Source organism: Peromyscus eremicus, chromosome 8a (genome assembly GCF_949786415.1).
Source record: "Peromyscus eremicus chromosome 8a, PerEre_H2_v1, whole genome shotgun sequence".
Lineage (NCBI taxonomy): Eukaryota > Metazoa > Chordata > Mammalia > Rodentia > Cricetidae > Peromyscus > Peromyscus eremicus.
In genome coordinates, this window is record NC_081423.1 from 82,260,705 (window position 1) to 82,330,319 (window position 69,615).

Consider the following 69,615-nt stretch of genomic DNA (forward strand, 5'->3'; position numbering starts at 1 on the left):
TTAAGGTGAGAATTGACAGATTCCAGAGAAAACACACACACTTGTTTGCATGTTGTAAAGAGATACTCAGCAGGCAGCAGCAGTGAACACATATTTGGAGGCCCAAATCAATATCAGTTGGAACAGAGACTTCACGCTGGGCCTCTCAGGATCAGCTCACAGGTGGTCCATATCAGGAATGCTGGGTGGTGAAGAACAGGAGACTGTGGGTGAGAGCGCTCAGCAACAAGAACTGCTAGAGCATGCTGGGCGGCAGCAGGTGGTCTGGCAACAGGTGGGGCGGCAGCAGCTGGAGATGCAGCACTGAGGCCTGCAGCAGCTGGACACACAGCAGCTGGGGCGGCAGCAGGAAGGTCTGCAGCAGCTAGAAATGCAGCAGCTGGGGCGGCAGCAGGAAGGTCTGCAGCAGCTGGAGATGCAGCAGCTGGGCCTGCAGCAGCTGGACACACAGCAGCTGGGGCGGCAGCAGGAAGGTCTGCAGCAGCTGGAAACACAGCAGCTGGGGCGGCAGCAGGAAGGTCTGCAGCAGCTGGAGATGCAGCAGCTGGGCCTGCAGCAGCTGGACACACAGCAGCTGGGGCGGCAGCAGGAAGGTCTGCAGCAGCTGGAAACACAGCAGCTGGGGCGGCAGCAGGAAGGTCTGCAGCAGCTGGAGATGCAGCAGCTGGGCCTGCAGCAGCTGGACACACAGCAGCTGGGACGGCAACAGGGGCGGCAGCAGCTGGACACACAGCAGCTGGGGCGGCAGCAGGAAGGTCTGCAGCAGCTAGAAATGCAGCAGCTGGGGCGGCAGCAACTTGATCCACAACAGCTGAAACTGCCACAGCAGGGGCAGCAGCAGCTGGAGACACAGCAGCTGGGCCTGCAGCAGCTGGACACACAGCAGCTGGGGCGGCAGCAGGTGGGCCTGCAGCAGCTGGAGATGCAGCAGGTGGGCCTGCAGCAGGTGGTCTGGCAGCAGCTGGGCTGGCAGCAGCCTTGGCCACAGCCCTCCTCAGAGCAGACAGAGCCACAACAGGAGTTGACCATGGTGTCGGAGGTGGAGGTTCTGGGTGGGTTTACAAGAAGGTGGATTGGAAGGTTTGGAAGTGTGAGTCTCCCTGCCCACATCCCCTTTTATACCCCTCTGAGGGGCTGCTGTCCTCACAGGCAGCATTCTTTCCTTGTTATTGTTTGTGTTGATAAACAGGTGATTATCAAATTAGCCGAGTTTCTTCTCCTGGTTAAATTATGAAGGTGGATGAAAAACATGATTTCCTTTTCCCGATACTAAGATTTATCATCAGCTCTTGATGAACCATTTCCTAAGTGTCTTTCTTGCCTTAATTTCTTGACAAACAATTGTCACATGACATTGTGCATCTAGTCACTGTATGGTTTAGCATCATGGTGGATGGCTCTACTGTATATCCTTAGATAATCATGATTTTTAAAGACCCATAATTGTTTCTGGTGACCCAGGAAGATAAAGGATTATTATACCAATGGCTCATCCACAATGGGTCAGGTGGGTGCTGATGATGTGAATATTAGGACCATTGGCATGAACAAAGTAAGGTCTTCTTCATGTGACTCATACATTTTCTAGACCAATTTCAAAGTGGAAAACTGAATGGGAAATGTTGATATTTACCCCCTCCCCCAACTTTTTTTTCTTTTGCCAGAAACACCCCTTTAATAGTCATTTATAGGGCTTTTCTCTACAATGGGTTACAGACCTCAACTGGCTTAAAAATTCAGATTTCTTGGCACTGGCCTGTGGAATTATTTCCTTTCTTTTCCAACCTAAGTTTTTGGCTTAACAGAACATAGGAAGTCATATCCTGCCTTTTGCCATGATTTACTTTGCAACTCCATTTGATAATCAAGTGGTATTGTCACTTATTCTAATTTAAACCCAAATGTCCTGCTTTCAGCTCGGTTTTTGAGTAGGAGACTCCTGTTTTGTGTTTCAAGTGGTGGAATAGTCTCCCCTGTTAATGTTTATTTTACACATGTGTATATATGCATATACACACGTGTGTGTGTTTTGTGATTTTACATATCACATATACTTACGTGATAAATGTATGTATATATCACATGTAAAATATGTGATGTGTGTATGTATATGTCACACATGTAAATAAAAAGAGATTGATATGTATCTATTTTGGTACACATTAAATAGTTAAAGGGCACAAAACACTCATCCAATTAGCTAGGTGATTAATGTTTCAAATATGAGTGATGCTTCAGTCCCTCTGCTGAACTCTGTCGGTCAAGAAACAAACAGGGGATAACTGTGTGTTAACATTATTACATTTCTTAATTAGGACCATTTAGTGGCCAAGTGTTATGCAATATTTTTATGACAATTTGTTCAACAAACACCAAGTCTACAGGCTTTTTTCTCATAGGCTCATCATATTTGTAAAGCTTGACAAGAGGAAGGATTTAAATGATGATATATCCTGAGAGAGATTTTCCCCTGGATTGCTACAGTAACAAGGACACCTCTGCTTCCACAGGAATGGGCCTAGGAACATTTCTTGATTACTAGAGGAGCTGTGGAGCCCAGTCCCAACTGATACATCTGCAACATAACTCCTGTACCTAAGGCTCAAGGATCCTTGCTGAAGAGGGAGTGGAAAGATTGTTACAGCCAGAGCATCAGGAAGTTTGCTGTGAGACTGTGTCTCCTAGGAATGTCAGAAGCTCCACCCACAAAGTCTCACCAACATGGCTGCCTAAACATGAGTTGAACACAGCTGGCATCAATAGACATGCTGGCGTGGATGGGGGAAAGCTTATGAGGTCTCAACCCTACACCAGGAGTCACCAGGGAAAAACATATCAATTGGTTATTCATACTAAGTGGTCATCTCTTGAAAAAATACATACAAGTACATTACACAGACTGTGCAGGTTGTATTTATGTATAGGAATTTATATATACATCACATACACACACACATACACACATACACACATACACGAAGAGGAAGATGATATAATTGTATTATAATCTTAATAAAAAATAATTTTTTAAAAAGAAAGGTCTTTTGGTACAAGACTTGCCTAGGACCACACAGTACTGGGCTCAAAGCCACAGAATAAAATAAATCAGATGAGCCCCTTTCCTCTCCTAAACAGGTAAAGCACAGTCTCTAAACCAGTGGATCTAATGACTGTCTGCAGGAGGATAATCCACAGAGTATTACAAACTGTCAAATCCTGGTTCGTGCCCTGGACAATCTTCTTTTAACTGATCTGAGCATCAGCAATTTGTAGAAGTCCACAGATGATCCCAGTGAGCCTCTAGACTTGAGACACATTGCCTGCATTTGTGTCTCTTGTCATATTCAATAGCAACTCTGAGCACCATAGAATGAAGTAATGGTAAGTCTCTTTATTATCATAGGCCGATTGTAACACTGACCCACATTGATGAGAATAGATCAACAGGGTATGGAGTCCAATGATTGGGGTTATTTTAAAAGAAGAAAGCACCAAACAGAAGAGACAGTACTATATGATTTTTGCTAAAATCTACCTGCTAAAAAACAAAATGGATAACTAACATCAGGACTAGATAAACAAATTATGTAACTGTTATCTGGCCCATCCCTATTCTATTATACACAGCTCAGTTCCCTAAACTCTGAGTTGTGACGTATGGAGTCACATAACTGAATATGGGGTTCATTGGGTAAACAAACTACTCCTAAGGGCAGATCCTGTGCCTAGCAGTAGATGGCCAACACAAAACAAACTCAATAGCTTTGGAGGGTCCTTGTCTCATAATGCATTGTCTGAGCAATATTTTCATTTATTTTTTTCTTTCTTTATTTTCTTCCCTTACAGGTCTTCTGCACATAATTATGGTTTCTGAAGGTGTGTTTTTAAGGGATTTTAGGGTGTGCAAATGTGTGTGTCTCTTCATCCATGTGTTTCTCATGCTTTTTCTGAGGCTATTTTTCTCGTTTGTTTGTTTGTTTGTACCATTCTATCTCAGTTTGCTTTTTATTTTACCTACACTATTTTTAAATGCCTGCTTATAGTCTAATGAGAGCAATAAAGAAATAGTGTGGATTTGGATGGATGGGGAGTTGGGGAGGATCTTGGAGGAGTTGGGGAAGGGGAAACCATAATCAGAATATATTATATGAAAAAATATCTATTTTCAGTTAAAACAAAATTCCTGCTTTAGGCTCTGCTTTTAGTGACTCTTTATATAACCATTCTTTAAAAGTTTGGGTGCTACCCAGCTAATCTGGTTTTATTATAACTTATTGGTTAAAGTTGTAAACATTTAATACAGCATCCTTTAGCCCAAGCCATTGACTTGCTTACATTCCGTTTCCTCCCCCAACAGCTTAGATACAAAGTTCCTTAACACAGATACATGGTGTCTCTAGCCATTTCCCCCAACAGCTTAGATGCAAAGTTCCTTAACACAGATACATGATATCTCTAGCCATTTCCCCCAACAGTTAGTTATAGATAAGAAAATGCAAACAGCAGAATAGAAAAACAAACAAAACAAAAATTGTCTTTCCACCCAAGACCACGTTGTCTATTCCTGATTCTCTCTCTCTCTCTCTCTCTCTCTCTCTCTCTCTCTCTCTCTCTCTCTCTCTCTCTCTCTCCCTGCCCCCCTCTTTATTTTTTAAATTTGAGGGTTGTTTTACAAACATCCAAGGAAGAGTTCATTGGATTTTAAGGAAATGCATAGAATTTTAGGTGGGATTTGGTATTTTATTTGGAGGAGAAGATAGTGAGTTTTTGTTAATGGAATCCATTTACTGGTTTCTTTCTCATTGAACAGTTGTTGGAGGCACTGCACACAGACTCTAAGTACCCTGTAGAGGTGTGGTAACAGTAACAGGACAGAACTGGCATAAGAATAGATAAGTATGCAGATCTATGGAACATAACAGTGGATCCAGAAATAAACTCATGCACTATAGCCTTCTGAGTTTTAATAAAGTTGCTATGAACATATTTTAGGGGAGGGTCCATTAAGATCAATCCATGTGAGTCTGTTTAATGGGTATTTATTAAGATAAAATTGAGATAAAATACAGAACCGAGGTAACAGCTGGAGTCATCCTCTGTTCTGACCAGAAGTGAATCCACCTGGCAGCTTGATCAGACCAGGAAGCAGGCAGCAGGGAGAAGGGGCTTTCAACCCTTCTCCCTTACTTTTTAAGAGGTCACATACTAAGGCAAGAAGCACCACCTCTTTTGGGCCCTATAGCCCAAGGTCATGGGCAGAGCAAATACCACTACAAGGGTCCCCTTAGCAACTTGGGTTAGGAAAACAGGATACCCACATAGGGAACTGAAATGTATCCCTTGCTCATCTCTCTAGACGAATGCTCACTCAAAATGGATAAAATGCTTTAACTCAAAATTTGAAAAGTTGAAACCACAAGAGGAAAAATATAAGAACATTCAAAATGATAGTAAGAATTGACAAATTGAATCTCATAAAAGAAGAAATAACAGAATGAAGAGAAAGACTGGGAAAAAAATCTTTACCAGTTATTCATTGCCCAGAATATTAATATCCAGGATATATTTAAAAACTCAAAAGTGTTAAAAAGAAATGAAAAATAATAAATCAATAAATAGGCAATATGTTCAGAAGATTAAACCAAAAATCAAGGCTTGATACTGACACCATGAAACTCTCTACATTATGTTAGACTTTTGCAGAAGGAAAGTGGCACTGGGTTGGGAGCATGGGTATTAGATTGCTTGTCCTATGAGACCTGCTTTTATCCAGAGATTTGACACAAAGTTGTTTATCAGGAAAGTGATCTGAGGAAGCATTGAGGTGAACTTAGGGTATGATGAAAGTCAGCATGAATCGTGTGATCAGAACATCTCCAGAAGCAGCAGGGCTCCATGCCACTGAAGACCCAAAGAAAGTTGTGTAATGCACATTCACCTGACTCAGTGAGCAAGGGCTTGTGCTCACCCAATCCCTCTCACTGCTTGAACTCTGCCTAGGGCCTTCAGCTCTCCTACCCACTGCTGCTTCTTCAACCAGAGAAAGTTCTCAGCCCAGAGGTCCATGGTGCTCTGCAAGAACATTGTTCTGCATAGGAAGAGAAGTGCCACAGGACAGAGCTGGCATAGGCTGTCTTTGTACTTAGAAATGGTGGTACTTCAGAATTTGACAGACGCGGAAAACAATCTGAGAGGAGAAATAAGTAGACATGGTACATATTGTATGCCTGCAAAATTCAGATTTATTTAAGATACAAGAGAGTTTCCATTTTTAAGAATATGGTAAAGAACCATTTTCTTCCCATGGGTCAAACTTATACAGATTTCAGAGAAAATTTAAATTTGTGGTCGTTTTAGAGAAAAATGATAAACAGGCAGAAGTAAGGACAGTATATTTGGAGGCCCAAATCATTATCAGTTGGAACAGAGGCTTTACACTGGGCCTCTCAGGATCGGCTCACAGGTGGGCCACATCAGAAACGCTGGGTGGTGAAGAACAGGAGACTGTGGGTGAGAGCGCTCAGCAACAAGAACTGCTAGAGCATGCTGGGCGGCAGCAGGTGGTCTGGCAACAGGTGGGGCGGCAGCAGCTGGAGATGCAGCACTGAGGCCTGCAGCAGCTGGACACACAGCAGCTGGGGCGGCAGCAGGAAGGCCTGCAACAGCTAGAAATGCAGCAGCTGGGGCGGCAGCAGCTGGATCCACAACAGCTGGAACTGCCACAGCAGGGACGGCAGCAGCTGGAGACACAGCAGCTGGGGCGGCAACAGGGACGGCAGCAGCTGGAAACACAGCAGCTGGGGCGGCAGCAGGAAGGTCTGCAGCAGCTAGAAATGCAGCAGCTGGGGCGGCAACAGGGGCGGCAGCAGCTGGAGATGCAGCAGGAAGGCCTGCAGCAGCTAGAAACACAGCAGCTGGGGCGGCAGCAGCTGGATCCACAACAGCTGGAACTGCCACAGCAGGGGCGGCAGCAGCTGGAGATGCAGCAGCTGGGCCTGCAGCAGCTAGACACACAGCAGCTGGGCCTGCAGCAGCTGGACACACAGCAACTGGGGCGGCAGCAGGTGGGTCTGCAGCAGGTGGTCTGGCAGCAGCTGGGCTGGCAGCAGCCTTGGCCACAGCCCTCCTCAGAGCAGACAGAGCCACAGCAGGAGTTGACCATGGTGTCGGAGGTGGAGGTTCTGGGTGAGTTTACAAGTGAGTGAAGATATTGGGTTTGGAAGTTTCCTTGCCCCACACCCCCTTTTATACCCTGCTGAGGGGCTGCTGTCCTCACATGCAGCATTCTTTTCTTGTTATTGTTTGTTTTAATAAACAAGTGATTATCTAATTAGATGAGTTTCTTCTCCTGGCTAAATTATCAACGTAGATGAAAAACAAAGTTTCTCTTCCTGGTATTAAGATTCATCATCAGCTCTTGTTGAACCATTTCCCAAGGGTCTTTCTTGATTTAATTTCTTCCAAACAATTGTCACATGACATGTGTCTAGGCACTGTATAGTTCAGTCTCGTGGTGGACGGCCCTGTTACCTACTCTTAGGTAATTGTTGGTATTACAGACTCATAATTGTTTCTAGTGACCCAGGAGGATAAAATATTTTTATACTGATGGCTCATCCATAATGGGTCAGGTTGGCCCAGAAGGTTTGACCACAAAACATTCAATGGTAAGAGAATAGGAAGCCTATTAAGCCATATCTCCTACCCCATGTGGAGCATGGTTCACTTCCTAGATTATTTTTCAATGAGAAGCACAGAACAATTTTAGGCAGAAAACTGAATGATGATTTTTTTTTTTCCAGAAACAAAGCTCTAACCCTGAGTTTAGTTCTTCTTAGGGGAAATGGGCTTCAGCTCAGCCCATTTGTTCTGCCGTGTGGAGCCTTTGTTCTGCCGTGTGGGCTTCTTTTCCTCTGTCTCTGGTAGCCTGTCCTTCTTGCTTTAATAGGAACTCCTGGCCTAGGCTCTTGCTTTTCTCAGATGTCCTTCAGAACTTCAGTTAGATGAGCAACTTCCGGCCTCTTGTTCTCTTTGGCCCTGGACCTTCTGTGTCTGCAGTGGTCCTCATCCCCATAGATGTCTCATCTGAGTCTCTACTTGGGTAAGTGGGTTAGACTTCACCCTTCAGGACCTCCTTTGAAAAAAATGTAAAAAGAATGAGTAATCTACATGAAAGGACATCAGCTTATTTTTATTTATAGTAGGGACACAGTAATGGCTTAAGGGGTACATAAATCCCACCCAAGTGGCCAGGTGATTAAGGTTTCTAAAAATAAGGAATGCTACCAGTCCACTATTCATGCTCTGCTGGTGTAGAAAGAAACAGGCAAAGACTTGCTGTAGCTATGTGATGACATCATTAAATGTCTTAATTAGGACCCTTTAATGACCAAGCACATTGCAAGATTTGTATCACACTTACTTGCTTAGCAAACATTTGGTTTACTTGTATTTTCGTCGGCTCATGGTTGTGAATTAGACAATATGTAGTTTAAGCAATGATGCATGTCAGAGATTTGCCGTTGATTGTTTGATCCATTGTTATAAGAGGGACCAAGGAGGAAATAGAGGTATTGGATGAAGACTGTGGTTATCAGTAGGAAAATTTCTATTTCTGTTTAAGATTAGGAAAGCCCTTTCCCCTAAAGCTAAAAATACAGTGAATTCTCCCTGCACATCCATGTACACAGTCACAAATCTTCAGCCAACACAAGTGATTAGTGGCTGCAAGATGGAACCCCTGTGGGAGACACAAATTATAGTGTCTGGCACCTCTGTAGAAGGCTTTTCATTTTATAGTAGTGGGCTTGGACTTGGTGTCCATATTTTATGGCATCCTTCAGGTTGTCCCAATGGGCAGTGAAATCTGAGGTCACCTTGCTAAATAGTCTACATGGCAAAAAAATAAAATAATAATGATGATTACATTTCAGTAATGTGGCTATTTACATAATAGAAAAATGTCTGTGATTTAGAACCACTGATCTTTGAACACCGTAGATTGAAACACCAGTAGTCTTCTTACCTATTATTTTAGGTTGCTCTAATACTCACAGACCTGAATGACACCAATTAGAATGGATTAATAGACAATCAAGCTTCGTTTGAAATTACTGTGTCTGGAACACTGGCTTCTATGTCTCTTTTCTTGACCACATGTATCCTTTGACCTCAGGGGGAAAATTACTATTATGAATCCTCAATTACTTTTATATAACTTCTCTTAGCCATGATGCTCCCTCAGTGCAAGTTTCTGACAAATGCAGTTTAATTACATGGTAAGTTTGTGGAGGTTGTATAGAGATAATTTTACTATACATGTATATTTTTACTTCTTTGCTAAATACCCTATACTATCTGGGGCAGGCAACCCAGAAATTTGCCACCAATTGTTATCATTTTCCTAGTATTCAAGATGTATGTAATTCCTTGTCCTCAAGCCACTTACTTCTAACCAGATTGTGGCTTTCCTCTTGGCCATCTCTGTTACCCAGGTTCTTCTTCCATCATTGGCTTTTTGATGAACCCATACTAGGTGGGAGAGATTCCTATGTCAAAAACCCGAGAACAGCCTGATTTCAGTACTTGGAAAGCACTGAGTCTCTCACTTCAGCTGCTTCAAAGGATCAAATACTCTCAGCCATCACAGAAGTGATCACGGAATCAGATTCTTCCAAGTTGTCTCCTCACAGGTGACCCCAGTGCCAACTGACACGTTCAGTGAAACTTTATAACACACAAGGAAAACTGGCTGCACCTAACTCATGGTGCACAGAAACTGTGAGATAATGAATGTGTGGTGTCTTTGTGGCTACATTTTGAGGAGGAAATATAACAGAGATATAGATTACAAATCCATATTTCTCTCATCCCATACAACTCATAGAAAGAGGAGGAAAGGATAAAACTCTACAGAGAAACAGATATGTTGGAATAGGTGTATTCATAAGGTCCCAAGACCCAACAGGCTATTTTCGGGGTGGCATGGAGACTCTGTTAACTGAGATGATATGGAAAAAGCAGGCAGTGGTGTGAACAGCATCACAGAGAAACTCAGAAGTGCCAAGTCACTAAAATTAGAGCTTTGGTAGCAAATATTACAGTAGACTGTAACTCTCTGTGGATAACGGGGTAAGATCACAGACAGCCCAGGTGAACCATGTAACTGTCAGAGTTTATGTTGGATAGTGTGGAATACTGTAGCTCATGGGGCTGTGTGGGGACTGTGAAGGGACTTTGGAATTAATAATAATTCAAATATGTTGTAGAACATTTGTTTAACTAGGCAAAGATGTGTTATATTTGTTTATGCTGCATTTGTTTAATGATGTAAAGATGTGCTGCTTTGCCTGCGTAAGGCACCTGATTGGTCTAATAAAAAAATTGAATGGCTAATTGTAGGTAGTAGAGGGACAGATGGGGCTGTCAGGCAGAGAGAATAAGTAGGAGGAGGAATCTAGGCTCAAGAGAGGGGAGAGAGAGAACAGAATGAGGGAGAAAAAGAGGGAGAGGCCTGGGGCCAACCAACCAGGCAACTGCCAGCCAATCAGACACAGAGTAGGACATACAGAATGAAAGAAAGGTAAAAAGCCCCAAGGTAAAGTGTAGATGAAGAGAAACAGGTTAATTTAAGTTATAAGAGCTAGTAGAACAAGCATAAGATAAGGTTGAGCATTTGTATCTAATATTAAGTCTCCATGTCATGATTTGGGAGCTGGTTGGTGGCCCCAAAGAAAGCCTGATACATTTGGCATTCAAACATGGGGCCCGAATTTTCACATAGGGCCCGAGAAAACTGAAAGAAAAAAAGGAAGAGAGAGAGAGAGAGAAACAAATGGAGACAGCTCCTTTAAGAGGCTCTGCCATACAGCAAGCACTTGAGCAGCTGGCATGCTAAGTAGAAACAGCAAGCTAAATCAAAACACCTGCCACAGTGTGGGCACCAACTTCCTAGAACAGGGGCAGTTGAATGCAGCTCCCGGCTAGACTCAGCTCTTGGCCAGGCCTGCAGGGAGTATGTGTGTGTGTGTGTGGGGGGGAGTTTAAAGCTCAGTTCTCACAGACCAGAGCAGGGGAGAGCCAGCTGCCAGGACAAAGCTGTCTGGCAAGTTTAAGGTTTGGCTCATAGGGTATGGACAGACATAGGACCATAATCCCCAACACAACATCTTTTAGCGTGAAAGTCTTTACCATAGATATGCTGGCTTCAAAAAAAAAATAAATAAACAATGCTGCTTTTCTTGTTTAAGATTGTATTGACTATTCCTAGTATTTTGTGCCTTCACATGAAATTTAGGATTTTTTTTTTCAGTTCCATGAAGGATATCATTGGGTATGTGGTAGGAATTGCATTGACAATTTAGCTAGACTTTGGTAATATGGCCGTTTTCTCAGAACTCTGCAAATTCATGAATATGGTATGCCTTTTCAGCATCAATGTGTTCTTTAGTCTTTTTTTCTTCTTCAGTATTTCATAATTTTCACTATATAGGTCTATCCCATCTTTTACTAGATTTATTCTAGATGTTTTATTTTGTGGGACAGGAATTACGGTGACTAGAATTGTTTTCCTGATTTCATTCTCGTTAAATTTGTTGGTGGAATCATAATAGTGGGTGTTGTAGAGCCAAGATAAAACTGGCATGATAATGCCACAGTACAAGACACATGGAGACACCAGCATAATAGAGCAGGAGAACATGCAGAAAACTGAAACTCGATCCCTACCTGTCTTCCTGAAAAAGCAAGTCTCTAAACACAAGTACATGAGAACAACATTGAATGGGTTCTCTTTGAACAGCATCCAGTTGGCGCTCTCTCTCTCTCTCTCTCTCTCTCTCTCTCTCTCTCTCTCTCTCCTCTCTCTCTCTCTCTCTCCCCCCCCCGTATCTCTCTCCCCCCATGTGTGTGCATGTGTGTGTGTGTGTGTATGTGTATGTGTGTGTGTGTGTAAAACAATAATAATTATAGGGAGGTCCTGAACTGGAGAAGGAGTTGGAGGCATAGAAAGAATAAGGGGGAAAGAGGGGTAGAAATGATGTAACTACAGTACTCAAGCATGAAATTCTCAAAAAAAAAGTTTAAATAAAAACTTATCCAAAATGTATCAAAGACCTTAATGTATGATTTGAAACTTTCAAAGTATGAGATGAAAATACGGGAAAAGTGATTCAAGCTATGGCGTGGACAATAACTCTCTGAGTAGAGAGCTGATAGCTCAGGAAATAACAGCAAAAATTGTCAAGTGGGAATTACATCAGGACACTTCCTTAGGTGTTTCTGTATACCTAACAAAACAATTGATAGAATAAAGAGACTCTCTACTGAGTTCAAAAAATCTTTGTCAGCTATACACTACACAGAGGAATACATAAAGACCTAAAAATTTATTTATTTTTTAAAATTATAGTAACTTTAATAACATTTCTTTTTAGAAAATTTTTAATGATTCATTTATTTTTATTTTATATGTGTCTTAAGATTTCTATTGCTGTGAAGAGACACCATGACCATAGCAATTCTTATAAAAGAAACATTTAATTGGGGTGGCTTGCTTACAGTTTCATAGACTCAGTCCATCATCATCATGGGAGGGAGCATGGTGGCATGCAGGCAGACATAGTACTGGCTACATCTTGGCTTGCAGGAAAGAGGAAGTTGACTGAGACACTGGATGATATCCTGAGCATAGGAAACCTCAAAATCTACCACCACAGTGACACACTTCCTCCAACAAGGCCATACCCAATATCTACTCCAACAAAACCACACCTCCTAATAGTGCCACTCCCTGTGAGATTATGGGGACCAATTACATTCAAACTACCACATTAGGCATTGGTGTTTTGCCTGCATGTATGTCTTTATGAGGGTATTGGATCCCCTGGAGTTACAGACAGTTATGAATTGCTGTGTTGGTGCTGAGAATCGAACCCAGGTCCTCTGGAAGAGTATCCAGTGCTCTTAACTGCTGTGGGATGGTCTGTATGCCAAGTGTGTTACTGATTGGTCAATAAATAAATTACTGATTGTCCAGTGGCTAGGCAGGAAGTATAGGCGGGACAAGGAGGAGAATAAAGCTGGGAAGTGGAAGGCTGAGTCAGAGAGACACTGCCAGCCGCCACAATGACAAACAGCATGTGAAGATGCCGGTAAGCCACGAGCCATGTGGCAAGGTATAGATTAATGGAAATGGATTAATTTAAGCTGTAAGAACAGTTAGCAAGAAGCCTGCCATGGCCATACAGTTTGTAACCAATATAAGTCTCTGTGTTTACTTGGTCGGGTCTGAGCGTCTGTGGGACTGGCAGGTGAGAGAGATTTGTCCTGACTGTGGGCCAGGCAGGAAAACTCTAGCTACACTTAACCACTGAGCCATCTCTCCAGCCCCAAGACCTAAAACTTTAAACTCCAAAAGATCCAATCAATAAATGGATAAATGATACAAACAGATGCTTCCAAAGAGAAAAATTATAAAGGACTACTAAATACATAAACAATGGTTGAATATTTTTTTAACCATCAGGAGGGTATAAATCATACTATATTGAAATTCTTCCTCACCCTAGTCAGAATATTTACCATTATGAAAACAAAAATAAATGGTACAGTGGATGCAAAAGAGTAGGGTCCTTATAACCTGCAAGTGTGAGTGTAAACTGGTACAACTGGAAATCAGTGCAGAGTTTTCTCAAAAAGTACAAGTAGAGCTCCCAAATGATCTCGCTCTAGTACTCCTGGGTGTGCACAGAAAGGCACTGAAACAACACACAGGAGAGATCCCGGCACACCCAAGTTAATGGGGTTGCTATTTATAATAGTCAAGCCCCCAAACCAGCTCAGCGTGTATCTACAGATGAAGTGGTGATGAAAATGTGGCATATGCACACCATAGAGAATTATTCACCCATCAGGAAGAGTGAAATTCTGTCATTTGCAGGAAAAAGCCTAGAACACCATATTAAGTAAAACAAGTGAGCCTCAGGAAGAAGAGCATCAAATGTTGCCTCACATAGGTGAAATCTACCCAAAAAGGACTGTAAAAAGTAGGAGAACTAATATGGAAAGGATTCGGGTTAGCAAGAGGGCAGGAGGGGATTAGTGTCAGGGAGGGTAAGCCAACAGATCTGAGATGGGGTTATTTTCTATACATATGAAAATGTCACAATGAGACCCAGTATTTTAAAATTATTAAATACTAAAAGGAAACCATCTGGCATTTTAAAAAATCAGCAAAAAGACTGGAGATGGCTAGTATAACACAATTGCACAAATATTGGACTAAAGATATAGCTACAGGTTCATGAAATAGATCAACACACTAAGTGGCAATCCTGAGATTAGGCCTTGACACTGTACAGTCATTCATGTTGTCTCTGTGTAGATGCTGGGTGACATATGAGTAGGGACATGAGATTCTTGAGTTGCTTCACTGGTGGGGTTGTGTCAGATACGGTGGAGAGCAGTGACGGACATGAAGTAGTTACTTGGGCAATAGTCTCAGGAAGCATTTGAGCTTGATAGATCATACCAGGCAAAGAGGAAGCCAATGGAGACCACAATGAGCCGAGCCCCACAGGAGACAACTAGCTTCCATAATACCCAGGGCCTCAGTAATACCACAGTGGCACATTTCCTCTTGGAAGGAAGCGGGGGAGAGCATGCGATCACAACTGTATTTCCTTGCTTGAGCTGTGTGCTCAGGGACTTCTCTATCCTTCCTACAGAGCACTCTTCAACTAGAGGTGGTCAGGGGAATCTGTGTGCTCACCCTATGAGATCTTCCTACACAGGAAGATGAATATAGGAGGAATACAGCAGACACACCGGAAATCATCTGCTGTGATCACGGCATTGTTAGAGATGGGCTAAAACATTGACAAATGGGGATGACCATTCAAGAAGGAGAGATGAGACACATACACATTTGTATGCTTACAAAACTAAAGTTTATTTAAGACACAAAGGGGAAAGCTGTTTTTGAAAATGGAGAAGAAAAAAATGTAAGGATAAGTTTACAGATTTAATAGAAAAATCTATCTTGTGTTCATTTGACAGAGACACAGGGATGTGTATTTGGGAGGTAAAAATCAGTATGTTAAGACGGAAGCTTTACGCTGGGCCTCTCAGGATCAGCTCACAGATGGTCCACATCAGGAATGCTGGGTGATGAAGAACAGGAGACTGTGGGTGAGAGCACTCAGCAGCAAGAACTGCTAGAGCATGCTGGGCGGCAGCAGCTGGTCTGGCAACAGCTGGGGCAGCAGCAGCTGGAGATGCAGCACTGAGGCCTGCAGCAGCTGGACACACAACAGCTGGGGCGGCAGCAGGTGGTCTGGCAACAGCTGGGACGGCAGCAGCTAGAAATGCAACAGATGGGGCGGCAGCAGCTGGATCCACAACAGCTGGAACTGCTACAGCAGGGGCGGCAGCAGCTGGAGATGCAGCAAGAGGGCCTGCAGCAGCTGGACACACAGCAGCTGGGGCGGCAGCAGGAAGGCCTGCAGCAGCTAGGAATGCAGCAGCTGGGGCGGCAGCAGCTGGATCCACAACAGCTGGAACTGCCACAGCAGGGGCGGCAGCAGCTGGAGATGCAGCAAGATGGTCTGCAGCAGCTGGACACACAGCAGCTGGGCCTGCAGCAGCTGGACACACAGCAGGTGGGCCTGCAGCAGCTGGGCTGGCAGCAGCTGGACACACAGCAGCTGGGGCGGCAGCAGCTGGGCTGGCAGCAGCTTTGGCCACAGCCCTCCTCAGAGCAGACAGAGCCACAACAGGAGTTGACCATGGTGTCGGAGGTGGAGGTTCTGGGTGAGTTTACAAGAAGATGAGTTGGAAGGTTTGGAAGTGGGAGTCTCCCTGCCCACACCCCCTTTTATACCCCACTGAGGGGCTGCTGTCCTCACATGCAGCATTCTTTCCCTGTTATTGTTTAGGTTAATAAACAAACAGATGATTATCAAATTAGCCAAGTTTCTTTTCCTGGCTAAATTATGAAGGTGGGTGAAAAACACGATTTCCTTTTCCTGATGTGTTAGGACTCATTGTCAGTTCTTGATGAACTATTCGTGAAGTATCTTATGGACTTTAGTTCCTTCTAGAAGAGTTTTCACAAGACGCTGTGTGTCTTATCAGTCTGTCCTTCTTTCTCATGCTTTACAGCACCACTGTCTATTCAGGCAATTATTTTTCTTACAGATCTTTTCTCGTGACTGGGAGGATAAAGCTGCATTAATTTGATGGCTCATCACAATGACTCAGATGGGACAAGGTTAGGTCCTGGATACCTCCCTGTGTAGTCTGTGATCCAGTTTCTAGATCTTTTAAAACTGGAAATGGAATAATCTCCAGGTGGTAAGCTGGATGGTAAAATGTTGGGTTTTAATCTTTTTATTTTCTACCAAAGTAAAACTCTAAAAGTAATTCTACTGTCACTTCGGAGAGTTGTGGCTGCAGAGCTGAGCTACACCATAAAATGCGTGTTCCTCCACTGTTCCCTTTGGCCCTATTCCTTTACCATTCTGTCTTCTGGCTGTGACTGATCCTCACAGCCGTGTTGTTTCCATTTCAAGATGCAGAAATCCCACTACACAGCATACCGTTGCCTCTTGCTCTAGCTCAGTGGTTCTCAATCTGTGGGTCACAACCCCTTTGGAGGTCACCTTTCACGAAGTCACCCAAGACTATCAGAAAACACAGATAGTTACACCACAACTCATAACAGTAGCAACGAAAATAACTTTAAGGTTGGGGTCAGCATTACATGAGGAACAGTATTAAAGGGTCATAGCATTAGGAGGGTTGAGAACTACTAGTCTAGCTTGTACCCAACTTTCCTGTGTCTGTTGAGGTCCTGGACCCTGTAGACACTCCTGCTCTATGATATGAGTGGTGGACTGGACTTCTCAGCTCAGGGTTTCCTTTAATAATGATATAACAAGAAAATGATAGGAAGCAGGTATTAAATGGGAGGATTTCAGCTTACATCTGTTTATGTGTGGTCATAGTAGAGACTTCAAGGGTGCACAATCCTCATCCCATTGGCTATGTGGTTAGAGTTTCTGATAAGGAGGTATGCGAAGTATATCTAAAGTCCATAAGACATTTCATTGCCTCCTCTTGTTCCCTTAGGCTGAAGAAGCAGAGACTAGCTAGTGATGATGTCATCCTTAGGATAATTTAAAGACCAATCCCCCTGCAAGATTTTCATCTCCTTGGCTTGCTAAGCAAACTTTTCATTTTTGTGCTTTTTACTTTAGGCTTTCCTCTGTAGTGCTGAAGAATGGGAAAGATTGAAACATGTATGTGTCGGCAGTAGTGGTAAAATGCTTGCTACATTTGCTACGTCATAGAAACAGAGTAAAAAGATAAAGACAGAGTTGATTATTAGAGAAGAGGTTTCTCTGTAGATTTAGGGAAGTTAAAGAAGGCTGGGGCTATAGCCCACATGTAGAACACTAACATGTGCAAGAGTCTGTGGTCAAGCCAAACACTATAAATTACGTATTGAGAATTAAGTCAAACCCTCTCTCCCACAACTAGAACAGTGGAGTACATTTCCCTTGTAAAACAATTTATAAACAATCACAGCCACTAAGCTAGTTGAAGGCATGATTGAATCATTTGGGAAATGTCAAAAATTGCCTTTGCCTACTCTTGCCCAAAATAATAGCTCACTTAACAGGTCTGTAGTAGATCATGTGTGCCAAAAGTTTATAAAATTCCATGGTTTATCCCAGTGCCCAACCAAGATTGAAATCTCTCTTCTTAAAACTTCCACATTACACAGTTGTTTTCATTCAGAAGAGAGATTGCAAAATCAGTCATGTTTCACTCAGTGGCATCCAAATCACAGAGAAAATTTCCCTGAATTGGAAACACTGAGCTCGAAGTCCTGTAGACTAAGAGGCCCACAGCACTGAGAATGGGACTGAAGCCAGTGGGAAGTCGCTCTGGATGGCACACTGGATTGTTAAAAAGGAAATCCCACACTGAGAGAAATCATTCTACACCCCAGCTCAATTTTACCAGCTGTCTAGAACAGATAATTGATGTCAGTGTGGTACAAGCAAACAAAATGGATAACTGATTCCAGTGCCGTGCACCGGAACCATGAGATGTCTACCTAGGCTGTACTTGCATTGTGTAGGTGGGGTTTAATGTCTCTTGAGTAATTTCTCTCCCTTTAAACTGCTCTTTTCATCTTTTTAAAATACCAAAATGAAAGAAGAAAGAAGTCAGTTAAATGCCATCAGTTAGAATGGAGTGAAGGAAACTATATTTGCAAAAGGCATCCAGGAGCTAGGCGATTATCGTTCAGTAACCTGGCACAGGCTGAGGTTATATCTTGTCAATCATCATGTTAGTATATACAACCATTTTTTTTTCACAAATTCCTGGTATGTGTCTTGCCTGTAGCTAAAATGGATAATTAGGTGAGTAACAGTGTCTAACATAACCTTGTGATCTATACAGAGAATACAATATGTGTGTCTAGTGGAAAGTCACATATTTCCAGTACAATTAACTTCCTTATAATTAAAATTGAAGATTGAAGCTCCATTAATTACTAATGAATATATACTGAATGAATGTATAATAAATGAATGAACACATATTAAATGAATGAATATATTAAACATAAAAATGAATGTATATTAAACTGTATTATCAATCTTGAGAGTGATATATGTATTAGAAATAATGGAAATGCCCCCCCAAACATTGGTTGATTCCTCTTTGCTCTTAAAATATTTTCATTGTTCAATCTAATCTTGCTGTTTAAATCTAGCTAAGCATTTCAGTTCCCCTGCTTGAAAATAATCTTTGTTATTCTGAAAACATGCATGTACTAGAAACGTCTAAGTGTACATTAACATCACAATAGCTCTTAAGGAAGTGCAGCCTAAGGCCAAGGCAAAGAGACATGTCATCTCCAAGAACGGCTGATGCTGTTTTGACCACATCTCTACCCACACAACCCCACAGAATCACTGCCTCAGAATTACTGATGGAGACCATCTGTGAGCTGAGTCCATTGTAAAGCCTCTGATACAACTGAGACTGATTGGGACAACAGATCCATTGCTCCACCCCTGCCAGTCTCTGTCTAAAAGGAACATACATTTTTAGAATTACAGGTGATCTTTGTTTGGCTTTTCTTGACACCACTAGCCTGCTAACGGATACCTGTAAACAGTGTAGTTTAGTTTCAAATAAATGTTGTGAATATTGCATAGACTATCACTATTTGCACTTTTTCTTTTTCTTGGTATTATATTCTACCTGAGAACAAGGTTCCCCTGTTGTAGCCCCCAGTTCTCTCCATCTACTGTTTCACAGGATGTGTATGATTCCTTCTTTGTGAGCCATTTACTTCTAACCAACAGCACATGGCAACAATCAAGGGTGAAGTGACAGAAGACTGTGACTGGCCTCTTGGTGGCCAACTCTCCTCACAGACTGCCCCTCCACCACTGGCTTCAATGAATCTGGTGTTGTGTGGGAGTTCTGAGGTTCTCACTCCAATGCTACCAAGGAAGCAAATGTTCTCAGCAACCACAGCAGTGAACGTGGAAATGGACCCTTCCAGGCTGTCCCTAACATGAGACCCACCTTCCCTGAAGCTGTATGACACACAAGGACACAGACAATGAAGCCTGTCTGTACCTGATTCCTGATCCACAGAAACAGACAATAAATGCATCATGTTTTAGCTGCTATGTGTTCAGGGAGTGTGGCATGGCCATTGATTATTATTCTAGACTCATTTGATCTCTCGTCACCCATAAAGGGGGAAAGTCAAAGGTGTGAAGAAGTAGATACACTAGGATATTCTTAGTCATGAGGTTTGACTCAACTGAGTGTACCAGGCTCTGCTGACTTCCCATGGGCGACCTTGCCTTGGAGGAGGTGGGGATGGGGGGTGGATTGGTGAGGGGAGAGCTGAGGGGTGGGAGGAGGGAGGACAGGGGAATCTGTGGTTGGTATGTAAGATGAATAGAAAATCCTGTAATAAAAGAAAAGAAAAGAAAAGAAAGAAAGAAAGAAAGAAAGAAAGAAAGAAAGAAAGAAAAGAAAGAAAGAAAGAAAACCCAGAGGGATGACTGTTCCCCTTAAGATCCTGTAAACTCTCAGTTTATCAAGGCATTAAAGGGCAATTGGGAACAATTTCAGCAAGAAAAATAAGAAGAAACAATGACATTTTATTTATGTACCTTCAAACTTTCAATTTATTTAAGATGTAGGAAACTTGATTTTTTAAAAGTATAGCAAAGAACAAATTAATGCAAGAGTCTGCAGAGTTCAAAGGAAGCTCAAATGTATGTTCATTCAGACAGCGACAGGAAGGAGTGGAGCAATAGTTGTTGTCCCAGTTAATCTCAATTGTTTCAGAGGCTTCATGCTGGGCCTCTCAGGATCAGCTCACAGGTGGTCCATATCAGGAATGCTGGGTGGTGAAGAACAGGAGACTGTGGGTGAGAGTGCTCAGCAGCAAGAACTGCTAGAGCATGCTGGGCGGCAGCAGCTGGAGATGCAGCACTGGGGTCTACAGCAGCTGGACACACAACAGCTGGGGCGGCAGCAGGTGGTCTGGCAACAGCTGGGGCGGCAGCAGCTAGAAATACAACAGGTGGGGCGGCAGCAGCTGGATCCACAACAGCTGGAACTGCCACAGCAGGGGCGGCAGCAGCTGGAGATGCAGCAAGAGGGCCTGCAGCAGCTGGACACACAGCAGCTGGGGCGGCAGCAGGAAGGCCTGCAGCAGCTAGAAATGCAGCAGCTGGGACGGCAGCAGCTAGATCCACAACAGTTGGAACTGCCACAGCTGGGTCTGCAGCAGCTGGAGATGCAGCAAGAGGGTCTGCAGCAGCTGGACACACAGCAGCTGGGCCTGCAGCAGCTGGACACACAGCAGCTGGGGCGGCAGCAGGAAGGCCTGCAGCAGCTAGAAATGCAGCAGCTGGGGCGGCAGCAGCTGGATCCACAACAGCTGGAACTGCCACAGCAGGGGCGGCAGCAGCTGGAGATGCAGCAAGATGGTCTGCAGCAGCTGGACACACAGCAGCTGGGCCTGCAGCAGCTGGAAACACAGCAGCTGGGGCGGCAGCAGCTGGGCTGGCAGCAGCTGGGCTGGCAGCAGCCTTGGCCACAGCCCTCCTCAGAGCAGACAGAGCCACAACAGGAGTTGACCATGGTGTCGGAGGTGGAGGTTCTGGGTGAGTTTACAAGAAGGTGGATTGGAAGGTTTGGAAGTGAGAGTCTCCCTACCCACATCCCCTTTTATACCCCACTGAGGGGCTGCTGTCCTCACAGGCAGCATTCTTTCCCTGTTATTGTTTAGGTTAATAAACAAACAGGTGATTATCAAATTAGCCAAGTGTCTTTTCCTGGCTAAATTATGAAGGTGGATGAAAAACACAATTTCCTTTTCCTGGTGTGTTCCTTGTCCACTGCTGCTGAGCCGTCATCTAAATCTCTTTCCTGTTTCAGTTTCTTCCAAGAGAGCTGTAACCGGGCATTTTGCATCTTGGCTCTGTTCACTTTGTTCTCATTTTGTATGACCTTAGGTCAGGACTATGGTGATGTAATTTTATGAAAATATCTCTTATAGTCTAAGAGACTGTGACTTTCGCTGGATGCGTACATACTTACACACAGACTTAAAAATATATAATATTTTAATAACGTATATACAGAGACAAATAAAAGCACCAATAAAAGGTGTTTTGTTAATTATAGAGGCTTCTATATAAATTTAAGGAGATTAGAAAAGACAATTCCCCGTGCCAAAAAAGGGAAAAAACAAAACAAAAAACAAAAAACAGAATGTTACTTTTTAAGAGCTATTTCTTTCATAGCTTCTGGTGGGAGGAAGGAATGACTCAGTTTTCTTTAATATCTACTTTTATTTGTGGGGGTGTTGTGGGTGTACATGCGTGTGCATGTATGCATATGTATGCAGGTGTCTGTAGAAGCCAGTAGAGGACATCAGAGCTGGAGTTAGAGACAAGTTGTGCATCCTCTGACATGATGATCCTTGAGACAAACTCAGGTTCTCTACAAGCACAGCAAGAGCCATCTCTCCAGTCCCCAAAGACAAGGTACATTCTTGTCATAGACGACAGGTAGATAATACCAGTCCCGGAACCAGTGCTTGTCATGGTTCGCTACATGGTGGAACCACCCTGAAGAGTGCTGCAAACTAGCCAATTTGATTTATTATTTTAATGGATTTAATTGATCCAGAGTGTAGCTAAAATATGCTGCAAGTAAGTGGGTTTCATTCTGGCCTTTTTTCATGGTAATATCTTTACCTAAATAGAGATACAATAGTTATTTTTAACAGAGATCAAGTGAACCTTATTTTGGATTCATCTATGTCACTTTATAGTAAAAATCAAGCTTTATTTACATATTTCAGAATATATATTAGATAATATTGTTGGACCTGTTGTGAAATGATACATATATTCAGAACAATTTGTGAATTAATAACAATGTCCACCTATTGTTGATTCAGTTTTACTTTGTTTTTAAAAAGTCTTTCCATGTTACTTATCTATATCTGGTTGTTAGTACTTGGTTACAGCCAGCACAAAGGTCTGTCCTTGTGCTCACAGATAAGGAGAACCTAGAATGTTAAACACACAGTGTTGTTCCTTCAAAGAAAAGGATGCATAGCCTGTTATCTACCCAGGAGGCTGGGGGCAGATGTGTTTAATAGCCTGGTGACCTTTTGCTACCTGTGTTGACAAGATCACAATGGATCCTCTCTAAGATCCTTATCATGAGCTTATTTTTCTCAGTCAATCTATAGCATCTATTTTTACAGAAGGTGTCTCATGCAGTCAATCCATAGAACCCATCTTTATGGAAGGTATCACATATACTTTACAGAGAGTTTCCCTGTATTCACATCCAATCTTTATATAACTTACTGTCACTCAAAGAGATGTGTGGGTGCTTTATTATGCACAAGGGATTGAGTTAATTATCACCAGAAAAGTTTTCACCAATTTGTGCTGTGCTTAAATATGCCTAAAATAAATTACTCAGGGTCAGACTCCCAAAGTTTGAACCAATGCCACCTACCTAGTCGTGTTGAACTGAACTGCCTTCTTGCCTCCCACAGACTGTTACTCTGCTAGCTGTGGTGGCCACAGAGACCCCTGTATTTGGTATTATAAAAACACAGGTATATTGGAAGGTATATGAAATGTTCATATATAACATCGAAAATAATTATTAAGCCAGTTTCTACCCAACTCAAAGCCCAGCAGAGAGTCTTTGCTTCACCAAGTAGAGTTCCCACATGTCTTTCTTGACTATATCTCCCTCCCTCTATCACAGGGTTACTATTCCAATTTTGGGAGTAATCTTTTTTCTTTCTTTTACTCAAAATTCAATGTCCTTGGTTTGCATTTTCAAACAATGAAGTTTGATTTTACTGATTTTAAATGTTCTGCAACAGAATGCCATTCTGTGTTTTGAATTTCAATTCTTTTGCTCAGTGTTCTATACTCTCTTGGACAGACAACCTCAAGGGGAGCCCAGTTATGTTCACTTCACACTGTGCTTTATGCAGAGTATCCACCAAATGCTCTGTGTTACAGTCTGAGTACCCAGAGGGCCAGCATTAGGAGGTTTTGTGAACCCTCAAAAGGAGGAACACTAAAGAGGGTCATAGCTCTTTGAGTCATGCCTTCCATCAGGATTTGTCTTAGTAGGGGTTTCTATTACTGTGATAAACACCATGGACAAGAGCAATTTGGGAAGGAAGGGGTTTGTTTCAGCTTGCACTTCCATAGCACAGTCTGTCACTGAGAGAAGTCAGGGCAGGAACTCAAGCAGGACAGAAACCTGAGGCAGGAGCTGATGCAGGAAGCCATGGAGGAGTGCTGTTTACTAACTTGCTCCTCATGGCTTGTTCAATCTATTTTCTTATACCATCTAGGACCATGGGCCCAGGAGTAGTACCCAGTGAGCTGGGCTTACCCATCTTAACCATTGATCAAGAAAATGCCCCTCAGGTTTTAAAATCACTTCCTCTTGCTAGCAAACTCTCTTTTGCAGGCTCTTCCACTGTCATGGGCTTTGATGAATTCAGCTGCAGTGTAGGAGAAATTCACGTGGCAAAAAAACCAGGGACAACCTTCATACAACACCTACATGGGTTCTGAGGCTCTCATCCCAATGATGTCAAGGAAGAAGGTATTCTCAGCTATCACAGAAGTGAGCTTCAAACTGGATCCTTTCAGACTGACTCCACAGAGGAGATCCCATTGCCAGCCAACATTTTCCCTGAAGCTTATGAAGTGCTAGGAAACCATCAATGCAGCCACACTATGAGTCCTGACCCACAGACACTGTGATTAATAGTGTGCAATCTTTATGCGTCTAAGTTTTGAAGTCATGTAATGACAAGTGGCTAGTGTAAAGAGCACCAAGAAAAAGAAGAAGCGAGCAAAGTTTGAGGAGACATAGATATGCTACAATATACTTATTCTTAAGGGCTGTAAACCCAACAAATTCACTTCATTTCTGGGTAGCCCAAGAGATGCTCTGTTTACTAAGATTTAGCAGAGGGCAATTAAGGGGTCACCAGCATTTGTGGATAAATTCAGAGTAGAGACAATTCACTAAAGCCCTCATTTTTATAGGAAGTATTGCTGCAGAATGTAGCTCCATAGGAGTAATGGGAATGATAAGATCACAAAAGAATCCATGTAGAACCATTTAGTGCTGGGAATTAATATGAGTATAATTATGGGATGGATAATCAGTTAGGAATGGCACATGGGACAGGAGTAGAGCATAACTCCCAGCAATCTGTGGATTTTGAAGGAGAACCTGGTGTTCCTAATTATAAGACATGGGCACCCAAATCTAGAGTATCTGTTACTGTAGGCTCTACAGATATACGTGTATCAGTACATATGTATATGCACATATATTTATGTTTTGTTAGTATATGTTAGTGGAACAAAATAATGGATTTCATCATGACATTCCATAGGTATATAATGTACTTTGACGACACCTGTCCCTCAATCTCTCTCACCATCCTTCTACCCTTTCCTAAAATCCCTCTTCCATTTTCATGTACATAGTTTTTCCACATATGGAAGGAAATGTAATGATTGTCTTTGTGGGGCTGATGTCTTGTGGAAAGTTTTTTTTAAAAGATTTCTTGTTTTTAACTATAGGCACTCATTGTTAAAAACAAACCATTAGTACTTACAGCCTTTGCTGTGGACCACAGATTCTGATAGGCTGTGTTTTCATTTTTATTAGAGTTTAGAAATTTTATAGTTTCCTTGATGATTTATCCAATGACTGATCACTCAAAAAAATATATCATTTACTCTATATATGACTGTATTGTTTCTGTAATATCTTTCACTGTTAATTTCTATCTTCATTCATTTTGATTTAATAAAATGCAAGAACACATTTAAATTTTTATGTCTGTTAAGAATTGATTTATGGTCTTAAATATGATTTGACAAAAGTTTCACAGGGTCTTGAGAATATGTAAGATGTATAATAGAACATCCTTAGATTCCTGTTCAGTCTGTCTGACCTAATAGTATAGGTTAGTCCTAAAGCTTTATGGTAAGTTTTGGATAGGAGTCTAGATGACCAATAGATTGAACAAGTAGCACTAAAATCTTCCACTGTTATTATGTCTGGACCAATCCATCCATTTGTATTAGTAGTGCTTGTTTTATGAAGTTGGATGCACAACTTTCAGTGCATATAGTGGATCTTGTGAGGTGTTCTCTAACATGTAAATGTTGCACAAATCCTAATTGGTCTTTTAATTAAAAAATACAAAATAAAAAAACCCTAGAGCCAGATACTGAGATAAATGCTGAAAGATCAGAGAAAACAAAAGAACAAGCCACTAGAGAAACTTTTCAGCACTGCCGAATCCTCAGGCTGAATGAAAGGCAAGATCCTATCTCCACAAATCCTCTGACTGAAAGCCTCTGAGTCCTCAGCCAAAAAGCCTTTAGTTCCTGTCTCCTCATGCCTTATATACCTCTCTCTGCCTAGCCATTTCACTTCCTTCCTAGTGCTGGGATTAATGGTATGTGTGCTTCCCAAATACTGGTAGCAAAGGCATGAGATCTCAAGTGCTGGGATTAAAGGCGTGTGACTCCCAAGTACTGGAATTAAAGGTGTTTGCCACCACTGCCTGGATCTGTTTCTCTCCTAGACTGAATCAATCTCATGTAGTCCAGGGTGGCTTTGAATTCACAGAGATCCAGACAGATCTCTGTCTCCCGAGTGCTAGGATTAAAGGTGTGTACCATTGCTGCCTGACCTCTATGTTTAATCTAGTGGCTTGTTCTGTCCTCTGATCCTCAGGCAAGCTTTATTTAACACACAATATATCACCACATGTAAATATGCATCCTGAAAGAATTGAAAAATGAGGAAAGTATTTAGGTAAGTTGCACAAATGGCAATCCATAATTCCTTCTCCAAGTTCCACCTGGATACACTTCCCAAACCCATGACCCATCCATTGAAAATGAAGACAGTACTCTGAGAGGCAGTATCAAAACAAATACAAATATAGGTAACCCTTTTGTCTGTTTCTAAAAGCTCCTGCAACAGCTCAGAGACAAGTGAAATGCCCACACATTTGTGTGCTGTTGATCATTAGATCTGAGTTAACACTGGCAACAGCATTCCAAAATGCCAACAGAACCCCCATTGGGATCTGGTGGTGATATCAGAAAATAAATTGAGTCTTGACCCATGTGGGTCTCACAATCTGTCCACTGGATCCATGTTTGCCCTAGATAGCCATGTACCCAATTCACAAACATTAGCTACGGCACATTGTTTCCTTGAGTTGTGGAATGAAAACTATTAGAATAGAGAAAGCCACATGATGTCCCTGAAATGGCCTAACACTCATGTCCATCTCCCATGTGAGCTAGTCAATAAAAATTATAGATTAAAGTCTTTTCAAAGACATGCATGGGAGGTCAATTGTTGAGGGATATTTGATCACACTGTGTTGCTCCGAGACTGTTAATAAAGTTAACTTTGAATCAGGGGGCGGAGCCAGTGCCTAGCTGACCAGAATTAGACACAGAGAAGCCAGGAATTTGGGTAGAAAAGACGAAAAGAAGGAAAAGATGGGACTAGAGTTTGGTGCATCCTTTTGGTTTTGGAACAAGTGAAGAGACATGTCTCTTGTTGTCTCTCTGGCCAAAAAGCAAGGTCAGCTGGTTGCTTCTTGGCTTCTCTGTTCTAGCAGGTTTTCACCCCCCACTTCTGACTTCTGAGTCTTTGTTGGTAAATAAAACAACAGAGACTTAGTTTAAACCTACATATGGCAGCCACAGCAGAGCCAGGGTGGTGGGACTAGAAGGCCCTCAAAGCCATGGCCTGAGTGGCTGGTGGAGCATTGACTGGGGGGGAGGGATGGGGCTGCAGACATTAATTAAAATATCAGTAGATTCATGTGCAGCCACTAAGCTGACAGAAAACCATCATTTGACGCTCAATGTTTGGCACCAAATATAGCAAATTTTCTCATCAGACTTTCTTTGGACCACCAGACCCCAAATAATGACATGGAGACTTATTATTAATCAGGGAAGTTTGGCCTTAGCTTGGGCTTGTTTCAAACTAGCTCTTACAACTTAAATCAACCTGTTTCTATTAATCTACATTTTGCCACATGGCTTATTATCTCTCCTCCATACTATATGTCCAACTTTCTCAATGTCTTGTTGGCATCTCCCATATGCCTAAATTCATCCTGAGTTCCTCTCTCTCCCTAGAAGTCCTGCCTATTCTCCCTCTGCCTAGCTATTGGCCATTCAGCTCTTTATTAAACCAATCACAACAACAGATCTTCACACAGTGTAAACAAATATCCTACAATAGTCAATCAAATCAGATTTCAATAAAATTTACTAGGACAGTCCCCACAAAGCAAATATATCATAATGAATGTCAGTAGAAGACCATAGGACCATTTAACAGCTCCAGTTATAGCTATCTTGAGGTATATAAAATCTTGGGGGAAGTGAGCTAACAGTATCTGATATTGAATGCATATGGATATAAAGTTAAGAGGAGACAGTCCTAGTTCATATAGAACCAATAGAAATATAAATTCACTGTCTTAACCTCAGCTTGTCTGACTTTCCTGGTCTCTGTCACAATATGGTCTGAAAGGACATCGAGCTTCTGAATCCCTGATATTGACTCACAGAGCCTGACTGTTCCACCATGGTGAAGTAGAGACCCTGATGAACAGTACATTTAGTGCTGATGACCCACTATGCAGTCCTGGCAATTTTAGTTTGAGTGCTAAGTGTAAATGGCCAAGAATAGCAGCTTTATTTAAATAAGAATATAGTAGCCACTGGCTCAGAACTCTCAGGATGTGATCTAAGTGGCTCTTCAAAGAAGGCATCTGATATGCCAACTATAACTTTCTCTAGTCATTCTGACTAAATGAGCTGGAGTAACTAGAAGAAGGAGGTGTATGTGTGGATAAAAGGATGCTCTACCCAGGTGCCCTTTATCCTGTGGTCCCCATCCTGAAGCTAGTGTGAGCACACAATGCAGATGGCTCACACTGATCATTTGCTGTGTCCTGTGTTCTTGGGGTAATTCTTTCCATATACATATGCTACTTTCTCTACACATTTCTGTCATACCTGCACCTCTCCTGCACTGAATGGTCACAGATGGTGATAACTGAGTAGGAGTGCAAAGGTCCAGACACTAAGACCCTCTAAGAAAGGAAGGACTGAAGTCCTGCTCAAATGCTAGAACCTCCCTGTCAAGTGATGTCAAATGGGTTGGCATTTATGGAAAATACACTTTGTTTCTAGTACTGTAATCATTGCCCTGGAAGTTTCTTTCAGGTTCCTCTGGAGAACCTTCCCTTGTTATTGTTCCTGCAAAAGTTCCTGTTTAAGGTTCTACTTTTGCCAAACCCAACAGAGCACACACTTGTTGTGACAGCCCCTTAACCACAGCCTGCTTCAGCCTGCTGCCTGCTAATAGCCCCTTCAGTACAGGCAGGAGCACAGAGGTTTGAACTCTTCTGCCTAAAGCTTGGTCTTTATAAGATACTGTCCATAGGAAGGATCCAGGTACTGGCTCTAAACATCCATATTTATGCTTTCCAATGAAGATTTCTAAAGGGCTGACACACATGTCACCACGTCCTATGGTCTTTTCGTTTTTAGAGATGGACTATAGAAAAGCTGTTAATGTGACAACAGGAAGGAAAAAGAAGACAAAATGCTTTGTATTTATATGGCTGCAAAATCCACATTTATTTAAGTTGTAGGAATGACTCCATTTTAGGAAATAGGGCAGGGAACACATTTTTCCATTGTAGGGGGGTGTCACATAATAGTTTTAAGGAATCTAAAGGAAATTCAAAGCTGTGTTCATATAAGAAAGAGTGAGTAGTATAAGTGAGAGATAGGGTATATTTGTAGGCTAGAGCAGCATGCTCATCAACTGGAACTACAGGCATATAACAGACATCACAGGATTCATCTCACAGGTGGTCTACATCAGGGATGTTAGTTGGTGAAGAACAGGAGACTGTGGGTGAGAGCTCTCAGCAACAAGAAGCACTAGAGCATGCTGGGCGACAGCAGGTGGTCTGGCAACAGGAGGGGCGGCAGCAGCTAGAAATGCAGCAGCTGGGCCTGCAGCAGCTAGACCCACAACAGCTGGAACCACCAGAACAGGGGTGGCAGCAGCTGGACACACAGCAGCTGGGACGGCAACAACTGGAGATGCAGCAGCTGGGGCGGCAGCAGGTGGGCTGGCAGCACACAGACTGGCAGCAGCTAGGTCTGCAACAGCTGGACATACAGCAGCTGGGCCTGCAACAGCAGCTGGGCCTGCAACAGCTGGACACACAGCAGGTGGGCCTGCAACAGCAGCTGGGCCTGCAACAGCTGGACACACAGCAGGTGGGCCTGCAACAGCAGCTGGGCCTGCAACAGCTGGACACACAGCAGGTGGGCCTGCAACAGCAGCTGGGCCTGCAACAGCTGGACACACAGCAGGTGGGCCTGCAACAGCAGCTGGGCCTACAACAGCTGGACTCACAGCAGCTGGGTCTGCAGCAGCTGGACACACAGCAGGTGGGCCTGCAGCAGCTGGGCTGGCAGCAGCCTTGGCCACAGCCCTCCTCAGAGCAGACAGAGCCACAGCAGGAATTGACCATGGTGTCAGAGGTGGAGATTCTGGGTGGGTTTACAAGGAGGTGGATTGGAAGGTTTGGAAGTGGGAGTCTCCCTGCCCACATCCCCTTTTATACCCCGCTGAGAGGCTGCTGTCCTCACAGGCAGCATTCTTTCCTTGTTATTGTTTACATAGATAAATATGTGATTATCAAATTAAGCAATTTGTTTTCCTGGTTACATTTTCAGGTTGGGGAGGAAACACAATTTCTCTTCCTGATGTGTTCGAATTGGTCTGTCATCACTTCCTGAGTTACCTTTCTAAATTATGATCAAAGGGCACCATCACATGGCATTTTGCCTCTTGATATTACGCACTTCAGTCTCAGTTCACACAGCATAGCCTGTCCATTCCAGCGTGACATATACTTGTTTCTAATCACCCAGGGAAGTAAATTCATGGTACAGTCTTATTGTCCATTTGTTACAGATTGTCAGAAGAGGTTTGAATGTGAGACAGAGCACTGATGTATCCCCTGCCAGCTGCGATTAATCACCCAGTGTTCAGACTTTCTCATGGGGAACACAGCACTATTTTCTGACATGATAGTAAGACAGGAAATTTTGATGTTTACTCAGCTTGCTACTGTGGAGCTGATTTTCATTGTTGACTTACTGTCTTTCTGGCTTTGGTAGGAAACATTGACCCATTTCCCGTTTTTAAGATACACTTTCCTACCCACTCACCATAGTTCACTGTGCTTGCCTGTTGCTCTAACTTGGATCCTGCCATGTTGTGTTGTTGGGCTTTTAAAGCCCAATGCTTTCCTGCTTCATCTGCATTGTTGGTTGTCACTCAAGCAGGAGATGATAGGGTACAGATTTCTAACTCAAGACAGCTGCCTATGTGTTTTCATTGTGAAAACATAGTGCATGCTTAAAGGCTGAAAAAATATGTCTAACTCAACTTCTGGCTGATAACTGTTTGGAAAACAAGGACTGCTGACAGTCCCTTATGCTCCTCCATCTCTGGAGTCAAGGGGACCTGAGGAAGGAGATCCTGGCTTTGTGTCATGATCTTCCAGGTTCATGTGGCATTCCACTTTAGGGCACTCTGGACAACAACATCTGTGTTAGGCTGGTCTCTCTGAGAACACCATGCACATCTCCAGTCTACTGTCAGTCTTCCCATAAAACCTGTTCTTCTGAATGTCTGGGGATTGTAAAGATAGGAAAGAGTAAATGTGCTGAATGGCAGAATCAAGGCAATGTAAAAAAAAAAAAAAAAAAAAAAGCAACTAATCAGGACAAAACAAATTAACTAACCAGGTTACTAACCATGAAGGTGAACAAGATTGGGAGGGGTGAATGCATCTAAATTTCTTGGAAGGAACTTTTTTAAATAACCCACAATCCCTGAGGTTGTGTCAATCTCACCAACTTTTAACTTGACCAGGCATAATATTCTGATCAAATTAACATTTTACTCTTGGACTTGAGTGGAAAAGTGGGTTGAAACTGGATATAGTAGTGCATACCTGTAATTTCAGCATTTAGGAGGCTGAAAGACATCTATGAGTTTGAGGTGAGCCTAGGCTATGTCATGAATTTGCACTAACCTGAGCTACATAGAAAAAATCAGAAAAGAAGAAAAGAAAAGCGGTTGCGACCTGTTGGCTAAGAAGTAACCACTGCACATGTTTAAGAAATTGGTATAGTTTATAACAACAAATCCTTAGGTGGTTCACACTAGAGTGAGTTCAGTGTTAGTTCACACGGCACCATTTGCAGACATTAAACTCCGAGGCATTAAAGTCCCTGGGCTCCAACACTCTCGTGCATTCTTGGAAGAGTGGTATTTACGAAGGAGAGGGAATAATTCTCTTCTCTAATTAAACACACTGCAAAGTGTGTTTAATTCCACAAACCAGAGCAACGGAAATAAATGTGGTATGTGGAGATTAAAGTTAATGTGGTAATGGCATTGTGACTAATGAGCCATGAGTGGGAAACTTTGAAAACTAAGTCCCAAGAAGGGAAACTAGAGTGGATCAATGGCACATAGCTGAAGCACTCTGTGTGAGGGACTTCCCCCCATGACTGCTGGCCATTGTTGGAGGGGAAGTGGACATCTCAGGGAAAAACACGTGACTCACCCTGTGCAGTTGGCTTGTGGAATGGGTTGCCCTGAGGTCGTCAGTGGAGGGACTGAAGTATGAGTTGTTATTGCTGAGGAAGATTCAAGAACCAGATGGAGAGACAATGACTTTAAGATTTCCTTTCTGCCCTCTGGCACTTAGAAACCTAATTGAATCACAATGCTCTGATAATGCTCTTTTGTGCTTGGCCTATTTCCCTTCCAGTCTTGGTCCTTATTGCTAGATTTATGTAGCCAGGAAAATTGCCCGAGCTGCCAATTGGACCTCTTTAGGAGAATTGTCTGGTATCCTGTGCCTGCACCCTGTCCTGGCTCTGAAGAATGTAGACACAAGGTAGGAAAGTTTTATATGTTTTCCTCTGTCATAGGGAGAGGGGAGCAATAGAACTCTCCCAGTTATTGTGGGGCAAAGTCCCTGGTTACTCCATTACAGTACCCAAGGGACAGTCTAATATCCCCAGAAGCTCCTGTGTTTTAGGGAAAGAATGGCCCTTGAGCAGCCCTGGTGACTAGTGGCTACACATGACCCAGTGGAGATCAGAACTATTTCTAACATTTCTGTTTGGTCCCCTGCCCCAAATCTCAATTTCCTGCTTGAAATTTTCATTCATGTTGCCAACCACCAACTCCTCTGCTGCCTAAACTTCTTATCATGTCCAAATCTGACCCTGCCCCTCTTCATGGCTGTCTCTTGTGTCCATTTTCCACCTGGCACTGGCAGGGCATCCTCAGGCTCCCTGACATGTGACTGATCATTCTTTATAGGTCCCCAGAGTAGCTCAATCTCAAATAGTAGGCCCCTCCCAAGGCCATGGCTGATGACATTCTGAGGTATGGAGGGGGTGACAAAATAGATTCTGTCTCCAGTGCTGGCCTGTCACACAGAGGGAGTCACTGTTACATCAAATCCCCACGTTGGATTTCAGCTTGTGGGAACCATGGGCTTATTTTAGGACTAGGACTACCAGGCAGTTTCCCCCAGTGATGAGTGACTGATCTAGTTTGCTTTCTGATGCCATGACTCCATGACCAGAAGCAACTTCAGGAGGAAAGAGTTTATTTTAGCTTACAGGTTACAGTCCACCATCAAAGGCAGGATCTCAAAACTAAAAGCTCAAGAAGAAGCTTCAGAGGAAAATTACTCCCTGGCTTGCTTCCAGACTCACATTCAACTGCCTTTCTTGTATCTCCTAAGACCAACTACAGCTATAGCAACAGCCCTGCTCCACCCCTTCCCCCACCCCGCCTGTATCCTCACAGGCACCTGTTGCTTGATTTCTTCATGGCAGCCATTCGGACTGGGGTGAAGAATCTCAGCATAGTTTCGATTTGCTTTTCCCTGATGGAGAAAGATATTATGTATTTTAAATGAACATTAGTTAGCCATTTGTACTTCTTTTAAGAAGTGTCTGTTCAGTTCATTTATGTGTTTATGATTGTACCATTTGGGTTCCATGGTATATTTTTAGTTTATCACGTGATCTGGATATTAATCCTTTTTCAGATGAAAGTCTCTTCCATCCTCTCCTCTTCTGTGAGACTAAATTCCAGTTCAAATAAAAATTTTACTTACACTTGATGACTTAAAAGGGGAGGCATCTCAGGGTCAGGTAGAAACCTGGTGCAAGGGAAACTCTCACAAATCTACAAGGATGACCCCAGCTAAGACTTCTAGCAATAGTGGACATAGTAGCCTGAACTGGCCATCTCCTGTGATCAGATTGTTGACTATTCCAATTGTCATCAGAGCCTTCATCCAGTAGCTGGTGGGAACAGGTGCAGAGACTCACAGCCAAACATTAGGCTGAACTCAGGGAATCCTGCTGAAGAGAGGGAGGAAGGATTGTAGGAGCCAGAGGGGTCAAAGATATCACAAGAAAACCCTCAGAAACAACTAACCTGACTCATAGGAGCTCGCAGGGTCTGAACCAACAACCAGGGAGTCTACACGGGACCAACTTAGGCCAACTACATATATGTGACAGTTGTGTAGCTTGGTCTACTCCTGGGACTCCTAACAATGGGAGTCCCTAATCCATTAGCTGGCTCTTGGGAACCTATTCCTCATACTGGGTTGCCTTGCCCAGCCTTAATATAAAGGGAGATGCTTAGTCTTACTGCAAGTTGATATGCTATGCCTAGGACACTGCTGGTTGGGAATATAGATTGGTCCAACCCCTATGGAAATCAGATGGAGATGCCTTGGAACTAGAAGAAGACCCACCATGTGACTCAGCTCTCCAATTCTGGTGTGTACACAAAGGGTGCTAAATCAGCACATCACAGAGATGCACAATCCATACCCCTCTCAGTGCTAGTCACAAAAACCAATATGTTAATCAGACCAGGAACCCAACAGCAGGTGCAGGAGTAAGGAAAAATGTGGTATATAAATGTGGAATTTTGTTCAGCATAATTAGAGAGTGAAACTATGCCATTGGCTGGGAAATAGCCACAATAAGTAAAATATGTCCAGCTCAAAAAAAGAAAACTATTGCCTATTTTCTCTCATCTGTGGTCCTACATTATATCTAAATAAATAAAAGTATTATACGTATTTGAGTGAAAGTAGATGAGAGCAAAGGGAGGTGGGAGGAGGGTGAGGGGATGGAGAAGAATGGCGAAAATGCATGATATACTTGAAAGAGATTGTCTTTTGTAGGTTAGCACTACGCATAATGAATATGCACCAATAAAAAGTAAATAAAAATGTGAGATGAGCACATTTTATGCCTTTGAAGGCTCTAAGTTTTATTAAGAAATATCAAGCAATTGGCATGAAAATAAATTTCATGGGGCAGAGAGAACATTAGAATGAAAAAATTCTAAAAGTAAAATGTTTAACAACTTGTCCTTTGAAACAGAGTAAGGAATTCTAAAACAATTTTAAGAATAATTCATAATTCTGATGTACTAGTATCAAAAATGATTTTAAGATAGAATAAACAGTAACAGACACAGGGATTTTTCAAATCATCCCATGAGTCTGTCTGTTTATAATATCAGTATGTCACATGCCCTGTTGACTAGATGCCTAGACTGCAGGACTAAGATGAGAAAGAAAATTGATCCAGGTCAGGACACTCAGCAACAAGAACCACCACAGCAGCTGGGTCTGCAGCAGCTGGACACACAGCAGCTGGGTCTGCAGCAGCTGGACACACAGCAGCTGGGGCGGCAGCAGCTGGGCTGGCAGCAGCCTTGGCCACAGCCCTCCTCAGAGCAGACAGAGCCACAGCGGGAGCTGACCATGGTGTCGGAGGTGGATATTAGAAATGGATTTCCAAAAGAATGTATGACTTGAATCTGGGCATCTCCACGCCCTAGGTCCCATTTTACACCTTGCTGGGGTTTCTCTTCCTTTTCGGGTTAACCATGGTAAGTAAACAATCATTAACTTGGACAATTGTGTTTTCTGCATTTGATGGGAAACACTGTTTTCCTGATGGATTAAGGCCTATCCCTCTGACTTCCTGATACACACTTAACACAGTCATCAGGGTTCAGGTACTGAGTGTGCTGATGCTCATTCCATCCTTCTTTCCCCCTGAAGCATTTTATCTTCCCTTCCTTGTGTTCAGTGTTATACATTTAAAAATCCTTCAGCTTCTTCCATAGAAGACAGTCCTGTGAAGGTTGACATGCTGTCCAGGGGTTGCTCTTCCCTGACTATTGTTTAAGAGACAAATCAGTATGTTTAACAGGTTGGAATTCGTACAGGCCTTGTGCAGGACTTGTGTAGGTCTCATGGAGGTAACCACAGCTGTTTCGGCCAGTTCGTATTGCAACAGCTGTATCATGTCCAGAAGCTGATGTTTCCCAGCATTCCTCTCCACCCTCTAGATGGTACATTCTGTCTGTCCACTCTTGTAGCATAGTATTTGAGTCTTGGAGCAGGGTGGGAGGAGCATAGATGTTTTACCTATGGCTGAGCACTCACAAAGGGGCTCCTGGTGCCCCTGAGACAGCCAAGGAGTCAGAACCACTTTTCTTTGGTGGGTGGGTGACCATTACTAGGTTACCCGTGCCCCAGTGGATGATCCTTCACCCATGAGTATACAAGCAGCACCAACTGGTTATAAGATAAAGAAGATTTTGAGGGTCATCAAGAGGAGTTAGAGGGAGGTCTGGGGGTATACATAATGAAGATATATTGTATACATGCATGAAATTTTCAAAAAATAATTTTTAAAAGTCAGTTTTTTTTTCTGGAGTGGACATTGGAATCATCATTGGAGTCGGTAACAAGGGTTATATAACTAAAAAACACTTATATCAGAATTTACATAAATTATATTTATATAAAATTGACTGTGTAACATAACACAATTATTTTGAACATTTATAGAGTGAGACTGATATAAGTGTTGTTATAAAGTAATAATATTAGTTTATAATTATCTCATTTTATCCTGTTAAAGAAGCTTAACTTCCATCTGATGGTGTTTCTTCTCAATTTTTTTGATGATTGTGTTCTCTTTATTAACGAGAAAAAAATTAAAGAAAACATGATCATGTTTTATAGTCTTGGTCATGACCTTCTAGGGCTGGAGGTTTGGACATTCCAGGGCACCTTGATGGTCAGCCAGCAGTACTAGTGGAGATGGTGAAGAAGTTTGTTGGGTAAGCAGCCATTGACTCAAGTTCCCTATAGGAGTCCTCTTCAACTCCACATCCCTGTGACCCAGCAAGAAACAGATAGGAACAACATAGGGCTTCAAGGTCTGGCGAGTTCTATAGCTAAGTCTGACATCCATCCTGATTAGTTGGTGACCTCAAATTACTGTTTTATCAATATTTTGAATCTTGCACTTGCCATAAAATTTTGATCTCCACTGGTGCATTCCTTGAGCAAGCATTCTACCAAGTCATGTCTTGAGCCTGATGGTAGACTGGAAAGCGACACCTTGTCAGAGGGAAGGGGGTCGCTGCAAGCCAGATGAGTACACTGGAGTTTTAATCAGCAGTGCTGACTCAGGAAGTCTGGGGAAGAGAGTAGAACGTCTTCTATTTTTTTTATTTTTTTTTTACTTTATTTATTTTTCTGTGATATCTCACTACACAACGAGAATTCCTACATCTCAGAATAAGATACCAAAATAGAGCTTCAAAGTGTAGAAACTATACAACTTAAAGATGGGAACACAAGTAGATTGACACAAAGTGGAACGAGTTATCTGGAGTCAAAGGGGCAGGGACTTAGAAAGACCTCCGGGGAACGTTTTTAATATAATGTTTTTATTGATGCTTTGAGGATGTGCACATGTATACAATGTATTTTGATCATACCCATCTCTCATGGCTCCTCATAACAGATCACCCTTGCTCTCCCAACTTTATGTCCTCTTTTCTCTAACAGGCTGAGTTCAGGTTGTACTGCCCATATATTCATGGGTGTGAAGCCATCCACGGGAACGTAGTTGATCTACCAGGAGCCATACACTTCAAGAAAACTGACTCTCCCTAGACTACCATAGCTCCTTGCCTAGGAAAGAGGGGTTCACGAGCCCTCCCTACTCCATGCTGGAATGTTGACTGGCTTGATCTTGTGCAAGCAACCACAGCTGCTATGAATTCATAAATGCAACTTCAGAAAACCCAAATGCCTATGAGGAGTTCTTCTCCCCAGCATTCTTTTCCTACTTCACAAAAATCGTGTATCCAACCTCTCCCATGCAAGAAGTTGGTCTACCAGTTGAATTCCTCAATATTTATAGCTCTCACAGGGACTGGCTCCTAAGCCGTCTAGCTCTGGGAAGGGCTGGGGTTGGTGTTTACCAGTCCTCTATGGTAATGAAATGGCTTTAAACATGCAGGCAAACACTTGCTGCTGCAGGTCACCAACACCCCACCCTCAACTCAGCTTCCCCATGGAGGGCTTTGACTGTATACTCTCAGAGGTGATGCCCCAGAATCAAGCCTTTAACTAGCTTCCATCCGGGGACCAGCAACACATGTAATTAGTAGTACTTACATGTTTGGTCCCTACCCCCACGAAACCAAGTCTCCAGCCTCTCCCTGAAAGGACTTTGACCACACATCAAGTACTCCGACTTTTACAGCTCCCATCAAAGGGACTACTAGCTCCTAAATACAAGAGTCCTCCGGGACCATAGGGATCAAAGAGGCAATTTCAAGGAGGCTCAGGAGGAGTGTCTATTTCTCTATTTCAATGTTCACCTAGCCGGCAGAAATACCCAGCTCCCATTGCTTACTGGAATGGTCTTGGTTTCATATTAGCTATGAAGTCCCAAGTTCCCCAGCTGTTCTCCATACATCAGGATTTTAATTAACCTTTTAGTCTTGGGCCTGATGGAGCTGATAATTGCCACAGTTTTGGGAGCATGAAGAGAAGGTAGATAGACATTTCCCATAACCCTTGGCACAGGCTTTCTTCAGCAATAGGTCCCACTCCATCCCAGGCCCCAGCTAGGCTGCCTGTCTCCGACTGCTGATGGGAATGTATTCAGTAGTTGTGTAAGAGAGTAAATCATCCCGTTGCAGGAGTCAGGTCTGAAAGAGAGTGAAGGTGCCATAGATCCTCTACCCAGCTTAGTGCTGAGAGAGTTTGGGCAAAGAGCCAGCTCCCAGCTTGTCTCTAGGGAATCAGGAAAGTAGACCACACAGGGAGCAAGCTCACTTCCCAGCCTCTTGAGTGACAAGGCTCGGCCTCACATCTTGAGACACTAATGTACTTGGCACACTTGAATTCCCCAGGGAACTACTGAGAGTGGAGACAGTGATTTGAACAGGGACAAGGATTGAGAGGCATCCGGAGTCTCCGCCCCAGAGAGGCCTGTCTGCAAAGACTGGACCTGGGGTCGCGGTGGAGGTGCTTTACCTCACAAGCAGAAAACAACAGGAAGACTTGATTGAAGTGCAGAAGAGAGGAAATATGTTCTGAACAAAATGGCAAGATCAATTTGCAAACAATTATGGAAGTTACAAGGCCTGAGTGTTTCAAATAACTCTAACTAAATTACATTGGGAAGTATATAAATTGGTACACGAAAGGTGTCATGGCTGGTTCTTTGGTTTACTGGGTTTTTTGTTTGTTTGTTTGTTTAGTTGGTTAGTTTTAATTTTGGGGGAGGAGTTTGGGGTTTGGGGTTTTTGTTTGTTTGTTTGTTTGTTTTGTTTGCTTGTTTATGTTGTCAACTTGACACAACTGAGTCATCTGGGAAGAGGAACTTCAATTGAGAAAGTGCTTTCATCAGATCATGAAGTCTGTGGGACATTTTCTTGCCTGACTGGTGTGGGAAGGCCTAGCTCACTATGGGTGGCATCACTTCTAGGCAGGTGGTTCTGAGTGGTATAAGAAAGCAGACTGAGCAAGCCATAAGGAGCAAGCCAGCAAGCAGCACTCCTCCATGGCTTCTGCAACAGCTCCTGCCTCCAGGTTCCTGCCCTGCTTGAGTTCCTGCCCTGACCTCCCTCAGTGATGGACTACAAACAGTCAAATAAGCACTTTCTTCCCCAGGCTACTTTTTGTCGTGGTGTTTTATCACAGAAATGGAAAAGAATCTAGGACAAAAGGCACATAATGTAGGAGAAGGAGCTAGGAGCAGAGTGTTTGAGTATGTAAAGGAAATTGTTTTCAGCTTAGAAACACTTTCATAACTGGGGGATGGTTTATAATTCCACAACTAATACCTATAGAGATTGCACCAAAGAAATCGAGATGAATGAATACCTATCAACAATCCCCCCACCCCCACAAAGAACACAGAACAAAAACAAAGAGAAACACAAAATGCAGCAGGGGAAACAGTGTAGCATGAATCTTAAAAGGTCTTATTAGTAAAAACAAACCTGGGAGCCAGGTATTGGGGTGAACATTAAAAGATCAGAGAAGCAGAACAAGCCACAGCTAACCTCACCTTGCCAACTTCTCAGCCGATCCTGTTTCCTCAAACTGAAAGCTTCTGAGTCCTCATCCGAATGAATCTCAGCTCTGCTGCTAAAAGCCTAAAAGCTTAACCAGGCTCTAGTTCCTGGTCCTCACGCCTTATATACCTTTCTGCTTCCTGCCTTCACTTCCTGGGATTAAAGGCGTGTGCCACCATGCCTGGCTGTTTCCAGTGTGGCCTTGAACTCACAGAGATCCAGATGGATCTCTGCCTCCTAAATGCTGGGATTAAAGGCCTGTATGCTACCACTGCCTAAACCTATGTTTAATATAGTGGCTGTTCTGTTCTCTGACCCCCAGATAAGGTTATTGGGGTGCACAATATATCAACTACAAGACAGAAAGAGGAAAAAGAATTTTTTAAAAAGCAGTCCCAGTATAACAAGTCCTTTTTCTAACCTCAATGAATCAGAAATGAATAATGATGAAGAAAAGGGGGATTTAACAGATGTGCAGAAGTGATCACACTCTTGGCTAAAGGACCAAATCAAGGAGGAAGTTTGGGCATGTTTCTTTGAGTCTCATTTCTTTCTTAAGAACACCCTTCAATTGATTGAGGAAATCAAAATGACATACTAAAAACTAATGGGATACTGAGAAAGCAGTCATAAGAGAAAAAGTGATAAATGTCTACATTAGAAAGGAAAAAGAAGCCAGGCATTACCAGCTATGCATTCCTAACTTCCCAGTCCTGCAGACAGTAAAGCAAGGTCAGCAGTTCAAGGCCAGCCTGGATGACACAGAGACACTACACCTGAAAATGAACAAACAAACAAACCAACAAAAGGCACAGAGAAGCAGAAGAGGAAAAGGAGGAGGAAACAAAGCCAAAGACACCTTTAGAATCTTACAGTGGGAATATTGGGTTAGGGATCTGTTTCTTTGTCTGTCTGTCTGTCTGTCTGTTTTTGAGACCAAGACTACTCCTATGGTCTAGTCTGGCCTTAAACTCATGTCCTTCTGTTTCAGGCTCTTGGGTGCTAAGACTACAGATGTACATACCACATCTAACTATTGGGTTACAGATCTGCCTTTTCACTTTTATGACTATCACCACGTGGTCCTCCAAAGATGCCCACAGTTTAAACTATCTTCACACTCCAAACCATCCAGATTCTACACATTGTTATCAGCCCTATGATCACAGCCCTGACAATGATCCATCTTCTTAATTTTAAGTTATACTTTCTTTTCTTTTATAATTTAACTTTTTATTGATTCTTTGTGGATTCCATATCATGCATCTTGATCCCACTCATCTCCCCATCCCTTGGCATCTGCCCTCTGCTCTTGTAACTCTGCCCCCACCCAGGGAAAAACAAAATAAAATTAAAAGAAAAGAAAGAAGAAGAAAAATCTCATTGTGGAAGCTGTAGTGTGACACAGTGAGTCACATACAGTAACCTCTTTAGTCCATACATCTTTACTTGCAAGTGTTCATTGGATTGAGCCATTTGTGTGGTTCAAGGCCTCTGGTTTCTACTACACTATAGATGCTTGGGACCTCCCTGGGACTCCTCTTGGATATCTTGTTGTGGTCCTGTGTCATGGAGATCCTGCAGCTTTGGGTCTGCAGTTTTGGCCCCTTCACGTGCTCCAGCAGATCATAGACAAGGAGGATGTTGGGATTTGCCAACTCATAGCCAGCCGTAGTTCTGGGCCTGGGTGGTTGCTGGGTTGGTCAGCCTGCCAGCTCTCCCCCATCCTCACCACCAGGGTGAGCTCTCCAGCACAGTCCAGGCTAGTTCACTCTATGGAGCAAGGAGCAAGGGGTGGGGCTGGCTCTCCTGCTTTCACACCCTGGGGGCTGGTTCACCCACACCTAGGACACCATCAGGGGCAGCTCTACTGTGCTGCCCAGGTGAGATGCAGGGGCTGCTCTCCTGAGTGCCACAGCTGGTAAAAGCCAAAGACAGTTCTCTCATTCTCATGACCTCTGGGCCAGCTCTCCCACCTGCCACAGGCAGTGAGGGATTGGGGTGTGGGGGTCTTCTATCCCTTGCCCACAAGGGCAGGGCCACATCTCCCACGCTCATGTTCTCAGGCCTGACTCACCTGCTACCTGGTCAATGGAGTCAGTTCTACTGTGCTGCCCAGGTAACATGCAGGGCTCACTTTCCTGAGTGCTGCAGCTAGAAGGATCAGCTCTCCCACCTGCCACAAATGGTGAGAGGCAAGGGGAAGAGAGCATCTTTCCCTCTCCCTTGCCACCTCATGGCAGATGAGAGGTGTGGGGTCAGCTCTCCCATTCTCACACCTCAGGGAAGGCTCCCCCTCCCCCACCTACCAGCAGAGTCAGCTCTACTACGCTGCCCAGGCGAGGAGGGCCTGCTCACCCCACTCTCATGACCCAGGGGCCAGCTCTTCTGCAGGCGACAAGGGCAAGGGGCAAGGAGAAGGCATCTCTCCCCTGTCCATGCCACTGCATGACAGACAATTATTCGAGCCAGCTCTCTCACCTGCCAGAGGCAGTGAGGGGTGGGAGGCATCTCTCCCTCACCACCTTATGCAGATGAGGGGCATGACCAGACCTCCCATGCTCACATTCTCAGGGTGGCTCACCTGAGCCCCTGTCAACAGGGTCAGCTCCATTGTGCTGCCCAAGCGAGGTGCAGGGCCCGCTCTCCCAAGTGCTGCAGTTGGCAAGGAGCTGGGTCAGCTCTCCTGCCTGCCACAGGTGGTGAGGGCTGATATGGGGAAGATATTTTTCCCTCATCCATGCCACCACATGGCAGACTAGGGGGACGGGACCAGTTCTCCCACTCTCACACCCTCAGAGCTGGCTCACCAGCCCCTCTGCCAACAGTGCCAGCTCTGTCTGGCAGCCCGGGCAAGGTGCGGGACCCACTCTCTCAAGTGCTATAGTTGGTGGGTGGGGAGGGCCAGTTCTCCCTAGTGTTACAGCCAGTGAGGGGCAAGACCAACTCTGTGCAGCCCTCTCCTCTCAGCCCTCTGTGGTAACGGGAGCCATGAACGCCAACACAGACCACAGCAAAGTCAGACACGGCCCTTGGCAGCAGCACAGGCCTAGATATCACCATGGCCCTGGGAGGCAAGCAGGCCACCCACCTCAGCCAGTTTCTCACTGCCTTCACCTCTACAGATCTGCCTCTCTCCACAGGACATGAACCATTCCATCTCTCTCTTCCATACCCCACTATATATTTACTCACCATAGTAGTGCCCACTCCCTGGTGCCAGGCGCCAGGCAGGCCTGTGTTGTCTCCTTGACACTTGCTGGAGAGAGTCCCAGGCGGGCATGTGGGTCTTCTTCTCAAGCTCAATCTTAGTGGTGCTGGGCATGCTCATGTTTTCTCCTCATCACAGAGAGCCCCAGATGGCATATGGGTCTTCTCCAGCTAAGTCTTAATGGTGCTGGTGTTTTCTCCTCGCCACCCACAGTGGAGAGCCGTTACATTTTAATAGCAAGTTCATTTAACTTCCTTTCTTATATTTACTAGTTATTTGTATCTACATCTTGTCTTGAGCAAACAACGAATCACTCTCATACAGTTACTCTATGTCCTTTAAGGTACATACTATTTTTTTATATTCACACACACACACACACACACACACACACACACACACACACATACACACAAAGAGGGGAAGTCATAATTCTTTTTTGATTATCAGGTAACCTACTAGCCAAGTCATGGAGTATTTGTCCCAACATACAATGTTCACCAGGGATGTGTAATACTCTTAGAATTCAACTACTTCCATGAGAGTGACAACGAGCCATTGACCACAGTCTTTAATATTCAAGACAGTCACAGGTTCCAGCAAGAGTGGAGATGAGGCCTACCAGAGCCCGGCAACTCACGGTTAGTTCATGATAACAGGCACATGTTTGCAGATGCACTTTATATTAATCAGAAATGTCTCCGTTTTGAGTCTAATAAGAGTTGCAAACTGGGACCCTGAAGAACTGCTTGCTATAGTCAACAAAAGGTATGGTGCTTGGAGGTCCCCAGCTCTGTTGCAGACACTATGCAAGACCACTACGCAAGACCACTACGCTACTTGTTCTTTTTGACTTGGGGGATAGTCCCTCCTCCAGCAAACCCCCGACACTGCCCACATCAGCCCTCCCTCAAACCATCCTAACATCTGGGCAACATGCTCACATGTTTCATATCAATGAGAGTCTTTGTTCTGTGAACTTTCCCAGGAATGATTAACAAAATTGTATATATTAAAGGTGTATGTGATATTTTGATATGTGTGATATACATGGTATAATTATTACCACAATAAACTAACATACTCATTGTATCACAATTATTGCCATTTTGTGCTAAGAATGTTTGAGATCTACTGTTTTAACAGATTTCAACCTTACAATTCAGGGCTGGTAACTTAGTCATTGTTGCTTTTCCAGGACTTACCACACTTAACCGAAACTTTATATGCTTTGATCAACATCTCCACATCTCTGGGTGGCCACCACTTCACTCCGTCTGCTTCTGGAGTTTGACTATTTTCAATGAAGTAAAAACAAGACAGGGTAATATCTGTATTCCTGTGTCTGGCTTACTTCACTCCCATAGTTACCCAGTTTGGTTCACATTGTTACAAATGTCAGGATTTCCTGTCCCCTCTCCTTGAAAACACCATGACGCTTGGTTACTAACTCCTTTCATAAGAATATGAACATTTAGCCTTCATTCAGTTCTCTTACTTTTGCAGCTCATGTGCATGTAAGCTGTGCATTTTTTACTTGAGTCACATTATTTCTATGAATCAACACTTATATATTATACTTCTCTCACAGGATGTGCTCCTCTTTCTCAACAATAGTGCTACCATAGTCTACCGGACATAGGTCTTCCTATCAAATCCAAATTCCAGATTGCACAGTGAAGTATCTGAAGGATGAAAATTGGGTCTCAGGCAATATATGCATTTGCCACAGCCCAAGACTGCTGATCAATCCATAATCAAAAACCAGTGAGAAAGAAGTTACTGGTTCTTAGAAAGAAGCTTGAAAATAAAGTGGGAAATCTGACTTGGGGAAAAAAAACTAATGATTTGGCAATTTTCTATACTATAGAATTTGATTGACATGTGAAAATTTTATTTTCTTTATTTAGATTACAGAAATGTAAAACTTTTCCTCAAATAAAAAAAATAAATGCTGGAAATAGAGATTACAAATACTGATGACACCACTAAAGCATGTATAGGGACACAGTCTACTATAAAGAATTCCATGAAAAGGCAAGTATGTACAGTAACAGGATGAGGAACCTGCTCCAGTGAACCAGTGTGACACATGAGGTCGTCTGACAGAATGCCATGGCCACATGGCATTAACTTGAACAATTGTTTTTAAGTTGTCGCTTGATAGCATGATCAATGGGGTGAACAGACACAGTAATACCTAACAGGTCAGAACAAGGCCAAGTGTGATAGACCCAGGAAATTAGGAAGTCCTGTACTCAGGTAACATGTTGGTTGGCCTGAGGGTAGTGGTCAGGGATGAAACTCAGCAAGACGATCCACAGGAGAGTGAGTGACAGGAGGTGGTCTGGCAGCAGACAAGACAGCAGCACCTAGCTTTACAGCAGCTGAGATGACAGCAGCTGGACACAGAGCAGCTGGGACAACAGCTAAACGTGCAGCAGCTGGACACAGAGCAGCTAGAACAACTGCTAGACACACAGCAGCTGGATGACAGCCAGACACACAGCAACTGGACACAGAGCAGCTGGAACAGCAGCTAGACACACAGCAGCTGGATGACAGCCAGACACACAGCAGCTGGACACAGAGCATCTGGGACAACAGCTAGACGTACAGCAGCTGGATGACAGTTAAACATACAGCAGCTGGATGACAGCCAGACACACAGCAACTGGACACAGAGCAGCTGGAACAACAGCTAGCTGGAGTGGCAACAACTAGACATACAGCAGCTGGGATGACAGCAGTTGAAGCACCAGTGGCTGGACACACAACAGCTGGGCCTGCAGCAGCTGGACACACAGCAGCTAGGGCGGCTGCAGCTGGGCTGGCAGCAGGTGATCTGGCAGCAGCCTTGGCCACAGTCCTGCTCAGAGCAGACAGAGCCTCAGCAGGAGCTGACCATGATGACGGGGGCTGGAGGTTTGGCCTGGGTATCCAAGAAAGTGATTTTTCTGAACTTAGGAGTCTCTTTCATACCTTTTGTCCCCTGTCAAGATGTTAACAGATAAGAAGTTACAAAATTAGGTAATTATACACATTTTCTTTTAAATTTGATGTTTCCAAATCAACTCCTGTCCCTTCCTTGTGTGCATCATACAATTTTAAATCTGCAGCTTTCTTTCCCAATCGGTGGTGTGGAACCCAATGATTTGTGACTGGCTGTCACTATATTCCTTCCTCAGCCATGGCTCAGTCTAGGCTAGGCAAATACTGCAAGATCCATGCGACAGGACACATGGCGAACGGGAAGGCAACAGCAGAGATTAACGGAAGTGAAATAATTCCCGCTGTAGAATGATGGAACACAGGCTTTCAAAGGGGAAGAACATGGGTCTAAGAGTATACTGGGGTGAGGGAGTTGGGAAAGGAAATTCAACACAATATATGCTGCCACATTTCCTTTCAATGTTAGCTTGTTGGATGGAGTGGGATCACCCTATGAATCAAAGGGGCATGCATCAAAGTCCATCTTTCTGAAATAACCAACCAACACAGAACATTCAGTAGCACAACACTGGCAGCCTGTAATTTTTTTTAATGCCCAAGTTGTTCTGGGAGATGCTTAGGAAAGGCAATAGCCTTCTCTTCTGACCCCATGCCTATTAAATTGTGCCAGTAAGAATATGTTCTAAATCCAAATATGTCTGATGTTCCCTCTTCTCAAAAAGATGAAATAGGAGTTGGTCTGATAATCAGCTTTGCCCATCACAGACAAATGCTGACAGTTACTGGTGTTTGGTTACAAGTTCTGATAATCAAGCATCTCAGAAGCAGAAATCCAATAGCCTAAACCCCCCGCTGCCCTGGCCACAAGCCATGTGGCTGCCCATTCTTAATGGTTTTCCACTGGACCCACCCTTCAGCTCCACACGCTGGCATCACTGTCTACCACATCACTAGTCTACCTTTTGGTCCTCCACAGTTGCTATCATTACCAGAGGGGAAGGTTTCCCCCATTCGAGAATGTCTCAAGTGTTGTACTGGTCCTTCCCTTAAGATAACTTCAGTCTATTGGCTCTTTGTTTTGATCAAGTATCTGTTTTCTGGTAGAAGAGGCTTCAGACAGACCAAGTAAAACTAGGGATGTAGCTTCGGGAGGTATTTTTTCACCTGGGTATAATCAAGCCTGAGTTTTAACAGATTCTGCAGGATCTAAGACTATCCCAAAAGTACACACTCAGAGCACAACTTTCAAATGCAGCCTAAGTTCTTTCTTCTGTCAAATTTTAAATTGTTTTTATTATATTTTATTTATTTTTCTGTGTGCATGTTTGTATAGGGGGTGCACACATGTGTCACTGTGTGTGTAGAGGTCAGAGGACAACTTGTGGGAGTCAGTCATCTCCTTTCTCCCTTCCACTACATGGGTCCCAGGTTTGGCAGCAAGCACCTTAACCTACCTGAGCCATCTTGCTGGTCCGTTCATGCAACTTTTTTCTTGCCTGTTTTTTAAGCTCTTCCCTCAACCCCTCCTGGAGTTATCTCTAGTGTCAATGTACTCCACCTCTGACAGAGAGCTTCCTCAGCTGCTCAGGATTTATTTTAGCACAGTGTCTTTAGTGTGAAGGCAATTGGGGAGTCAGCGGCCCAGTCCATTTTCTGCCATATCTGTCCCCATGGCTGCTGATCTCTTGCCTCATTTTACTCCTTTCATTTATAACAATGTAAACAATCCCTGGCTGCATCCTCCTTCTCCCCTCCTGCTCCTCCTCTTTCTCCCTTCCTCCTCCTGCTCCTCCTCCTCCCCTCCTCCTTGTGCTCCTCCTTCCCTCTCCCTCCCCTCCTCCCCTCTTTCTGCTCCTGCTCCTTCTCTTTCTCCCCTCCCCTCCCTTCGTTCTTTTTCTTTCTCTGTTCATCCTGAGTTTATGACTTGTATACTTCCCTAGCATTCACTAGGTTTTAACTCACTATGTATATATTTAACCCTTCCATATTGTCCTTCTCTGGAACAGAAGTTTTCCCCATTATATTCTATCTATTTGGGTCCTTCCTTTTATTCCTAAGCCTTATTTCAAAGACTAGTCTGTGAGTTTCTTGTTGGAAACTATTGGTCTTCACATGTCTTATTATCCTCAGAGTTCAATGGCCCTGTGAACCTGCCAATCATCTTATGGATTGAAAAGGAAAATTATTGTTAATTAAATGAAGTAGGTCATGTTATTTTTGAAATATAGTTCTTTTTTACAATATGGATAGTAGATTATATGTGCAAAATCTGCTTTCTTTTCTGCTTTTGAGTTGACATATAAAATTGTATGCATTTATGGGGTACTATGTGACGTTTTTATGTGTGTATGCATGACACACTGTTTAAATATGGGTTACTATTTTTACATGCTCAAATCTATATCATTTCTTGCTGGTGAAAATAATGTCCTTTGTTCTAGCTGTTTTGAAATATAAACTATTTATTATTTGTAGCAACTTTCCTATGCAATTGAATACTCTATTTCATTTTTAAAGTTCTATTTATCTATTTATTTTATGTATGTGGTGTTTTGTTTACATGTTTGTCTGTGTACCATGTACATGCCTGGTGCCTGTGGAGGCCATAAGAGAGTGATGGACTTAACCACTGAATCATCTCTCCAGTTCTAGAACGATCTCTTTTATCTAATTGTTTTACAGATGTTAGTCAGGTAGTCTTCCCTTGTGTCCCTCTATTTTCCCCAGAATCTCAGGCCACTTTTCTACTCTCTGCTTCTATGGGACCATTTGTTTTTTAGATTCCACATTTGAATGACATCATGTGTATTTCTTTCTGTATCTGGCTGATTTCACTTACATAACCTCTTCCAATTCTAGCCATGTTGTCACAAATTATAAAACTCCACCTGTTCTATGAGTAAACAGCATTCCATTATGTATAAGGCATTTTATTTACCACTCATCAGTTGACGGACACAGGCTAATTCTGCTTCTCAGACAATGTGAATAATGCTGCAATAAATGTGGAACTACGCACACCTCTAACATACTAGCAAAACTAGTTTTCTTCCTGGTCATAGTAACTCAAACATCTTCTCACTTTGGAAGGAAAAATACCAGAAAATAAACTGTTAATTTTCTAAAAAAATAAATGAAAAGAGATGCATATATTTCTAATATAAAGCAATATTTATTGAAGAATAGTCAAACACAGAATGGTGAAGTCCAAGGAAGTTGGAGACTCGAAGGATATGTTTAGCTGCACCGTGCATCTGAGACACGCATGTAGAGAGGAGATCCTTGGGAAATATGGGCAGTACTTAGTAGGATTCTCTTTTGCCGGTTTCTTTCCATTGTCAGGACAACAAAAGTAGGAATCATTTAATACAAGGATGAGAAGTTCAGCTCACTGTGATTATGGCTGCCTCAGGGTCGGTAGTCAGACAGAAAATTCAACAAGAGGGGCGGCAGCAAGTTGTACCACAGCAGGTGGTCTGACAGACTGGGCGGCAGCAGCTGGACACTCCACAGCTGGGGCGGCAGGTGGTCTGGCAGCAGACTGGGCGGCAGCAGCTGGACACTCCACAGCTGGGGCGGCAGGTGGTCTGACAGACTGGTTGGCAGCAGCTGGACACTCCACAGCTGGACACTCCACAGCTGGGGCGGCAGGTAGTCTGGCAGCAGACTGGGCGGCAGCAGCTGGACACTCCACAGCTGGGGCGGCAGGTGGTCTGACAGACTGGTCGGCAGCAGCTGGACACTCCACAGCTGGACACTCCACAGCTGGGGCGGCAGGTGGTCTGACAGCAGACTGGGCGGCAGCAGCTGGACACTCCACAGCTGGGGCGGCAGGTGGTCTGGCAGCACACTGGGCGGCAGCAGCTGGACACTCCACAGCTGGACACTCCACAGCTGGGGCGGTAGGTGGTCTGGCAGCACACTGGGCGGCAGCAGCTGGACACTCCACAGCTGGACACTCCACAGCTGGGGCGGCAGGTGGTCTGGCAGCACACTGGGCGGCAGCAGGTGGGCTGGCAGCAGCTGGGCTGGCAGCAGCTCTCCTGGCAGGGACTTTGATCACAGCCCTGCTCAGAGCAGACAGAGCCACAACAGGAGTTAACCATGGTGTCAGAGGAGGAGGTTCTGAGTGGGTTTTGAAGAGAGTGAGTTTCTCAAATATGTGAGTCTCCTTAGTCCCTGTCCTCTTTTATACCCTGATGCTGTTCAGGTTAAAGGTCATTTCCTTGTTATTGTTTCTCTTAATATATAAACAGTTACAAATTTAGTTAATTGTGGAAGACTCTATGCAAAAGTTAGATGGAATGCATTCTTCTTTCTCAGGGTCAGGGTTTATCAAATCAGTCTTTCCTCCTTAGTCACCTCTTCTGTGACTTATGTGTACCCTTAGTCACCTCTTCTGTGACTTATGTGTACCATCAAACTTCAAAAATTCTTATTCTGACTCAGCTGATTGACAGTCATGAGATGACGTAGCATACAAAATCCAACATTCCATGTGTCATCACAAGGCCTCATACCAGTTGCATAGTGGGTCTGCGTAATGTCCTAAAGACTCTTGAAAAGTAAACTCTAAAAGTACTAGAAGAAACCTTGGATTTTGAAGTTTGGATTAAGATAATGTGAAGATAAAATGAATTTGTGACATGGGCATGAGACCATCCGTGTTGATATTTCTCAAGAAGGGAATTCGGAATGTCAGCAATTGTGGGAAGGAACACTGGAATGCCTGGGATGTTCCTCAATTTCTAAAGAACAGTTGGGTAAATGATGTTCACATATCTCAGATGTTTTTAAGAAGACAAAACATTGTTGCATTTTATACAGCCTTGAAGATGCTCAGCTGTGAAGCAGACTTCTCTGCTGAACTGTAAACTCATAACTGTATTATTGTACTGTACTGCTTGCATTATTTAATTGTACTATATCATTGATTTGTATTATCACAAAGGAGCTGTAATAATAAAAAAAAATGAGGCTTTTTGTGCAAATTGCATTCAAGTCCTTAGCTGCCTTGAGTCCCTAGTTTCTCCATTCAGTTCGTACGGCATTTCCTGATAGTGCTGTCTAATTTCATCGTATTAGGGTAGAAGAAAAACTGCATGTTATTCCTACTGTTGAAATCTTCATTTTAGTCCAATGTCATTTATATAATGTCTAAATATATATGAAAACTATGGAAATGCAATTTGTTAAGCATAAGATGGGATCGATGGTAGATAAATAGATACTGCACCTAAGTTGATAGTGATTTCATTTAAATTTCCTGTATCTGTATTCTTTATCTTGAAATGATCATTTGTAAAAAACTTTGTGAAAGTCTGAGTCTAGGTTTTATCATTTTTCCCATGTATTTATGATAGTTATTTTGAAGATAGGCTAAGTGCTTATGAAAACAGGAGAGCTGACCTTTTGGAAATGTGAAAATGTATTGCAAGGAAGTCATTACCAAGGTCAAGGCAGGTACATGGGTGCTGATTTGATCTAACTGAACCAAATGTCATGGTCACTTATTTCTTTGGAAAGAACCAGCCCTCCCTGTGCAAAGGAAGAAAAAGGATATGGGGAAATATCTCTTTCACCTTTCGGGTAATAATTTCTTTTATTAAAACATAAATATTCACCTGCCATCTAATTATCTGTCGGTTTGTCTTGGCTTCTACAGATGTGTATAAATACATGATAAAATTTTAGACTTAATATTTCAATCTACCTACTGTGGTATGGATATTATATGCAAGTTATTTTTTTTGTCCGTGTGACAGTAACCCAAACTTTTCTCCAAATAAATTGATCATCAGATATGCTTAATGACCACAAGTATTTACGATATTAAGAGAGTAGGTATTTATTTGGACACAGTCATTCTATCACACATGATTCTTTAAAAAGTCCAAGGCATGCCCAGGATGGTAATATGACAACAAACTTGGTCAATAAAGTCACATGAAACCTCTGGTCACCTGTCAGAATGCCACAGTAATAGACAGGGAATTTATTGCTTATGTGTTTTATAGTTTAAATAATTGCTTTCCAAAATTAATTCTTAGTCCAGGTATGGTGTCACATTCCTATGTTAGTACTTAGGAAGTGGAGGCAGGAAGATCAGGAGTTCACGGCCAGCCTCAGCTAAGTAGAGAGTTTCAGGCTAGCCTAGGATACATGGAACACCGTCTCCATGAACAAAAACAGAATAAAATAAAAGAGCTTTTTTATTTTATTGAGTGATAGATACAGTGATGGCTCAGTACAAGCACAGGTGTAGTGGAGAAAACATGAGGCTGGCACACCAGCAACATAATAGTTACCCGGGACTGATGGGCAGCAGCAACCATAAATTGGGTAACAGCAAGCAGTCTAACAACAGGTGTTCTGCCAGTAAGAGGGGTGGCACAGAATTCCTAGCAGAGGCTTTGGCCACACACAGTCCTAGTCAAAGTAGATGAAGCTACAAGAGACGACCATGGTGTCCTGGATGGAGGTTCTGGGTGGCTCTCTAAGGACGTGAATTCTTCAGTACAGAGGTCTGCATCCTGCTACTAAGCTAGCATTGATGTTTGTAATTGCTTTCTGACTATGACCTTTCCAGACATTCTGGTATTGACATAGCTGTCTATGCAATTATATTTGCTCTTTAAAGGGATGTTCTCGTGATTTTCATTGAATCAGCTCCTCATCTCTAGAAGCATGAGGCCCTTTTAAATTGCAGCATCCTTTCACCCAGCGCCTCTTGTTCTTTCTGGGGGTGTCTCATTGTTATATTGAGCATAGGATGAACTGTTCCTCTGCCTCCAACCATTTAACTCTCTGTTCCTGAGTGAGACAGAAAACCATAATCTCTCCAGTTTGGATGATATTTAAAAGAGATGAAAACATGGATACATCATACACATAAGTCAGACCTCAGTATATAATAGCAAAATGACTGGTACAAAAAAATCACCATGGTACAGTCATAAATTATGAAAAAATTAAGAAATAAGACTGGTGGAAGGCACATTGTTTCAAATTGAACATTCAAAATAAAAGCATTCATTTTATTTTTTTTCCATACCAATTTTCGATCCACCGGTCCTATTACAAATTACAGTTAGTGCAACTTTTCAAACTAATAAACCTTAAATTCTCCTTTATTCTATGCTGGAAAATAGTACATGGAAGACCTAATAGAGAAGATCAAAAGTGATGAGAAACTTGTCTCCTCTCAGAAGCCCTGCCCCCATGAAAGTCACCAGGACCCATACATCTGCTGCTTCCCTGACGGCCAACCCAACTACTGCAGAGCTCCCTGCTATGGGACCTCCACTAGAGACCAGCCTGTGTGGCCAGAGGCTGCCTCACACCCCGTGGTCAGGCTCCCTGCCTCCACCCTAGATGCTTCTGTAGCTCTTGATGGCTGAGCAACCACTGCCAACCTTCCCTCTGGCTTCAGTCTTCAACTGCTGTGAACCATTCATGTTCCCGCAGCAAACGTACTCCCTTAGCTTTGCTGAGAACAAGTTCCTCACATTGAACCATGCTTTCATTTTCATTCCACAGTATCTGAAAGACCACTGAGAGCCCCGCTCAGCTTCACCCTGGTTTTATTCTTTATGGTCCATTGATCAGCCTAACAAATACTAGTCTGCTCCATGATCTGCTCCATGATCTTTCTCCCTGAGAAAGTAGTGATCAGCTTTTGAACTTTAAAATGGGCTGCATTTGACTCTCTAGAATAATCAATTTCAGTCTTTTTAGTATACATGCGGTATGGTCTGCCAAGTTCCTAAACTTTTTCCAAATCATTGTAATTGTTTTCCTAACTAGTCTTCCCTATTAAAATTCATATTATTTTGTACTATGTGGTAAACTTTTTGCTTTGTTATCTATTCACAACAGTTCATTCATAAAGACTTACTTTTAAAATTTATTATTTTTGTATGTTACTTGGCCTTTTTCCTTTGCGTCTCTTAATATTTTTTCTTTATTCTGTATGTTTAGTGGTTTGATTATTATGTGGTGAGGGGACTTTTTTTGGATCCAGCTTTTTGGAGCCCACTGCTTATGGTGGGCCAACTTACACAGCCTTGGTGCAGGGGGAGGGGCTTGGACATGCCTCCACTGAGTTTCTCCCTTCTTCCTTCTCCCCTGTCCCCTCCCATTGGTTATCTTTGTTCCCCTAGACTATTTCAGGTCATGATTTATGACTATATAAAGTCTAGGAACCACAAGTTAGAGAAAACACATAATATTTTTTCTTTCTGAAACTGTCTTAAACTGCTTGCTATGATTATCTACAGTTAAATCTATTTTTTTTTTGGCAAAGGACATAGCTTCACTTTCCTTTACAGCTGAAAATAATTCCATTGCATACATAGTCCACATTTTCCTTATCCATTTCTCTGTTGGTGGACAGCTACGGTTGGGTCTGTAACTCAGTCCTGCAAGAAACTCTGATGTGCAAGTGTCTCTGTGGCACACAGACCTGATGTCCTGAAGGTAGATACTCAGGTGCAGCACAGCTGGATCACATGATAGATCTTGTTAGTTGAATTTTATATTTATGAATGTACTGCAGACTCAGAATGATACTGCAAGTTAAGCTGAGGAAACCCTGTCGTTCTCATTTTAATGATGGAAGAACCATTTTCTATGCATCCAGTAACTGATGGAGTAGACCCAGTGCTGCAATCCTTTTACTCCAGGTCAAGGGCACTTTTAAAAAAGTATTTTCTACAAATAGATACATAACCCTTGTAAAGAGAGCAGAGAACAGATATGTGTTTTGTTTACTATCCCTCAGAGTTTAACTAGACTAAGTGACCGTATGTGGAACTAAGCTGGTGGATTCACTGGTGGGTATGCAAATGAATACTCTTGGAATCCCTTGGTGGTCAATAGATCAGTAGTAAATGATGGGGCTCATGAGTCCCTTCCCCTTTCACAGCTGACTTTTCAGAAGGTCAACTCTTGTGCACGCAGTACCAGTATGCACAGCTGCTCCTCATGGTTGCCATAGCTCTGTCACTAAACAAAACCCAAACCAGTAGATAAGGGAGAGAGATTTGTAGGGGTGGTAGTAGAAGTGGGAAGGAAGTAGAAGAGGGTAAGGGAGAGTGGCCAGAACACGTAGTGTACACATACATTTATTTATACAAAATAGTGACAGAACAAAATTTACTAACAAAAAATAAGGAAATAGATACGTGTTTTCAGTTGCATCTACAGTTAAACTTTAATTCTGTTTTTTTTTTTTTTCATTTATTAACTATTTCTCAAGTTCCAGGGCGTAATCTTCTAATTCCATTTTAAGGGACTCAGTGTTTCATCCACTTTCTTATTCTTTCAAATAAAAATATAAAATTCAACCTTGCAAGTCTATGGCTCTTTGACTTCATTGGTGAAGTGTGACATTACTGTGTATGAGCCCTCACCTTTCCAGAATTCCCTCAAAAAAGAGGATGGTGTATCTCACAGTACAGTGACACTTTCCTCTTCCTGGAACTCCAGTTAAATGTGAGAAACAACTCAGCATTTCAGCTCCTATTAAAAGACATAAGTATGAGCAAGACAAAACAATATTTGAAAGATCTTGCTGGTCTTCCTTGCCTCTGTCCAAGCACATAGTAAAGTTCACTACTTTTTCCTCCAGACGACTTCAAATGATTAGCTTTCAAATAAGAGTCTCAGCCTTCAATAGACTAACAGAAGATCAAAAATGAAATCTGGGCAATTTATGTAAATATCTTTTTGGTCTTGAGGTACATAAATGCAATCTGAACAGATAAAAACAGTGTTTTTAATGATGTATTATTTCAGCCAAATTAAACTTAAGGAAATTTTATTTAAAAACACTGCATTTCAAACTAAGAGAACGCGTTGTAATAAACCTGTGCATTATCTCGGTCTTCTCCACTCTCAACCTCGACTATTTTCTTTGCATTGCAATTTCGGGAAATATGTAAGGTTAGGAAAGAAATTCAGGATAAATTGTTTTGAACCCCATAATTTGTTTGTTATGTTCCTTTAAGGGGGATAATCCAAAGTTCTTTACTATCTAGGACTTGTAAACAGATATTTTATATATTTATCTAATGTTTTTCCTCTCTCTCTCTCTCTCTCTCTCTCTTTGGTTTTATTTTGTTTTACAGAAGGATGATAAATCTTGTCCTTGCTTCCATGTTGGAACTGTTGGAACTGAAGCCTTCCTAGCATTGGTTTTACTCTTTATTCTGACTCAACACTGCCCTCTTTACAATGGTGCTTCCCAAAATAACTAGAGCCAGGGGAAACAGATGAACTCTATATTAGCTATTTTGTTCTATTTCTGTGCTAAAATGCCATGACCAAAGCAGTTTATAGAAGGCTTATTTTTGGGTTTATGGTTCTGGAGGGATGAGTCCATCACCCATCACTGTCACAGTGGGGAAGCATGGCAGCAGGGTCTTATAGCTCACATCTCAAACAGGAAGCAAAGAAAAAGTGAATTCAAAAGTGACCTCAGAGCCTGCCCTCAGTAACTCACTTCCTCCAGCAAGGCCACACCTCCTAAACTTATCCAAACAGGACCCACCAACTGGGGACCAGGCACTCAAACGCCTGGAAATACAGGAGAGATCTCATTCAAATCATCACAGAGTCTGGCAAGCTAAGTTGAAGCTGATAGGTACCCAAACACACTTATGTTTTAAAAATGAGGATTGGCGCCGGGCGGTGGTAGCGAGCGCACGCCTTTAATCCCAGCACTTGGGAGGCAGAGGCAGGTGGATCTCTGTGAGTTGGAGGCCAGCCTGGGCTACCAAGTGAGTTCCAGGAAAGGCGCAAAGCTACACAGAGAAACCCTGTCTCGAAAAAAAAAAAAAAAAAAAAAAAAGGATTGGCAATGAAGACTGAGCAGGAGATACAGATCCACATGCTTCTGTGGGGCTCTCTGCCCCAGGCCAGGTGGAGACAACAGGGGTCTGCTGAGCACCTTGTGGCACTGGGCGGTTGGGGTCTATTATGATGATGAGCAAATATAGGGTGAGGTATGGAAGAGGGAGAGACAGATGGTTCATATCTCGTGGAGAGAGGCAGATCCAAATAGGTGAAACTGGTGAGGAGTGGACTGATGTGGGTAGCCTGCTTGCCACCCAGGACCAGGGTGATGTCCAAGCCTGGGCTGCTGCCAGGGGTCATGTCTTCACCCATGGCTCTGGTGCAACTGTGGCTCCCGTTACTACAAAAGGCTGAGTGGATAGGGCTGCACAGAGTTGGTCCCACCCCTCACTGGCTGCAACACTGGAGAGAACTGGCCCTGCCCCTCACCAACTGCAGCAGTAGGGAGGGCAGGCCCTGCATTTTGCCTGAGCAGCACAATGAAGCTGTCCCTGTTGACAGGGATGTGGGTGAGCTGGCCGATAATGTGAGTGTGGGATATCTGGCCCCACCCCTCATCTGCCATATGGAGGTATAAGTGAAGGGGAGATGTCCTTCCTCCCCACCCCTCACTACCTGTGGCAGGTGGGAGAGCAGGCCCTGAGATCATGAGAACTGGTGAGCCGACCTGGCACCTCACAGGCTGTAGCACTCAGGAAAGCAGGCCCTGCACCTTGCCTGAACAACACAGAAGAGCTGACCCTACTGGCAGGGGCTGGAGAGAGTCAGCCGAGAGGGTATGAGCAGAGGAGAGTTGGCCCCACTACTTGTCTGTCATGCAGCATGCAAGTGAGGGGGAGAGATGCTCCCCTTGTCCCTTGCCCCTCACCAGCTGTGGCAGGGGGGACAGTGGCCCCTGCTCATGAGAGTGGAAGAGTTGGCCCTGCACCTCACCTGGGCAGCAGAGTAGTGCTGACCCTGCTGGCAGGGGGGGAGGTGAACCTGCCCTTAGGTCATGAGGTCGGGAGAACTGGCCCCACACCCCTTGTCTACCATGTGGTGGCAAGGCCATGTCCTTCCCCTCTTTGCCCTTGCCACCTGCAGCAGGCAAGAAAGCTGACCCTGCCCCTCACCAGCTGCAGCACTCTAGAGAGCAGGTCCTGTATCTTACCTGGGCAGCACAATAGAGCCGACCCCATTGACGGGGACTTGGGTGAGCCGGCCCTAAGAATGAGCATGAGAGAATGGGCCCTGTCCCTCATCTGGAGTGAAGAAGGGAGAGAAGCTCCCCTCAAGCTTTCACTGATTGTGGCAGGTGGGAGAGCTATCCCTGAGGTCATGAGAACCAGAGAGCTGGCTCTGCCCCTCACCAGCTGCAGCACTCATGGGCTCTTGCACCTCTCTTGGGCAACACAGTAGAGCTGGCCCTGGTGGTGTAGGTGTGGGTGAGCCAGCCCTGGGGGCATGAGAGCAGGAGAACCAGCCCCACCCCTTGCTCCTTATTGCCTAGGGTGAGCTAGCCAGGATGATGCTGGAGAGCTCACCCTGATGGTGAGGATGAGGGAGAGATGGTGGGCTGACCAACCCTACAACCACCCAGACCAAGAACCAGGACTATGAGATGGCCCATCCCAACATCCACCCCATCTGTGATCTGCTGGAGCACATGAAGGGGCCAGTCCTGTAGACCCAAAGTTGCAGGATCCCTATGATACAAGACAACAACAGGATATCCAAGAGGAATCTCAGTGAGGGCTCAGTACCTACAGTGTAGTAGAAACCAGAGGCCTTGGACCAGGCCAATAACTCATTGCAGCGAACACTTGCAAGTAAAGATGTATGAACTAAAGGGTGTACTGTGTGACTCACTGTGTCACACTACAGCTTCCATGACAAGATTTTTCTTTTCTTTTCAATTTTATTTTGTTTTATCTTGGTGTGTTGAGGGAGGGGGTCACAAGGGCAGAGGGCAGATACAAAGGATTGGGGAGATGAGTAGGACTGGGATACATGATGTGAAATCTACAAAGAATCAATAAAAAGTTAAATAAAAAGAAAAACCCACTTCTTTGGGGTTCCAACATAGACTGGAGTTAAGCAGCTCTCGTGAATCCTCAAGGACTCCAGTACCATATTGAGACTGCTGAGACACTTAGTCTCATGGACTGAATAACTACTGGATTCTGAGAGGCAGCTATTGTTGGACTACATGGACTACATACTATAAGTCCATCTAATAAATTACCCTTATATGTTAAAAAAAAAAAAGTAACGATTGGCTTTTACAGTGCCAGGAGGTTCTGGGTAGGCTCATAGTGGAGAAAATTCATCAGTGGTCTTACTCAACTGTGTATCCTACATGATCTAATACCAACCTGGCAGGCGTGATTTATCCACTGGCACAATGATGGCATGGCTACTGTGAGGGTATACAATTGCTCCAATTGCTTTTTGATTGGATTTGAGGCCTGCTTCACAGAAGGAAAATGTGGGCCTGCCACTGTAAACCTGGCCAAGAGCCCATGGTTACGGAGACCATAAGCCTCAAGGGGAACCTTACCACTGATACATTGTCAAACTGCCTTCTAAATATGTAGTTATAACTTATTGTAATAGTCAGAGTTCTCTAGAGAAATAAAACTTACAGATTGAAGTAAATACACACACACACACACACACACACACACACACACACACACATGTATATATTTAAGGGGATTTGCCTTATGACTGTGGTCCAGCTAATCCAACAGTGGCTGCCTGTGAACAGAAGGTCTAAGAATCCAGGAGTTGTTCAGTCCACGAGGCTGGATATCTCAGCTGGTCTTCAGTATGCATCAGAATCCTGAAAAAGTAGGCTCTAATGCCAGTGAAGGAATGAACTTGCTAGTAAAAGCAAGCAGGCTAAGAGAACAAGCTTCCTTCTTCTATGTCCTTTCTATAGGGGGCCGGAAGAAACTGTGGTCTAGATTAAAGGTGGATCTTCCCACCTCAAAAGATCTGTATTAGGGGCTTATCTTTCCACTGCGAAGATCTGCATTAGAAGTGGGTCTTCCCATTTCAAATGACTTAATTGAGGGAAAAAAACCCTCCCAGATGTGCTCAGTCACTTGGGTTTAGTTAATTCCAGATGTAGTCAGGTTGACAACCAAGAATAGCCACCACAAGTCCACCCCTTGTTCATTTGACACACAATCACATTTCCTTATGTCATGCTTAATTTACAAGTAAGAGCAATAACTAGGTCAAAATTATATCTAACATGATATAATGTAATCACAAATGCATTATATATTTAACCAGGGCACTCATGGTCCAAGAAGCTTTTTTCTTCAGTGGGTTGAAGGGAATGCAGAGACTCCCAATCGGTCATAAGATGAAATATGTGGCTGTTGCGAGCTCAGCCCCAAATGAGATATTTTTCTCATCCCCCAACCCACCCCCAGCAGAGGCTCAGGGAACTTTGCAGAATAGGAGGTGGAAAGAATGAATGTAAGTGCTGGAGAAAGAGAGAAAATGCAGTGAAACACAAGATCTCCTGGCTTGGCTGTCACACTCATGATCTCACGGCATCCGTGATTCCCTGTACACAGCTGTACCTGTCAATGATTCATCATGGGTGGGGAAGGGGCTGTGCAACCCAGCCCTTCTCTGAAGAGCTATCCACAGGTAATGGTTGGTGGGAGGAATAGGAGACATATTCTTCAGTGGTGTGGCCACTGTTAAGTGGCCCCCGTAACTAATCCCACCCCTGCACATACAAGCAAACTTAATTAGATGTAGCATCTCATGGAACAGACATGGAAGTTGGAGGGGGACACATTAAAAAGAGAAAAGGGGGTTGGTGAGAGTGGACAGGGATAAAGAGAAAATGAGTATCACGAAAGTACTTTATATATGTATGAAGTTGTGAAAGAATTAAAAAACTAAGATTAGGTAGCTATCCTAGCAGACCTTGCACTGAGGCCTTTGAATGGCTGTGAGTAGGGTTGGGCAGAGATCAAGTGAAGCTCTGAACTTCTGGGGGTGGTTTAGTCAGAACTTGAACTGGGTAGATCGTGGCAGATTGCCTTCGCCTTCTCAATAGGTTACAGGAAGAAAAACAATACATCTCACTTCCCAGCTGTGCAGACTAGTGCTCTGGTAAAACCATCATTGAAAAGCAAATCAGAAGGATATGCAATAGTTATCTTAAACTGGCTTCAGGAAGTCATAAAAGGGTAGTGGTCAGAACTTTCATCTAAGACAGAAATTATAAGTGTTGAAAATATTAAAGTTTTAAAACAGCAATTAAGTGAATTATGGGAAGAGGAAAACAATCTTACAGCAGTTCCAGTACATGCTGGTAATATAATGAAGGACACAGATGTTTATTTATTACAGTTGCATCGACAGATGTCATCTTCTATAGGATAATTGGTTATTCAAACATCGCTGCCCAACATCCTGCACATCTATGAACTGTGAGAGCCTGTGAAGGGGACAAACAGACAGACCTCAAATGGCAGGATCTCCATGACACAGGACAACAGGATATCCAAGAGGAGGCCCAGAGAGAGCCCATTATCGATAGTGTAGCAGAAGTCAGAGGCCTTAAACCAGACCAATGACCCATAGCAGTGAACATTTACAAATAAAAATTAATCGGCTAAAGGGTAAACTATGTGACTCTATATGCCACACTATAGCTTCCACGATGAGATTCTTCTCCTTTTTATCTTTCTTTCTTTTGTTTGGTTTTTGGTTTTTCTTTTAAATTTTGTTTTGTTTTGTGGGGGGAGGTTGCATGGGCAGAGGGCAGAAGCAAGGGGATGGGGAGATAAGTGGGGTTCAGGATGCATGTGAAATCCACAGAAAAATCAATAAAATTTGGGAAAAAATCGCTGGCTTATATATTTCCAAAAGTAGGTGTCTCCTGAGAACTGTGAACTATGGAAGAAATCAAACCATAATGTTTTCCTTCTAAAGAGCCACATAATAAAATTGCTAATGAAATGAGGGAGCATATTTGAGCTCAGAGAGGTGAAAGCACACTATGAAGACTATTTGCCTTTGCTGTATGCAGGCTTTATATGGTCAGTTGGTGGCATTGTTTAGGAATTCTTGTGCAAGAATATAATCTATAATATGCAAAAATGAGACAGTACTTACTACTAGGAATCACAAGGACCAATTATCATTCACTGTTATTGTGTTTTATACAGAAACACTTAAACGTGTGCAGCTAATTTCTTCTGTTGGAAAAACTGAACGTTTAAAGCATCATAGTAAATAATCAATATTAAATATTTTTTGTCTGTTGTGAAATAATCTTTGTACACTGTGAATATGTATAACACTGATTGATTTAATAAAAAGCTGAATGACCAATAGCTAGGCAGGATTTTCAGGGCAAAGAGGATGCTGGGAAGAAGGGAGACACAAGGAGACATGGAGCTGGCTGGGGGTGGAGCAGAAAAAAATCCACCTACATTTGTCCACACTGAAAGAAAAAGATGAGTGTTAAGGCTGATGTAGTGAATGGCAACTGGTTTCTCATTTAAGGAAAAGAGTTTTAGTTGTTTACTTACCAAATAGGGAAGTAAACATATTGATTACTAAGGGAAAATTCAAAACACTAAAGGAGCAACTTCCTTGAAGTACTTCACAGAGTGGAGAAATTAGCATAAACAATGACACACACAAGTTCTACTCATTGGCCCAAACTCTGGGCCATCACATATAAAAAGTAAAACAGCAAAGAAAAAAAATAGATTTTTGGGAAACTCGCCTGTGAACAGAACCTCTCTCTTCACATCCAACACCATGACCAACTCCTGTTGCTCCCCTTGCTGTCAGCCCACCTGCTGCAGGACCACCTGCTGCAGGACCACCTGCTGGAGACCCAGCTGTGTGAGCAGCTGCTGCCAGCCCAGCTGCTGTGGCTCCAGCTGCTGTCAGCCTTGCTGCCAGCCCACCTGCTGTAGGACCTGCTTCCAGCCAAGCTGTGTGAGCAGCTGCTGCCGCACACCCTGCTGCCAGCCCTGCTGCTGTGTGTCCAGCTGCTGCCAGCCTTGCTGCTGCAAGCCCAGCTGCTGCAAGCCCTGCTGTCAGCCCTGCTGCTGCAAGCCCTGCTGCTGCAAGCCTTGTTGTCAGCCCTGCTGCTGCAAGCCTTGCTGCAAGCCCTGCTGCTGCCAGCCCTGCTGCTGCCAGCCCTGCTGTGAGCCCTGCTGCTGCAAGCCCTGCTGCTGCAAGCCCTGCTGCCAGCCCTGCTGCTGTGTGTCCAGCTGCTGCCAGCCTTGCTGCTGCAAGCCCAGCTGCTGCAAGCCCTGCTGTCAGCCCTGCTGCTGCAAGCCCTGCTGCTGCAAGCCCTGCTGCTGCAAGCCTTGTTGTCAGCCCTGCTGCTGCAAGCCTTGCTGCAAGCCCTGCTGCTGCCAGCCCTGCTGCTGCCAGCCCTGCTGTGAGCCTTGCTGCTGCAAGCCCTGCTGCTGCAAGCCCTGCTGCCAGCCCTGCTGCTGCAAGCCCTGCTGCTGCAAGCCCTGCTGCTGCAAGCCCTGCTGTGAGCCCTGCTGCTGCCAGCCCTGCTGCAAGCCCTGCTGCTGCCAGCCCTGCTGCTGCAAGCCCTGCTGCCAGCCCTGCTGTGAGCCCTGCTGCTGCAAGCCCTGCTGCTGCCAGCCCTGCTGTGAGCCCTGCTGCTGCAAGCCCTGCTGCCAGCCCTGCTGCTGCCAGCCCTGCTGTGAGCCCTGCTGCTGCAAGCCCTGCTGCCAGCCCTGCTGCAGGCCCAGCTGCTGCAGGCCCTGCCTCAAGCCCTGCTGTGAGCCCTTCTGCCTCAACCTGTGCTGCCAGCCAGCTTGCTCTGGACCTGTGACCTGCACCAAGACTTGGTACCAGCCCACATGTGTCTGTGTGCCTGGCTGCCTGTCCCAAGGCTGTGGGTCCAGCTGCTGCGAGCCCTGTGGCTGCTGATCAACTTACCATAGACCCCGTATCTACATAAAATAGCCTTCTACCATCAAATCTGCCTGATAACCACGTAATGTCAAACTCAGTGCTCCCTCTCTGAAAAGAAGCCTTACGCTGTCTAAAAATATCTCATTAGCAGATTTGTGTGTTTTCTCAGTTTTCTTATCTACTGTGTTCCTTCTCATCCCTTTGGTTCTTTGTCAAAGGCATCTGCTGTTGACCTGGATTCACAGTTCCAACCTTGGAAAATTTGCTTACCTCATTTTCAACTTACAGAAGGTTTATAAAATCAAAAGAAGAAAGAAAGCACTCCGATTTTCCCCCACATTAGTCACCATTCCATTTCCATGTGTATATAATTTCTGTGACTCACCTTATAACTCATTCATAAAAACTTTGCGTCGTCTGGCTACTTGGAAAGCCATTATCTATGTTTTACTAATAAAGTCTTCACTTGATTATCTCCTAAATTGTCTTTTGTTTTGTTTCTGTGTTTTGCTTGGCGTATTCTGTCCCATCATCTGAGCCACATCATTGTCTCAGACTTGGACAGAGACAGCACGCAGGATGTGAGCTGTGTCAGGTCACATAGCTGAGGATAGAAAACATCCTTCCAGAGACCTGGTGCGATAACGGGAACAACTTAATGAAATAGAGACACTGGAACTGAACACTAGAAAGCTGAGCATCTCACAATGCTCTCTGCCATTTACCAATCACCCTGGTAACCAGTAGCCACAGAGCAAAAGAGCTGATCTTAGGAGCCTAGAAAGTCATGTAAATCTTGTATTGCCTAAAAAAAAAAGGCCACTTGTGATGACTTCTAAATATTTTTTCCAACCACAGTGTATTTGCTACTGTCTCGGGATTTTGAAAGCTTTTTTTTTTTTTTTTTTTTTTTTTGACAGTCGTTGAGTTGGGGGAGGGCTGTCAGAGGACAAGCTGTGAGAGTCATTTCTCTCCTTCACCATGTGGGTCCTGGGGATCAAACTCAGGCTGGGAGGCAGCTACCTTGCTTTGCAAGTCATCTCAGGATTTTGATGTGAGAAGACCATCTAGAAACTGTTGGTCTTGTAGAAATGGTACAGTTTTTGCCCTTGTTCTTCTGATTACCTGTACAAATAGCCACACTGGGCGGGGGGCAGTTGATTTGTGATAACACTGGTTAAAAAAAAAAAGTAAAAATTTTAATATTCTATGTGGAAAGGTGCAGTAATCTATGGATTCCCAGAGAATGTTCTGTAAGTCAAGATAGAAAGTACTTGGAGTAGTTATCTAGTGCACATAATCTACCAAAATACAGCCCAGGTGTACTAAAGACTTAAAATTGACTTTAAAACCTTGAAACTCTTGTAACAAATATAGATAAGCATCTCTTAGATCTTGAGAAAGAGCGAGCTTTTATCACCAGAAAAAACAGCCAAATTTGACTGCTCACACGTAGAGTTTGCGATCATCGGAGACAGCAACAGAAAATGAAAAAAAACAAAAAACAGAAAACAAGTCACAAACTTGGTGGTGTTTGAGAAACAGAAATAAACATGCATGACAAAATGTATAAAGAAATAGTTAATCTGGATAGAACTCAGGAAAGTGCAAATGAAGACTAAAATGAGGCCTCTTCTTGTATCAATATTAATGGATGAAAATAATCCTGTTTCACATTTGGAAAAACAGAATTTTAAAACTATGGAGTCAATAATTGATAAAAGTAGAGAACGTCTCTATCCCCTCTCAAGCCTATGCTATGCATTGCTGCAATACAACCTTGGAAGGGATGCTAGTGATTCTTTCAGAATTGAGGGAAGCCGAGGAAGCCTTGAGTGAGTGCATAAGAGCGAGTAAAGTCCTGGATGGATGTGCATTGTTGACATGGACACAGTGATGTCAAGGACCCAATGCCTCAGACCCACAGGAAACTGGCAAAGCCCTCCCTGCCACCCCACCCAGGGTTCAGACTCCCTCTGTGCTGTGCATAATAAACACAATGAGGCTCTGAGTTGTGTATTTGGTGCCCTCCATCAGAGCAAGCACAGGCCACAGGATCCCATCTTCACTGTATCTGTGTCTGTTCTTTCTTTACTCCCTCGTACCCCAGCTACTTCAAGTCCCAAGCCACCTAGAACGTGGCACAGAATGTTCTGGGTCCTTGTTGTTTGGCCCTATCAAGCATCTTGGGCAGCTCTTAACACATAACATTCAATACATGTAGTCAGCCCTCTATCAGTGGCTTCACAATCAATAGATCCAATTCACTCCAGACCAAAATATTCAAAAAACAAATGCAACTAAACTGAATATATTATTCTATGAACAACACAGTGAGACAATTACATAAACCACATTTACATTCGACAAGATACTGGGGCTGCTGAGGTCAACTCAATAGTGGAGAACTTGTCTAGCATGTGTGAGATCCTTGTTTGGTGCCCAACAATGCAAAAACCAGCAAACATCCATTTGACCCAGTTATTGTAAGTCACCCAGCAATAACTCAAGTAACATTTGCGGAAGAATGTGCATGTATTAAATGTAAATATGCTGGTAGTCTGTACAAAGAATTTGATATCACAAAGATTTTTATATCATGAAGGCATCCTTAAACCTATTCCCTATGGATATTAAAGGACTACCATATTTTGAAATGAATGAATAAATGACATTTTGTGAGGTACACAAGAAATATCAAACTTCTACTGTCCAAAGTGCACTAAGTTTGAACCAAAGATCATGAAATGAATCTAGGTTTAAAATGGAGACCAGCATAATGACAACACCAGTTGACATGCCAACATGGCTTGGAGAAATCTCACAAGGCCCCATCTCCTAAATGAAGAACTATGAACAATTAACAGTTGCTGGGAGGAGGTTCATTCTTCACTAGGGACAAACCCCCTAATAGGTTATCCAATCCCAGTGACCAGCCCTAAACACATATACATACAAACAACACTCAATGGATTAAGCAGGTCACATTTATATATTTGCATATATGATATATGTATCATATATCATGTATGATATATCTATATATTAAAAAGGCTATAATTTTGAGAGTGAGAAGGCATGGGAGGGATTAGAGGGAGGGAACACAGTAGAGGCTAGAGAGAAAAAAGGAAAGGTAGTAAGTGATATAATTACATGTTTATTGAAAATGTAAGAAATAATAAATTGATATTAGATGCAAATTTTAAACAATAAAGATGGAGGCACTGTTAACAAAGGTCAGCTTTGCCCAAGCTCAAGACACAGTCTCTTGAATTCTCCTCTCCCATTATTGTTACTACCCTAATTTCTTATCCTCTAAAATAGAGAAAGTTAAACTCTAGAGGCGTGAATGTTACTACCAGTGATACAATCAACAACAATTATAAATCTATAAAAATCTAAAAGTCCTTATCAGTTCGTTGGAGACCTTCAGGACAGTAAAAAATTTTGAGGAAATATCTGAGAAAGAAAAAAATATTAAAGGAGTTTGGTTGGTTTTGCAGCCTCTTTCCTCTCCAGGTGTGATGGTTTGAAAGAAAATGGCCCCCAAAGGGAGTGGCACTATTAGGAGGTGTGGCCTTGTTGGAGTAGGTGTGGTCTTGTTGGAGCCCGTGTGTCACTGTGGAGGCAGATTTGAGGTCTCATACATGCTCAAGTCGTGCCCAGTGTTTCAGCCCTTTTCCTGTTGCCTTTGGATCAAGATGTAAGGACTCTCAGCTCCAGCACCATGCATGCTGCATGCGGCCTTGCTTCCTGCCAGGACGATAATGGCCTGAACCTCTGAACTGTAAACTGGTCTCCTCACTTAAATGTTTTCCTTTATAAGAGTCGCCTTGGTCATGGTGTCTCTTCACCACAATAGAAAACCTAACTAAGATACTGAATTAGTACAGTAAGAGAGAGATTTCCATGAGATCGCTTGATTGGCAGCAATGTTGAAACAGAATATCAGTGGGGAAAGGCTGCTTTGCTTCAAGGTTTCGAAGCAACTGTGTTTGCAAATGACCACCATCTTTTACTACATACAAACCAACTGCAGGTTTATCATTGCACTTAAACCAATCCCCCATTAATAAACACCGATTTGTGTTTATCATGGAACTATCGCAACAGCTGAGTCATGGAATTAGCCTCAGTGTCCATCAAGAAACAAATAGAAGAAGAAAGTTTCTGCATGCATGTGTGTGTGTGTGTGTGTACCTACGTGCCTGCATTGTGCATGCCTGCATACCTGTATGTGTGCATACCTGCTTGTGTGCATATTATTTAGCCAGAAGGAAGAATGATGCATTTTGTTTGTGAAATAAGCCATACTCAAAAAGATGGATACTATATCTTTTCTCACATATGTGCAATCTAGATTTCTTTTAAAAGACATGGAAGTGGAAAGGGGCTACTTGGAAAAGTGAAGGGGACCAGCAGGAGAGGAGAAATGAGAGCAGAAAGGATAATGAGAGGGGGCAGCACACATGTATTAAAATGTCATAATGAAATCCATTATTTTGTACAAGTACCACAGGTTAATTAATTTTTAAATTAAATGACAGTGCAATGACACTTCTCACATGTAATGTAGGGTGGTATCAGCATGATTTTAGAACAATCATCAACACACATAAGAAACAGAAAATACTATAAACACTATATCCTAGGGAAAATGACTGGGTGTACATCACTAAGAGAGGGACAAGGCAAGTCATTGTACAGGAAATGACACTGGTAACGCAAACAATACTCATACCCAGAAAGTACAAAGATCTGTAATGAGTAAGTCAAAAGAGAGAAAACTTGACAGAAACAGTTCAGACATGTTCTGCATTTCATGAAATGGAAATGCAAATATTCTGTGTGCATACAAAAAGCCAACTCATTGGTTCTCAGGCAAATTCAAACTAAATCTATAATGAGGTAGTGGTAAATAGACATATGAGCAAAATGGAAAAAAATACAGTGAAGACACTAGGTCCAGATGAGACATAAGGCGATTAGAACAATGCCTTGTGTGCACTACTATATCTTTTAATGGTATTTTTAAAATATTTTTTTCTTTGCTTTATATCTAGTATCCACTTATAAACGAGTACATACCATGTTTGTCCTTCTGAGTCTGGGTTACCTCACTCAGGATGATATTTTCTAGTTCCATCCATTTGTCTGCAAACCTCATGATGTCATTGTTTTTCTCTGCTGAGTAGTACTCCACTATGTATATGTACCACATTTTCTTTATTCATTCTTCAGTTGAGGAGTATCTAGGTTGTTTCCAGGTTCTGGCTATTTACAAATAATGCTGCTATGAACATAGCTGAGCGTGTGTCCTTGTGGTACGATTGAGCATTTCTTGGGTATATGCCCAAGAGTGGTATAGCTGAGTCTTGAGGAAGATTGATTCCCAATTTTCTGAGAAACTGCCATACTGATTTCCAAAGTTGCTGTACAAGTTTGCATTC

At 43.3% G+C, this 69,615-nt stretch overlaps 7 protein-coding genes and 1 pseudogene across 28 annotated transcripts; 1 reads left to right on the forward strand and 7 right to left on the reverse strand.

The window, feature by feature from the left end:
- Window positions 1-219: 219 nt before the first annotated feature.
- LOC131917707 (keratin-associated protein 4-12-like) lies at window positions 220-1,029 on the reverse strand. Of its 9 annotated transcripts, XM_059271732.1 has the most exons (3): window positions 878-1,029; window positions 728-811; window positions 220-640 (listed from the first exon to the last, which is right to left on the reverse strand). In XM_059271732.1, exons 1-3 carry the CDS (start codon window positions 1,027-1,029, stop codon window positions 220-222), a joined length of 657 nt encoding a protein of 218 aa, XP_059127715.1. The 9 variants fall into 9 exon arrangements, with proteins under 9 accessions (XP_059127715.1, XP_059127721.1, XP_059127718.1 ...); XM_059271738.1 differs by lacking the exon at window positions 728-811 and having other exon boundaries at window positions 968-1,029; XM_059271735.1 differs by having other exon boundaries at window positions 220-757; window positions 968-1,029.
- A 5,491-nt stretch (window positions 1,030-6,520) lies between these two features.
- LOC131917710 (keratin-associated protein 4-3-like) lies at window positions 6,521-7,162 on the reverse strand. 3 transcript variants are annotated; one of them, XM_059271752.1, is made up of 2 exons: window positions 7,011-7,162; window positions 6,521-6,929 (listed from the first exon to the last, which is right to left on the reverse strand). In XM_059271752.1, the coding sequence occupies exons 1-2, from the start codon at window positions 7,160-7,162 to the stop codon at window positions 6,521-6,523; spliced, it is 561 nt and encodes a 186-aa protein (XP_059127735.1). The 3 variants fall into 3 exon arrangements, with proteins under 3 accessions (XP_059127735.1, XP_059127734.1, XP_059127736.1); XM_059271751.1 differs by having other exon boundaries at window positions 6,521-6,950; XM_059271753.1 differs by having other exon boundaries at window positions 6,521-6,546; window positions 6,769-7,162.
- An 8,037-nt stretch (window positions 7,163-15,199) lies between these two features.
- Window positions 15,200-15,787, reverse strand: LOC131917711 (keratin-associated protein 4-3-like). Its single transcript, XM_059271755.1, has one exon. The coding sequence runs from the start codon at window positions 15,785-15,787 to the stop codon at window positions 15,200-15,202; it is 588 nt and encodes a 195-aa protein (XP_059127738.1).
- A 4,700-nt stretch (window positions 15,788-20,487) lies between these two features.
- On the reverse strand, window positions 20,488-21,195 carry LOC131917085 (keratin-associated protein 4-11-like). Its single transcript, XM_059270721.1, has 2 exons — window positions 20,894-21,195; window positions 20,488-20,833 (listed from the first exon to the last, which is right to left on the reverse strand). The coding sequence occupies exons 1-2, from the start codon at window positions 21,193-21,195 to the stop codon at window positions 20,488-20,490; spliced, it is 648 nt and encodes a 215-aa protein (XP_059126704.1).
- Window positions 21,196-29,617: 8,422 nt separating this feature from the next.
- Window positions 29,618-39,526, reverse strand: LOC131917708 (keratin-associated protein 4-9-like). Of its 8 annotated transcripts, none has more exons than XM_059271743.1 (3): window positions 35,480-35,601; window positions 30,033-30,158; window positions 29,618-29,996 (listed from the first exon to the last, which is right to left on the reverse strand). In XM_059271743.1, the coding sequence occupies exons 1-3, from the start codon at window positions 35,599-35,601 to the stop codon at window positions 29,618-29,620; spliced, it is 627 nt and encodes a 208-aa protein (XP_059127726.1). The 8 variants fall into 8 exon arrangements, with proteins under 8 accessions (XP_059127726.1, XP_059127731.1, XP_059127730.1 ...); XM_059271748.1 differs by lacking the exon at window positions 35,480-35,601 and having other exon boundaries at window positions 29,618-29,687; window positions 29,769-29,936; window positions 30,018-30,235; XM_059271747.1 differs by lacking the exon at window positions 35,480-35,601 and adding an exon at window positions 39,519-39,526 and having other exon boundaries at window positions 29,618-30,107.
- Window positions 39,527-45,752: 6,226 nt separating this feature from the next.
- LOC131917086 (keratin-associated protein 4-3-like) lies at window positions 45,753-46,355 on the reverse strand (annotated as a pseudogene).
- Window positions 46,356-49,833: 3,478 nt separating this feature from the next.
- On the reverse strand, window positions 49,834-50,505 carry LOC131917709 (keratin-associated protein 4-1-like). 2 transcript variants are annotated; one of them, XM_059271750.1, is made up of 3 exons: window positions 50,393-50,505; window positions 50,187-50,350; window positions 49,834-49,994 (listed from the first exon to the last, which is right to left on the reverse strand). In XM_059271750.1, the coding sequence occupies exons 1-3, from the start codon at window positions 50,503-50,505 to the stop codon at window positions 49,834-49,836; spliced, it is 438 nt and encodes a 145-aa protein (XP_059127733.1). The 2 variants fall into 2 exon arrangements, with proteins under 2 accessions (XP_059127733.1, XP_059127732.1); XM_059271749.1 differs by having other exon boundaries at window positions 49,834-50,505.
- A 12,535-nt stretch (window positions 50,506-63,040) lies between these two features.
- LOC131916392 (keratin-associated protein 9-4-like) lies at window positions 63,041-64,180 on the forward strand. Of its 4 annotated transcripts, none has more exons than XM_059269718.1 (3): window positions 63,041-63,320; window positions 63,471-63,567; window positions 63,994-64,180. In XM_059269718.1, the coding sequence occupies exons 1-3, from the start codon at window positions 63,041-63,043 to the stop codon at window positions 64,178-64,180; spliced, it is 564 nt and encodes a 187-aa protein (XP_059125701.1). The 4 variants fall into 4 exon arrangements, with proteins under 4 accessions (XP_059125701.1, XP_059125699.1, XP_059125698.1 ...); XM_059269716.1 differs by having other exon boundaries at window positions 63,041-63,284; window positions 63,468-63,624; XM_059269715.1 differs by having other exon boundaries at window positions 63,041-63,540.
- The last annotated feature ends 5,435 nt before the right edge of the window (window positions 64,181-69,615 follow it).

Coding starts and splice junctions, on each gene's coding strand:
- LOC131917707 (XM_059271730.1), bottom strand. CDS start 1,029: ATGGTCAACTCCTGTTGTGGCTCTGTCTGCTCTGAGGAGGGCTGTGGC. Junction 812..877: donor TGCCGCCCCAGCTGCTGTGT/GTCCAGCTGCTG, acceptor TGGCAGTTTCAG/CTGTTGTGGATCAAGTTGCT.
- LOC131916392 (XM_059269715.1), top strand. CDS start 63,041: ATGACCAACTCCTGTTGCTCCCCTTGCTGTCAGCCCACCTGCTGCAGG. Junction 63,541..63,993: donor TGCAAGCCCAGCTGCTGCAA/GCCCTGCTGTCA, acceptor GCCCTGCTGCAG/GCCCAGCTGCTGCAGGCCCT.
- LOC131917709 (XM_059271749.1), bottom strand. CDS start 50,505: ATGGTTAACTCCTGTTGTGGCTCTGTCTGCTCTGAGCAGGGCTGTGAT.
- LOC131917711 (XM_059271755.1), bottom strand. CDS start 15,787: ATGGTCAACTCCTGTTGTGGCTCTGTCTGCTCTGAGGAGGGCTGTGGC.
- LOC131917710 (XM_059271751.1), bottom strand. CDS start 7,162: ATGGTCAACTCCTGCTGTGGCTCTGTCTGCTCTGAGGAGGGCTGTGGC. Junction 6,951..7,010: donor TGCAGGCCCAGCTGCTGTGT/GTCTAGCTGCTG, acceptor CTGCTGTGGCAG/TTCCAGCTGTTGTGGATCCA.
- LOC131917708 (XM_059271740.1), bottom strand. CDS start 35,601: ATGGTCAGCTCCCGCTGTGGCTCTGTCTGCTCTGAGGAGGGCTGTGGC. Junction 30,184..35,459: donor GTCCAGCTGCTGCAGACCCA/GCTGCTGTGGTG, acceptor GCTGTGGCCAAG/GCTGCTGCCAGCCCAGCTGC.
- LOC131917085 (XM_059270721.1), bottom strand. CDS start 21,195: ATGGTCAACTCCTGTTGTGGCTCTGTCTGCTCTGAGGAGGGCTGTGGC. Junction 20,834..20,893: donor TGTGTGTCCAGCTGCTGCAG/GCCCAGCTGCTG, acceptor CAGCTGCTGCAG/ACCCAGCTGTGGCAGTTCCA.